Consider the following 72,089-nt stretch of genomic DNA (forward strand, 5'->3'; position numbering starts at 1 on the left):
AACGACAACGATGGTGGAACATGAAGCTCTCCACAATCAAGTCCTGCACCAAACGAGACAAACCAGAAGCGAGCGGACAACATCACTTCGACTCCATAAGGTATTTCTTATCCGGACGGTTCACTGCGCTGCGATTGGGCTTTCTGCTGCTTTACTGATACGAGAATCCCGTAGCTTTCCCCAGAGTTCAACCATCCTCGTCGTGAGACTGAGGTGTGCATTTTCAGTCGAAGTTTGCATGTCTATGCATCCTTGTACATATTAGAACTACTTCGAACGTTGCCGGCATTGCGCAATCGGATATACGTCGGCTCCATAACGCGGTAACCCAGGTTAGATTCCTTCCACTGGAAGCTCTTCAATTTTTCGTCACTTCACCCATGATCATCATCATCGACAGGGAAAGTTAGTTTTGCGGCAGTACCTTTTCAGTGGACTTACACGACATCAGCAAGCGGCTGAAAGTTTCCCTTTAACAGGAGAAGCAATATGGAGTTGATTTACAAAACTTCGAGTAAACACCAAAAAAACATTGCCCTACGGGTGAGGTGACATGGTGACAAAGGCCGATAACTACGGAGCATAGCTATGCGAAGCGGTGCACTAAATAATATAGCAGAGAAATACCGCAGCGGTTCCATGGCACAGCAGAGGCATACTTTGGACATGGACAAAGTACCGCGCGCAACGCAGATTAAGATTACAACGCATATCCAATATGCCAGCAATGACGAGCACGATACAATGACTTTGTCGACACAATGTCCATTACAGTGATTTTTAATTCCATTCGTCTGTGAAACTTTGGGGATTTTGTACAGCCTTGACTAGGCATAGAAAGTAATGTTTGTTCTAGAGACTCTAAGGTGCACAACTGCTCAAGTACAGAGAGCTCTTGACAGTCCCGTTACACCGCAGGATGCATCGGAGCGGTTTTGCCGACGCTGAGATGTCCCGTTGGGTTAGCAACACTTGTTATGTTAGAAAGACATTCGGCCATTTCACGAACATTGCTCAAATTTATTCACTGTGGTCATTCTCAGTCTCTAAACTAGGCATTACGTATTAGGTGCGAAGCCCCATAGGGGCTAGGGCTGTTGGCGTCTCCTGTCGTCCTCGTTGTAATCGTCGTCTTATGTAGTCACGGTTGTAAAACACCTAGAAACTCGTTTCAGCTTCACGCTGGAGCGCTTCGTCCCATCTACTGAAAGACACCGTGACACTTCATTTCCGCCTCGTGCTAGAAAGCTTTGTGCTTCAGACAAGAGACGTAAACTGCAAAGCTCTATACCTCTACCCCAAACGGTTTTCCTCTGGGCTGGCAAAAACACCAAGGCACCAAGAATACATATGTAGACTGCACGCGTTGCTCCTCCCCAGGCTTCACGATAGTCTTTAACACGTCTTCAGTAAGGCCATATACGCTAACATGGTTTCGCGATTAGGAATGACCGCATTGTTTCCAGATCCTCCAACCTATGCTGATCACTCCAAAAACCAGTATTATGTCAGCTTCCAAGAAACTGCATCACTTGCGTAAAATATCATCCGCTTTAATATCACGAACCGCCCAATATCGGGCACACGTGTTCCTTCTTTTCTTGGAAAAAATACCGCGCCTGCGTACGCAGCAAACAGTTCATCAAAGAGGCGGGTGAAAAGTACATGACGTCAAAATATTTTACCGACAACCCGGACTTTCCACATACACGACTTCAACAGCGCTTAATGGGATTGTAACAAACCTACTTTGCATTCTCCATAAACAATCACTCTTATGTGGGAGTGAGAATGCATGTTTATATTTGTCCAAAAATGCTTTCCAAACGATATCCGTTTAGGAGACTTAGGCTTATTAAAACACCTATTATTCTTCAGATGCCTATTCCGCACACCTAACAGCGCCATTTTTTAGGTTACAGATCCCGCTGGTGCTATCGATTCTCCAGTCCTTCGTGTGGTGGAAAGCGGACTTAAGAAAGCGGCTGGGCTCCTCAAGGTATAGAAGACATTGTGTCAGCTCTACATTTGGTTGTAAGATTGTTATGTGTTCTTTTATGGTGTTGCACGAAAAATACGCAGGAAACGACAGCCCCGATACAGTATGGTTTACGGGGGAGTTTTACTTCATTTAATTATATTAACCCCAAACCCAAAGGCTTCCAGAGGGCAGGTAGGTCAAGATATACAGAAAATTCCAAAAATGCACATTAATGTCCGCGCTAGATGCCAAGTTTATTCCGGCGAAATTGTTTTTAAATAGAGTTGTTCCGAACGTTGAGGGACCGGGAATCACGCCGGTTAGACAGGATAGGGACTGCAGTCCTGTAACGTCCTTGGTATAAATGGCTAAGGATGTCTGATTGCGGCACTGAATTATTCCGATTTTAGGTAGATGATCGGAGTAATCAGCATCAGCAAGTGGCTAACTTCCGCATAGATTTCTCAGAACGACTTCCAAACACCAAAAATGGTAATCTAGAATGAATAAGTCTGAACCCTAATGATTCTGTAGAAGAGAAACCCCAAGAGGCGTTACGTTTTAACTGAAGGACAATGTGCTGATTATAGACTTTGCCAGTAACTTGCCGTGAAGGAGAGTGCTACAGATTATTTTAGAGAGGACTTTCGAAAAACAGGTTTGGTGAAAGTTTTACCCTATTACGCATTCCCGTTGTCTCTAACATATGCGGAAATGGAAGCTTTTGTATTGAAAGAAAATTTACTTGAGCTTGAAACATAAGTTTCCATAACCCGTCACAAGTCTCAACAGAACCTCTACAAATGACATACTAAGGACGATTGAAGGCACCCGTGGATGGGAGCGAGAATTATCTAAAAAGCAGCATTGAATGAAGACATGAGAACAACTCACATTGTGAACTGCATTGCTGATGTACGGAAATGACTGGTGACCTCCGTTTATAACTGACAAGCCTATACGTGCTCAACGTGGGGATCCCTACAAAAAATACAGGTCTGAGTAAATGCTCTGAGCCAGGTTGTCACGAGACCTAGAGCTGTATTGGTCATCTACTACGCTGGGAAATTTAACTGCTAACATTGAGACAATTACCTACCATAGGACAGAATTTAACGTTCTGTTGTTTAAGGACGGTAGAAATCCGCGTAAAACTGCTCGCAGTGCAGAAACTGATAATGTTGACGGAGAAATTATTAAACGCCGCCGTCCAGAGAAATAACTGGTCGCCTCCAGATGGCCGTTTGGATGAGCGTCTCCAAGTTTTCTGATCCAAGTTTTCTGGTACTGATTAAGGTACACCGCGGTGCACACGCGCTCCTACGTCCGCTGTGTTTTGCTATAGATTTCGTCTGTGATTCCGGTAAGAAAATCGCATTGTTTTGGGGAAGGCTACAAAGCAAATTATTAGGGACGCGGTGGGTTTATGTTGGATCACGAAGCGCAAAAAAATGGCGTAGTTTATAAAAACAATATTGTGCTTATGATGGTATACTGTTTCTCGCATGTAACATTGAAAGGAGAATTATTTTCAAGTGAGGCTGACGGATTTATGGTTGTCGCTCAACCTCAGGAGGCTGCTCACAATGAGCCGAGGTCATCTCACTCCGTGTACTGCTTGACTGCCGCGGAGTATAAAGCTCTGGGTATTCAGAATTCGAGGCATAATCTTTCGATAGGGCAGGCGCTCTCTTTTGCAGCCAAGCCTCCTGCCGGCCGTCTGAATTGTGGTAGAAATCGTCGGACGTCTTTTGAGTGGTATTTGTGCAAAAGGAAGATGTCGTAAAAGCAGGCGGGGTCATTTCGCACGACATCGTCATCACCACCAGTAGTTGTTTCGTCGAAGAATAAGGACGCAAGATTACTCCGCCAGGGCGGTACTTCCTTGACACGCGGTAGTTTGTGCGACATCTTTCCTGCCTGTCCACCCGAAAAAAACATCCTCCGGACCCTCACCGATATGGCCTCGCCGATCGACCGCATTCGTCAACCCCGTGGTGTCATCAGGACGAGCAATTAGTGAACACTCTCGACCCACTAGCTGAAGCAGCCCTCACTCGAGGTGTAAACCCAGCGCGTCCCCGCCGACCTTCACTCAGTGAGAGTTCAATGATGAACACTTCGCCACCTCATTTTATTATTTTCAAACTAAAACACGAATATTATAGCGGCTATGGCAAAATATTCATTATGGAAGCCCTGCTTCACCACATTTTGGTCGAAAATCCCGTGTCCTTGGTACGCACACAAGTGCACCATGATGGATTGAAAAAAGACGGAGTTGAATAAGAAATGAATCGCCCCTTTAGAAGCGACGATAATGGTGGAACGCTAAACCTTCCAAAATCAAGTCCTACACCAAATTAGCCACCCCACAAGCGAGCGTAGCATACGACGCCACCCCACGAAGGTGTTTTAACGCTATGGTTTACTGCGTTGCAATTATGCTCTCTACTGCTTTACTGATACCGCCATTTCGTGGCTTTCCGTGGAGTTCAAGAATCGTCTTCCTGAGATCGAGGGGTGCATTATCTGTCTACTTTTTCCCGTCTATGCACCCCTCTCCAAATCCAAACAACTTCGCACCTTGACGGAAATGGGCAATCGCATATCCCTCGGCTTCATAACGCGAGGGGCCCATGTTCGATTCCTACCATGGGAAGCGTTTTATTTTCGCTTCTCTTCACCCACCGTAATCATCATCGACAGGGAAAGTTGGTTTTTCTGCCCCGACTTTTTCGTGGGCTAGACTCGATATCAGTAACAGGCTGAAAACTTTTCTGCATTATTAAAGGAGCCATGAAGATGAACTACAACTTCGTTTAATTTGAAAGAACTAGGATTCAGTATCTTACTCAGCTGCATTACAGCCACAAAAGGTGTTTTTAACGCAAAAAAGAAAGAAGTATTTAAAAACTTTCAAATTTTGTGCCACAGTGACGTGTTATAGCAAGAATGACGTCATACGGGTCAACAATAAAACATAATTTTCAGTGCGTTAACTGCACGTTAGCATTCAAGTGATGCGGTCAAACGCAGCTAGAGGCCCCATTACAGACGTCCAGTCATGTGTCGTCGCGACAGGTCAGTTAGGCGGCCGCCAATCGCACAAACAAGGTTGTGTGACGTCATAGAAAAGTTGCGGGGAAATTGGCTAGGGGGTCGCGACTGCTTCAGACGTTTTCTTTAATATCTCCGTTATTTGCTCGAAGATTGCGATGATATTGGTGTCATTGTTATCGGGAATAAGCAGTCTTTCTAATAAACCCAACTTCTATTTTGTCTTCATAGCTCCTTTAAGAGCACTGTGTAGTTTTTTTTTTTAACTTCCAAGAAACGCAAGAAACATTGCCCTATCACTGAGGTAACAAGGTGACCGAGGCAGATAACTACCAGGCGTGGCTATGCGAAGCGGGGTTATGCGAAACGAATATGGTGTAGGAAGACAGCTGCGGTTCTATCGAATTGCGGAGACATACTTTTGACACGGGCAGAGTACGGCGCGCAACGTTGAATTATTTCAGAATAAATATTCAATATAGCCGGAACAAGTAGCACAAAGCAACGACTTTGTCGACTAAATGTACATTACAGTATTTTTTATTTGACTTGTGTGTAATACTTGGGAGATTTTGAACAGCCTGGACTAGATATTGAAAGTAAAGTGAAGGCAAAATACAAGTTTACTTTATTCGTTAGATTGGTCTGCATCAGTGCAATTTGCTTCGGCGGTAGATGAAGGTTCTATTTTACAGATTGATGCACATTTGAGTGGTCATGCGCTAATCTCCTCTCTCAGAAAGCTTATCACATACACGGACACTTTATTCCGTAATGACAAAATTTTCTAAGAAATAGAAAGTCCGTACTTTTCCTAAACCAGCTGGCATGCAGCGTAGCAAAAAGGAATGGCCATGAGTTCCACGTGCGCTTCAGGGAATTAACGCGTAGCCCAACCCTATCTAAACCTAACCGTCTATTCGAGTATAACTGAATTCTCACTGGTCGATTGGAAACCAGGTGACGGAGTTCCTGATATTTCTTTAGATTTTAAGTCCTAGTGAGGGTACGGTTTGGCGTCACTGTGATTCGAGTGACGATTTCAGGATTCGGCGTGCCTGCTAGCAAAGATTGGAGAGTGCGGCATATTACACAAGGGTTTGCCACCGGCGCCACTTTCCACGTGTTATTCACTCAACTCGTATTAGTTATTCACGTTTGAGTTCAGCTACACATAATCGTCATTACGCCTAGGCTACTTCTTGAATGAAGCAAAGTTATGTGTTGTACTCATGTAGGTTCTGCCAGCCAGAATGACCACCTCGACATCTCTCGGTCACTTCCAACCTCACTTTCGGTGCATCCTTAATCGGGCATTGTTACGCCGCAGAAAAACCGCGAGATTTTGACCGAATACCAGTACGCTTCCAAACTTCGCCTCTTTTCGAGGCTTGAAGGTGCACAATTTGGTTAAGTACACGCAGCTCTAGCTACTACCGTTACTGAGCCAGGTGTGGGGGAGAGGTTTCGCGAACGGTTAAATGTCCCGTTCTGTAGAAACACTGGTTACTTATAACAAGGCATTCGGCGATTTCACGAACATTACTCCAATTCATTCACTGCGGCCATTCTCAGCATCTATACTATGCATTTGGTATTTAACACGTCTTCAGTAAGGCCATATAAGGAAACATGGTTTCGCAACAAGAAATGACCGCGCTCACCCTGCGCCCAATCATTCACTCTACGCTTGCAATTAATTGCAAGCTTGCAACTAATTGCATCACCGGGGCAAAATATCATCCCATTAAAAGGCACAATGAACCCAGTATCGGGCAGGTGTGTTACTTGTTTTCTTTAAAAACGAATACCACGCCTGCCTGAACTGCAAACAGTTCATGAAAGAGGCGTGTGAAAAAGTATTCGAAGTCACAATATTACACCGACAAAGAGGACTCTCAAACCCCGTGATTTCAACAGCGCCTAATGGGGTTCTAACAAAGTTACTCTCCACTCTCCCTCAAGAATCACTCTTAGTTGAGAGTAAAAATATATTGCTAAATATGACAAAAACAGCCTTCTCAAACGACATCACTTTAAGTAACTTAGGCTTAATGAAACACCTATTATTAGGTGCGCAGCCCCTTAGGTGCTCCGGCTGTCCGCGCCTTCAGTCGTGTGATGTAGTTATGGTAGCAACACACCGGGACACTCGTTTTCCAACGCGTCGCGCTAGAAAACAAGCTAGATACGAAGACAACTTACGGCGTGCCTGACTATCATTTAATTCCTTAAATCCGGTTCAACTCAAGAGAGGGAGCCACCGCCTCAGCAAGCGCGTGATTGTTCCTCCCACCGGCACTTCCCCGCCGCCCAATAAGTGCGCGCCGTCTGGAGAGACCGACGCTTGCAGTTGTTGAATGCACATTTACAATACAGGCTTCGCTCTTCCCGAGGTTACACGGTACTGGAGATGGTCCGGGATTTTTTAAAGCCAAAGCGTTCTACCTCTAGCAGCAAATGGTTCTTTCGAGGCGTGCGGGGCAATATACTCCCAACGTGGCGGAGTCGGCAAGGGGGGGGGGGGGGGGGGGGGTTGCGGGGGACTGTGGGTTTAAATCACGGAGCACGCTGTAAATGTCGCGGCGAATTTACCCAGCGTTCCCCACGCGGAGCTGCGTACTCGCCGGCGGGCGAGTCGGCGAGCTTTCTCGTATGGTATAGCGATGGTTGTTTTATGCCTGTTTTGGCGCTGCTTCGCGTCCATTGCGCGGTGCCTCCACACGGCCTGATTAACTTGTTCGACAGCACCTCCTGGGTAACCAGGATCCGGCGGAATGATGTGGCCATACGGCAAGGAAACGTTAAGGATTGGTTTGAAGGGCGGTAAAACAAAATGTAGAGACCACACACAAACATTTGGCTGCTAGAAAAAACGCCACCTTTCGCAAACTGCTTGCCACTAATGAGATTCCGTTTTCTGAATTGATGAATACGAATTCGGTTGTATTTTAAGAGGTATTACAAAAGGCACAAGGAGCAACTGGTCTTGATAAAAAGCGTTTATAAAAGTTCCCTCAGCGTTCTCGAAATTCTCAAGCTTCCTAAACCAACTAGTCTAAACCGGTATGAATGGGAATCACTAAGCTCACATGCCAAATTCTTTCGGCGTCTACGCTTGTGTCGCGCGGTGGTGTAGCCCCGAGTTGTCATATCAGGATTGCTAGATTCCGCTGCATCACCCTTGGAAAGACAGTCATGTCCGTTTTCTTCTTTTGCCGACGCACGGCCGCGCTACGGCGGCGGCGTCCACTGGTCTAGCCCGGCCGTGGCCGACGCTGCTGCGTTCGGGACGCCGCCCCCGCGAATTCCAAGTAATGGCTGCCAAAATCTCTTGTTGCCCTCTTTGTAGAGCCAAATGTGTGAATTCAAGTGACGTCGCATGAGCAATTGTTGTGGGTGTCGTTTAAAGCTATGCTTTCCAACCACCGTCGCAGTGTGAATTGGAGCCAATTTTTTTCTTCTGATGACTATTCCGCACACCTAACGACACCATTTCGTTTAGATTACAGATTCCGTTGGTGCTCTCCAATCTCCTGTCCTTCGTGTGGTGGAAAGCAAAATTAAGAAAGCGGCTGGACTCCTCAAGGTATAGAACACATTGTATCAGCTCCGTACCTGGTTTGAAGAATCTTATGTGTTCCTTTATTGTCTTCCGCTAAAAATATGCGGGCAAGGACACCCCGATACAGTACGGTTAATGGGAGGGTTTAACTTTATTTAATTATATTTCCCGCAAACCCAGACTCCTCCATAGGGCAGGTGGGTCAAGATATACAAAAAATGCAAAACATTCTTTTAAGGTTCAAGTAAAAATGCCCAGATTATTTTGACAAAAGAACTTCCTAAAAACCTTTCTCCAAACTGTAAATGCTTGCGAACGGCAGCGATTGGACCGGAAAGTGACTAGAGTGCGGTGACGTGCTTGGTATGAATGTCTAAACCATGTCTTCTTGCGGCACTGGATTTTTCCGATTTCATGTAGATAGGCTTAATGACAAGTTGCTAACTTCCGCACAACTTTTTTTAACCAACTTCCAAAAAACAAAGTTGGTTAGGTTGAATTATAGATAATAAACTCCAGCGTTTTTCTAAACGACAAACCTTAAGAGTCGTTACGTTTTACCTGAAGGAAAATGGGCGGATTACGGCTGTACACTTGTCGTACAGTGGAGGGTTGCAGGTTATTTTAGACAGGCGTTTTGAAAGCACGCCGGAAAGGAAATTTCTACGTAAATACGCGTGTCCGTTTTTTTAAAATTAGAAGTGGTTGCTGTGTATTGAAAGATAATTTACTTGAGGTCGAAACACACGTTTGCACGACCCGTCACATGACTAAACAGCACCTCTACAAATGACAACACTAATGTCGCTTAAGACACCGATAAGGTGGAGCTAGAGTTATCTAAAATTCCCCATTGAATGAAGATATAAAAATAACTGCACCTATGAACTAGACTGCACATGTACGAAAATCACTAGTGACTTCCATGTATAGATGAGAAACGAATATATGTTAACGTGGGTATCACTATGATAAATACGACCAGTCTCAGTAAATGCTTTGAGCCAGGTTGTGACGTGACCCGCAGATGTTTTCATCATCTAGTACGGGGGTAAATTTTACCACTAACTTTAAAACAATTACCTACCATGGGAAAAATTTAACGTGTTTTTTTAAGGGTAGAAATTCGTAGAAAAATGCTCCCACCGAAAGAAGCAACGGTGTTGATGGAGAGCTAATTAGGCGCTTCCACCCAGAGAGTTAACTGGTCGCCTCCAAAAGTGCGGCCGTTTGGGTAAAGGTCACCGACTTTTCCGTTTCCTTAAAGGGGCCATGGAGACAAAGTACAAATTTCTTTTATTCGCAAGATTTGGTGTGTTATAGCCCCCCAGCGCTTGTCCCCATGCCAACTATGCTTTAGTCACTAATAATTATTCCATTTATGTTAGAAGTTTGATTTTCCCGCCAAATCGTGTGTTTCCTGATGTCGTTTGCGATGATTTCCCAAAAACAGGTCTTCATGCGAACCCGAAAGCCCCACTAGGCTTTCAGGGTACTACAAAGCCTTGCTTACCGTCAACCCTCTTAAATGGCGCCACCATACCGTAACTGGCCTTTGCCCGTCTTTTGTTTTTCACCGTATTTGCGGCTGGCTTGTTTTAAAGCAAAGCTTTATAGCTCTACCAGCCAACAGTTCTTTCGTGGCGTGCGGGACAACAAATTCCCAACGCGCCGTAGGCGCGTCGGAGGGGAAAATGGGTGGGCGGATTCCTCACGGCGCCCACTAGACATCCCACGGCGAATGGTTAACCAGCCTTCCCGCGCGCAAGTGCCTCTTCTCATCGGCGGGCGCGTCGGCGGCACGGCGTTGTCGTCTTCTTTAGCGACAGTTGTTATGGGCATAATTTGGTGCAGCTTTGGTCCACTGCGCGGTGCCTTCGCACGGCTTGATTAACGTGTTCGACAGCACCTCAAGGGTAACGCGCTACCCGCTGGAATGAAGTGGTCGTAGGGCAAACACACGTTTAGGATTGGTTTGCAGGGCGGTAACACAAAATGTAAAAACCCCATAGAGACATCTCACCTCTAAAGAAACGCTATCTCTGGCGCACTGCTTGCCACGAATGGGACTCCGTTTTCTTGATTGTTTATTAGCAATTGGGTTGTGTTTTAAGAGGTATTACAAAAGGCGAAGGCAGGAACTGGTTAATTCTGATAAATAGCGATTATTAAAGCTTCGTCAGCTTTCTTGCAATTCTCAAACGTTCTAAACTAACTAGTTTAAATCGGTATAAATGGGAATCACAAGGCTCACATGCCGGAATGTTTCGATGTCTGCGCTTGTGACGCATGGTGGTTTAGCCCCAAGCTAGCACATCAGAATGTCTAGGTTCCGTTGTCTCACCCTTCGGAAGACGCTCCTCTCCGTTTTTTTCTCATGACTCACGGCCTGGCTACAGCGGCGGCTTCCGCCGCTCTAAGCCCGGTCGTGGCCGATGCTGCAGCTGTGTTCGGGAAGGCGCCCCCGCGAATTCCAGGTAACGGCTGGCAGAATCTCTGGTTTTACTCTTTGTAAAGCCACGTGTGTGAATTCAAGTGACGTCGCAGGGCCAATTGTTGTGAGTGTCGTTTAAAGCTTTGCTTGCCAACAACCTTCACAGAGCGGATTGGAGCCAATTTTTTGTTACGGTATAAAGTACTCGTTTTGTGAAACATGGGGTATAACTCGGCAAACAGGGTAGCGTAAGACGATGTCGCTTATGCCAACCGGCCGGTGTCGTGTCAGACAACCCGAAAGGGCAATACTGCTGCGCAGCTATAACAAGCCTATTGTGCGCAGTACCAAGAACTGCGAGCTCTGGTACTTCTATCTTTCCGTGCACTTTCGTAACTTCTATGTTTACTCCACCATTCTTGCTTCTTTAAAATAAATATATGCATTATGTGTAAGTGAAAATAACTCACGCCGCAGGATTATGAGCCCCGCCTAACTTGCGTTTGCTTTTGCGGGCGTCCGCCAATCGCAGAGCTGGCTGGTATGACACCACAGGTTCTTTTGCGGGAAATGAGCTAGTGGGTCGCATGGCCATTTCATTTTTTTCTGAATTATGCAGCTTATTTGGGCGAAGTTAGCATTAAAAGTGGTGTCAGTATGATTCTATCGAGGCAATTTTTCGAATGAACTAAACTTGTCCTTTGTCTTCTTGTGCATGGCCCCTTTAAGCTACACCTTGCTGTACACATGCTCCCACATTCGCTGTGTTTGGCTAGATGACGTCTGTGATTCACGTAAAAAATAACACTGTTTCAAGGAATACTACAAAGGAAGGCATGGGAAACTTGGTGGTTTTGTGTGGGATCACGAAGCGCAAAACACGGTGCCGTTTGTGAAATCAAAATTTTGCTTATGACCACTTAGTGTTTCTCGCGTCTAACGTTTTGAACGATGATAATGATGATGATGATGACAATTAAAGAAGAAATAATTTTCAAGTGAAGCTGACGGATTCAGTGCTGTTGCTCAACATCGGGAGGCTGATCGCAATGAGCTGAGGTCATCTCACGCTGCGTACTGATTGACTAGTGCGAATTATAAAGCTCTTAGTATTCCCCATGTGAGACATGTTCTTAGAGATAGCAGGCACTTTTTTTGCAGCAAAGCCTTCTGTCGACCGTCTGACTTGAGGTAGAAAACGTAGGACGTCTTTGGGTCATATTAGTTCAAAAGGAAGATGTCCAAATGTCAGGCTGTCTCACCCGGCACAACATCTTCATCACCACCAGAAGTTCATTCGTCTAGGAATAAAGACGTACGGTTACTCCATCTGGGCGCTAGTTCCATGACACGCAGGTGGTTTATGCAACATCTTCCGTGCCTATCCACCCAGGAAATCGCCCTTCGTACTAACACTCTTATGGCCTCGCCGAATTATTCTACTTTGCGCGGTGTGCTTGTACTCTGCCTAAATAAACAACGAAACAAACCGCATTTGTACGCCCCGTGGCGTCATCAGCACTAGCAATTACCGAACACCCTCTGCCGACTAGTTGAAGCAGCCCTCACCCGAGGTGTAAACCCAGAGCTTCCCCCCTGATTGCATCACTAAGTGAGAGCGTAAGCAGCTCTTGATGAAACAATTGCCAATGCAAAGGAAAACGACGAGTCGCAACAGCTCGAGGGAGGGGCAGAGCCACCAATTGGTATAACACGGCGTCACTCAGACGGGAATGGCCACGCGACGCAAGCTCCTTTGAGGACAAACTTGGCGACATAGTTTCTTGACGAACACGTTCCGCCGCTGCTTTCTGCACACTTCCCAGGTTGTCAACTCTTCCTAGTACGGATAGACCCACAGGCGTATCGTGCACTTAAGGTAAAAGATCAAATGTTATAGCTTGGCGGTTAATTTGAGTGTTCGCACGGTCAAATAAACTGATCGAGTGGTCAACATCGATGTCATTTGTGTGCCAGACAGGGTGCCAGAATGTCCAAAAATGACGGGAGTGTCGTTGAAACGCCCTCTTCGTTAGCAAGCGTCGTTGCACGGCTGACGGAACGCCTACTCTGAAACTCCGTGGAGGGTGGAGTGGTCTCGAGCGAGCGCTACGGAATTCGCTTAGGTGTTTTCTAGTCCACCCAACCCGCGGTCATCTGTGCTACCTATGACGGCTACATCACAGTGCACGCATACCCGATGTGTGTTAAAACACAGGAGCTAAAGTAAATGCCTGCAAACACTAACTTACACGGAGCCGAAGCAGCCCAATTTTGTTAAGAAATAACGTGCATATATAGGCTTACCGCATCTAGCCGAGCCATTTCTTTGCGGAACTTATAGAGCCCAAGACAACCTAAAGAGACTAAAACCAGCAGTATTGAAAAAATGCAAATCACAACACAAACACACCTGACCCAAAAAAAAACTTGGCGCAAAAATACCCACTGAGCAGCCGAAACCGACATAAAAGTGAAAATTTTGAAAAAACGGACAAAATAGTACCTAAACTGTACTTAAAGGCAAAACTACTAGCGGAAATTTCATTTACTAAACAAAAGGTGTGGGGAGCAGATTATAAGCATGATAAAAATTGTTATCCATCAAATACAATCAAACACTAACGGCATAAAAAATTAGCTCCAATCCACGCTGTCAAGGTGGTTGGAAAGCAAAGCTTTAAACGACACCCACAACTATTGCCCATGCGACATCACTTGAATTCACACACGGGGCTCCACAAAGAGTGAAACCAGAGATTCTGCCAGCCGTTAGATGGATTTCCCGGGGGCAGCATCGCGTAGGCAGCAGCAGCGTCCGCCACGGCCGGGCTAGAGCGGTGGACGCCCCCGGTGTAGCATGGCCGTGAGTCGGGTGAAAAAAAAAACGGAGAGGAGCATCTTTCGAAGAGTTCGACAGCGGAACCTAGCCATCCTGATGTGCTACCTGGGGGGTACACCACCGCGCGACACAAGCGCCGACACCGAAACAATTCCGCATGTGAGATTAGTGGTTCCCATTTTTACCGAATTAAACTAGTTAGTTTAGTAAGTTTGGGAATTGCGGGAAAGCTGGGGGAACATTTATAATTCCTATTTATCCGAACCTGCTGCTACTTTCGCCTTTTGTAATACCTCGTAAAACACAACCGAATTGGTAATCACCAATTTAGAAAACGGAGTCCCATTCGCTGCAAGTAGTGCGCAAAAGGTAGCGTTTCTCTAGCTCCCAGATGTCTGTATGAAATTCGTACATTTTTTTGCCGCCCTGCAAACCAAGGCTTAAAACATGTTTGCCGTACGACCACTTCATTCCGTCGGGCGTGGGTTATTCCGGAGGTGTTCTCGAACAAGTTAATCAATCCGTGCGAAGGAAGCGCGCAATGGACGTGAAGATGAGTCAAAACAGGCCCAAAACAACCTTGGCTTAGCATACGCGAAAGCCGTACTGCCGACGCGCCCGCCGGCGAGCGGGCACCTCCGCGCGCGCAACGCTGGCAAAATTCGCCGCGCCATCTACAGTGTGCTCATTGAGTGAAAACTACACCTCCGCCACTCCTCGCCGATTCCGCTGCGTTGGAAGTTTATTGTCACGCACGCTGCGAAAGAACCGTTGGCTGGTGGAGGTAGAAAGGTTTGCTTTAAAAACGTAGTCTACGGGGTTCACACTCGCTATCCTCAGAGGAAACTACTACATCAAGATGAGGCTGTCCAGGTAGCTTAAGTAGACCATTCGAGGCACGTGGATGCGTGTTAAAACGTGTTCCTAGATAACGCAAATGGTCACTTGGCAGCGCTTACTAGTAAACATGTACACGCTTATGGGATCTAGACTTGGCACCCCTACCAAGACTGTTACCAGGTAACGACTCTTACCAGGGTGGAGATGCATTTACAAACTGCGCAAAACCGGTGGAAAACTTCGCAGTAGCGTCACAAAAGGCAGCTCTCCCTGCCGAACCCAGAGCGATCTCTTCGCTATTAACAAGCGAACCGCATGGGGGCTCGAAAGTACGTCGTCCTAATCGTCTTCAAGCCCGCTCCCAAAGGGCTTGTTGAATATCATTGGTTTATGTCAGATCTATTTATTATTTTATTCAACTGTTTCTATTTGGAGTAGACTCCCTCGAATACGAACTCTGCGGCTAAAAAGGACAGCACATTTGCTCTCTTGTCACGTCCACAATGCAAAAAAACCTCCGTTTAAGACAAATTTTTTATAATGCGAATGAATTTTCCTGGTCCCTTCGAGCTCTCCTTAATGAGATTTCGTTGTGTATTCGGTTTAAAATTGGTAATAATATATTGCTGCTATAACAACGGACGTGTTGATTCTTTTAACAGTGGAGCTGTCCTAGCGCTAGCCGTGGCGACAGTCTCTGCTGGTATTGTGTCACGCTTTTCTCGAGCTGGTTTCTCCGCCCCACAAAAACTGGTTTCCATTATAGACGACGGTCATAACAAAATAAAATAGCTCTAAAGGCCTTGATATATTTTGATTAAAGGCTTATATGGCGAAAGGAAAAATATCTTGCGAGCAATGCATTTCTCCTTACAGGTGACGCCTACTTTAAGGGGACGAGTGTAAGCTTAGTCGTTATGTGATGGCTTTTATACATAGTGTGTTGCCAGTGAAGAATGGCCGGCAATGGAGGGAATATGATTACAGCAAACGGCGCTAATTTGTGTGCTATCTAAGGTATTCAGAAACACATTATACAGCAATTAGCCACTAATGCGACTCTATTATTACGCCAAGTTTCATTTACTTGTCATGATGAGTTAGTTCACAACGAACTTGGTAATGTTGCAGAATTACGGTCTGCTGTCAATACGAGGCCATGTACGGAGGTAGTATGGTTACAGAAAACAGCTGTAACTGATATTTTAGCGGTATTATCTGAAAAGAAACCATTTGCAAACTAGATGCAAAGACAACTCTAGCATTACGCACCAAAGCTTCGATGGTCATCCTTCTTGACAGAGTGTAAGAGCAGTGAATTTTTTCCAATGTATTTTGCCTTTTTGCAACGACACTCCGATGTCTAGTCGCAACCATATAGCAACTGTGTCTGTCAAGTTTTTTTCTGAGGAAATGTGCCCCACATAAAAAGGTATACAACAAATTAGGTCGAAGCATGTCTGAGTAAATCCGTCTTAAAACGTGCCTTAAAACGTGCCTTCAAACTGTGTGCATTGAAACCAGAGTAGTTTGACCTTACATAAAAGTCAGTTACTGGAGTAAATTTTGAAAGGGATTAAGCGTTTGAAGCAGGACAAAGCTAACTGTTTTTTTTTATTTAAAGGAGCTCGTGCCAGGTCTGGGCATCCAACACGGCGATGACAAAGGTTGCAAAAGCCAACCCATCGAAGCAGGCAGCGACGACGTGAAGAAAGAGGGCCACGGTCATCACCGGCGGCCTTTCTTTATCATTGGCCACATGGTGAACTCTATTGAAGAGGTGGACGAGTACTTGGCGAGGGGCTCCAACGCCCTGGAATCTGATATTGAGTTCGACAAGAATGGCACTGTTCTGGGAACCTTTCATGGTACGCCATGCGATTGCTTCAGGGGATGCTTCAAGCGAGAGAAAATGGCCAGCTTTCTCGAGCACGTTCGGAATGTCAGCAGCTTCCGTGAGTTGACTTCAGTCGTATCTGTCGTATTACTGTTATTACAGCGATCATGTCTTGCGCTAGGTTCTGCCCAAAATTGCCCGTGTTTATCGGGTCTTGACCAAAAAAAATGCACGCACTCGCTACAGACCTATGCGCTCGTTCCAGAGGTAGCATAGAATGCTCTGTAGGTCTCTAATATTGGTATGTTGACAACAATTGTACCCAAATTGGCCACTAAGACGACTCTTGTCGTAATAAGTCCGCAGTGAAGATGTAAGCGTTACAGAATGCCAGTCAGCTGTAAGTACTTGGCGTCTGCAGAGGGAGTATTGCTACAGAAAATGGCTGTAACTCTTGTTTAATTGTAACTCTCCCGAAACAAATAACACAAAACTATCTTGTGTTAACTGCAACAGCGTTTATTCAATAAAAATTGTTACTCCATACATAACTCAAGTCCACGTGCACACCTTCGCTGGTCTTCCACCTTCACAGCAGTGAAAGGGCTCTAAATACTCTTCTGGTAGTAAATGTTACTTTGCCCGAAGATTAAGATGTAATAAACTAAAAATACGTAGCACACAGAAGTCTGTTCCCGCCTTTTTGTGTTTTACATTGAGAGCTACTGAAATCTTTCGAAGCAGCATCTTGTACGCGTCGTTTAACCAGCGGTCATGGGCTTTCTGTTTCGGGATGGGGATCTGATATCCGATAAAAAAAAACGAATATTTCACATCTCAAGAAACAAATACTTGGTATGTCGCACTTCATATGAATGTAAGTCAAGTCCAGTTAGCCCGGGTGATTCGGGGCAACAGTTTTGCATAATCAAAATGAACAAGTATTTCTGAAAGATTGTTCCGGACTTGCCCTGAGATATAAGGCGAAATTTGGCAGAGAATGCAAGAAAACACTATAACCGTATTTTTCTGCATGCTGCACGCTACTGCTTCCTATGTGCGAAAATATGTTTCTCCTTTCAATTTATGTATAAATTGTTACTATGTAGACGATTTTCAAACTCCCACCCATAAAGAACGCGTTGTTTGCTGTGGTTTTATTAAGACCATAGCCGAAAATGTGGTTCCATAAAGTATCAATATCAGGGAACAAAATACTGGGTAAACGAACCCACACCCATGAATGAAAGCTGTCATAGCTTAGGCATATAGCAACGCATCACTTACGGGACAAACTCTTGGCGCCTTATTAAGCAATTTGAAAGAGAAATAAGGTCAGCCAAACGAGCATTGCAGAGAAGGATGACTGGAGTACGCTTACGGATAAGAAGCAACCGCCTTTTATCGGAGAACAAATTCGGTTTGAAGACAACACTGCTCAAATAAAGCAGAACAAGTGCACTTAGGCTGGGCATCGAAAGGGGAGAACGGACAACCGGTATAATATCAGGAAAACAGAGTGGTTTCCGAAAAGGAAGGAAGACGGTATTTCATCCTTCGAGATCAGTTACTGAGGATGGAGGAGGCCCAGAGGGCCGCCACAGCCGCCAGGGCTCGGGAGGTGGTCAAGACTTGACCCGACTCCACTGGGTCGCGCAACATCTGCTCCCAGAGCTGAGGGGGCGGCGGGGGACGGGTGTGTATGGCTCTGTAGGACATTTGCAGAGGGAACGGTAGTGAGTGTCGAGTGCTCTGCAGGTTGGGCTGGTAGGGGCAGTAAAGAGGTGTGGATGATTGCGTATCAATTGTGTGATGTGGGGGAAGGTGTGTGTTTGTATAGATATGCAGCATGTGGCCTGCCCTGAGGAGACGTGTTTGCGGGAGTGGATAACGGCGGTGGCGGAGGCGGTAGTGGAGAGCAATATCCCTGTAGTGCAGGAGGGAGGTTGGCTTGCCTGCAGGGGAATCGCTTGTAGGCGTGGCTAAAATGGCGACCAGGTCAAAACGTTGGTAAGCACGTGCGTGCACCACTTCATCAGCGCCCACGCCTGTGTGGGCTGGTGTCCCCAACAGGGTTATGAAGTCAGATGGAGGATTTTTGGAGACACTTTGCAATGCGATTGCAGAGATGTTACCAGAAATATAATGGCGGGTGGCCTGCTGAGAGCCAGGTAGAAAGAATTCAATGGTGGGCCGCTGGGTGAGCGCGAAAGTAATGGCTGCTTCCTCCGCCGCAGTTGAGTTGGTAGTAAGGATGGTAACCGCCGTGACGTCTGGGGGTGTGTGTTGGCCAAAAACAGCTACAGTGTGCAGGTTTCTGAGGGAAGGGGGTGGCATCAGTTTCTAATGTGAAGCGATGGTGGGTATAGTTCGGCGTGGGTGTTGGCTCGTGCTTGATGCAGAGCCGCGTGGAAAGTTGGTTGCATGTAGCAAGAAATGGGAGGGATTTGAATGCTGTTAGGGATGTGAAGTGGAATGGGTAGTGGGGGATTTGTATGGTGGTTGGGAGTATGTTTATAGAATTAAGAATGCAGTGCCCTACAGAAGAGGAAGCGAGGCGCGTGAGTTGGGAGATGTAATGGGCGTCTAGTTAGGGGTTCGCGTATGGTGTTTGCGTATGGTCGAGTACGCGATGCGTTGGTACGTAAGGGGGAAGCAGGAATGCATGCCTATACGTCCACCTATGGAGTAGGGCATCAAAGGACTCCAGTCGAGTGGATGTAACCTTCAAGTAGCGTAGGTGGTACAAGTTGAGTAGAACACTGTGCACGAGACAGAGGCGGTCCTTTACCGTGCTGCGGTGGTGTTTGGTGGCGATCCGAATAATAAAATGCCTGGTTTGGGTAACGTATTTCTTTACCTGCTGCAGGATTGGTGTGGGTGATTTCTTGTGTGTGAGGATGAGGCGTAAGACTCTAAGTTGCTATTTGTGGGGTATTTGGTCCGAGTTTATAAAAAGTTTGATGTGTGAGTTTGGAGGGAGTTTGTTGCGGGCGTAAAAGTCAGAAGAGGGGATTTTTGCGCAGCGCACTGGAGCGCTAAATTTTCGATGTGGCCTATAACTTAGTTGAGGCCGTGTCGGAGTGCTGTTACAATGTGATGGTCGGACACAGAGTGGACCCACAGGGTTATGTCATCTGCGGACAGTGAACTCCGTTGTGTGGGATTGTCAGGAGTGAGCGGCAAAGTGGGACTAAGACGAGGTTAAAGAGTGTGGGCGAGAGGACCGGTCCATGTGGCGTTCCGCGATTTGGCATGTGAAATCATCAGATTAGACATGGCCAAACGGATGGCTATAGAAAGTTATAGATAAGTTGTAGAAGTGCCTGAAGGATGCTATGCATGGTGTGGGGCATTGTCATAGGCTTTTTGGAGGTCTAGTGAGACTATAGAGGTGTGGTCTCGTTTTGGAGGGTCTCTGTAGAAATTATAGTGATACTTTACAAGGGCGTCCTGAGTGGATAGGTTGGGTCGAAAGCCGATCGAGAAACGCGACTACAAGTAGAAACAAAGCATTACTCGATGTGGGATAACATCAGAAAATTTGATGGCAAAGAATGTGATGGCAAAGAAAGTCCACCGCAAGAACAGGACGGCTTGCGAGAAAACTTAAACAATAAAAAAGCAAAAGTTAAATTGTGTAAGCCATGACAGTCGTTTTAGTTCTATCGAATGGTTTTATCTAACTTAGTTTGCTTTCGAGCGTTGTTTTCCCCTTAGACGGCGGACGCGTGATTCGACAGACAGATAGAGAGACCACAATTTCCGCGGTTGCGTAGCCCCCAAAAAATTAGCGCCAATCCACCCTGTGAATGAGGTTGAAAAGCAAAGCTGTAAACGGCACCTACAACGATTATCCATGCGACGTCCTTAAATTCACTCATGTCGCTCTACAAATAGTGAAACCAGAGAGAAGTGAAATGAACTTAAACACACCATCTATTACTTCAGAGAGATATTCTTGGTAAGGTTAAATTAATGCATGAACGGTGCTTGGTTAAGTTGTATTGGTGTAGCAAATGAGTGAAACTCTTTGTTTTATATAAAATTAAAGCTCAAACCCGGTATTAGACAATTTCACTTCTCCGTCTCTGCCGTCGCGGGCGAAGGCGACGAGATCAGCGGCAGAGACGAAGGAGGCACTAGGAGGAGGAGAAGGAGCAGGAGGAGGAGGAGGACGTGGAGGAGGCCGTGGAAGAAATACATCTATTCAGATTTCTGAACTGCCCAGAGTGCTGCCCATAGGTGTGGTTCCTTCACTGTAGCCCATATTCAGTCCGCGCTGCCTGCGCTCGGTCCACCAGCTGAAGCTGGGTAGGCAGAGAAGGGCTGACAGCAGCATCTCCCATTGCTCTTGTTGGGTAGTTGGCGGAAAGAGAGGAGGGTGCTCAGGGCTAAATTCGCACACCCCGATAATGTGTAAGAGTGCTCCTACTTCTGATCAAAATTTACATTCAGCGCCGAGCGATTCGGGTGCATTAAGTGAAGACGCGTCGGGTGTGGGGAGGAGCCGGATTGTAAGAGCCATAGGGTAGTTTGTTGTCCTTTGGAAAGGTCAGAGTAAGGCGAATGTAGGGTCTGTATCAGGAGGCGATTATGCTGGGTTATGTCCCTGAATAAGACAAGCGGGTGACTGCCCTCGTGCAGCTCTATACCACGGGGGGTAAAAGTGCGAGCTTGGTGGGCGTATTCGTTGCCCTTCATGGAAGCGTGAGCGGGTGCGCGCGTGCCCAGATGACCTGAATGGAACCATTTGGGGAGTGTTTTTTTAGCACACGCAGTGCAGGTCGGGACACCAAACCCGACTGGTAATTCCGGTAGGCTTATTGGGAATCGGTGACTACCTTACGAACCCCTGGTTGAGTGAGAGCCAAAGCGATGGCTGCCTCTTCTGCTGCCGTCTTGTTTTCGGTATTGAGGGAGGCACAAGCAAGGAGGTTGGTTCTGTAGGCAGCCACGATGATGGCGTACTGCTGCCCTCGATGTTGGGAGGCGTCTGAGTAGATAACTGCATGATCCCCACTCAGGGTGGTGTTGAGCCCTTGTCGGCGACCCTCGTCGTGTAACGGGTTCATATTTATAAGCCAAGGGATCATCCGTAGTTCTTGTCGCCAAACGTCCAGGAGTACGTCAAGCGGAGTGACATTCGGTACTGCCCAGCAATTCTGGTAAAGGATGCGGCGACCTGCCGCAGTTCTGCTCATTCGGAGCTTCTGGATAGAAAGATGGCCCTCTATCCGCTCTTCCACCGTGTTGTTGAGCCCCGTGCTAAGAACCTGTGCCGGCGCCCCAGCAGCTTGCGTCGTCTGCTGCCGCAAACGGGCACGCTCCGGGAACGATGACGCTGGGGCTGAGCCACGAGTGGCGAGTGCTGACCACGCGCTTGCGGTGCGCGCTGGGCACGAGCGTGGAATAAAGCGGGGACCCCAGTTTGGGTCCACGGCGCTGTAGCGTGCAGACGTGTGTCTTCTCATCTCTCTGTCGCCGTCGCGACATTGGTGACCCGGACGTTGCAGCGGAGCCACGTACTCAGAATGGACCCTCCCCGCGACGCCAGCGGTCCTTCTGTGTCCTCGCTGCCTCTTCACCTGGCATCTCCGCCGTCGCTTGCCGTTTGCCCCCCTTCAGCGCTAAGCACCCAGACGTGTGGTTCCTTCAAGCCGAGGCAAGCTTCCGAGTGAGTCACATCACGTCGCAAGAGACCCGCTTCAACCATCTACAACAGTCACTGCCTATTGAGATCGCGGTTGAGGTTCGTGACATCCTTGCCAACCCGCCTACCACGAACCCTTACGACACGTTGAAGGCTGCCATCTTGAGCCGCACGAGCCCTTCGGAACGGCAGCGTTTCCAGGGGCTGCTTTCTGCAGAGGAGTTGGGTGACCGTCGACCTTCGCAGCTCCTTCACGAACTGCAAACCCTGCTCGGCGACGCACCTTCTGCCACGGACTCCCGTTTGTTGAAGGAACTTTTCTTGCGACGGCTCCCCTCTTCTGTGCAGATGATCCTCGCGACTGCTTCTGACCTTCCCTTATCCGCGTTGGCCGCGCATGCTGACAAGATAATGGAAGTCGCCACGTTGCATCCGCCTTTGTCCACGGTGGCATCCGCTCAATCTTCCGACCATACCACCGTGGCGGCGCCTGCTACTCCTTTGCCCTCACCGCTATCCGACGACCTCGCCGCTCTCCGAGAGCGCATGCAAAACTTGGAGGAGCTTGTCGCCTCGGCTGGTTACAGCTCGCCGCCGCCTCGCAACCCTCGAGCTCGCCGGTTTTGCCCTTCTCGCCGTACCCCGTCTCCGCAAGTATTTCGCCAGGAAGGCACAACGCGCCAGCCACCTCAACACCCTGATTCATTGTGCTGGTACCATCGCCGCTTCGGTGCAGCGGCACAACGTTGCACCCGTCCTTGCGGCTGGCCGGGAAACGGGACGAGGGATCGTTAGCGGCGGCGACCGATTCCCAAGCCAGCGACAGTCGCCTCTTCTACATCACAGATGCAACCAGTGGTCAACGTTTCCTAGTTGACACTGGTGCTGAAGTGAGTGTGCTCCCCGCTAATTCTTGTGACCGCACTCAAGCACCACTGTGCCATCTCCAAGCTATTAACAAGTCCAGCATTCCCGTGTACCGAAAAACATCCCTGATGGTAAACATCGGCCTACGCCGTGCGTTCCGCTGGATTTTCCTCGTGGCCAACGTGAGTCACGCCATTCTAGGAGCCGATTTCCTTTCGCACTTCGGCCTCCTGGTTGACATGGCCCGAAAAAGAATCCTGGACGCCACAACCGGCCTTTCTGTCATCGGCAAATCGTCTCCAGTCCATCCGTTCGCATTTACGCTTCTTTGCGACCTACCTTCTCCGTACCGGGAATTGCTGAACGAGTTTCCTTCCCTGACTGCCCCTCCAGACTGGACAAAGCCAGTGAAGCATGACGTCGTTCATCAGATCATCACCACCGGTCCACCTACGCACGCCGTGGCGCGTCGACTGGCTCCAGAGAAACATAAAATCGCGGAACAGGAATTTCACCACATGCTCGAAATCGGCATTGCTCGCCCATCATCGAGCAACTGGTCCTTGTCGTTACACATGGTCCCGAAGAAATCAGGAGACTGGCGACCCTGTGGTGATTACCGCTCCTTGAACGTGGCCACTGTACCCGACAGGTACCCTCTACCTAATATCCAGGACTTCACCAATAACCTCAGTGGATGTACCATCTTTTCAAAGCTTGACCTCCAAAAAGCCTACCACCAAATCCCCGTAGCCCCGGATGACGTCAAGAAAACTGCCATCATTACACCGTTTGGCCTCTTCGAATTCACTCGGATGCCTTTCGGGTTACGCAACGCAGCTCAGACTTTTCAGCGCTTCATAGACGTCGTCCTCCGTGGTCTACCTTTTGTTTTCGCCTACATAGATGACGTTCTTGTCGCCAGTTCATCGCTATCTGAGCACCTGCACCATCTGCGGATAGTTTTCGAACGCCTAGCAGAGCATGGCCTCATCCTTAATAGCGAAAAGTGTGCGTTCGGGTTGCCGTCGTTAGAGTATCTCGGTCATTTCGTTGACTGCAATGGAATTCGCCCTCTGCCAGACAAAGTGAAGGCCATAATCGACTTTCCCCGACCTGAGTCCTTGCGCCAACTGCGCCGTTTCCTAGGGCTGGTGAATTATTACCGACGGTTCATCCCGGACTGTGCGGCCATTGTTCAACCTCTCGAAACTTTCCTTCAAACTTCCAAGTCTCCCGAGTGCAGTCTTGAATGGTCTGAAGCTGCTGATCGCGCATTCACTACCATGGAGCGCCTGGCCTCTTCTACCCTCCTCGTGCACCCGCGCCACAACGCTCCCACAAGCCTGATGGTAGATGCATCTACCATCAGGCTTGTGGGAGCGTTGTGGCGCGGGTACACCTCCAATCGCACAGTGGGAAGCATGCTTCCCACTGTGCGATTGGAGGTGTACTTCAGCAGCACATCCGCGGCAGCTGGCACCCGCTCGGTTTCTTTTCGAAGAAGCTTTCTCCCACTGAGCAACGGTACAGCACTTTCGGACGGGAACTCCTGGCGGCATACCTCGCTGTGAAGCATTTCCGCTTTTTCCTCGAAGGCCGCAGCTTCGTGATCTTCACCGATCACAAGCCTCTTACGAACGCCTTCAAGTCATCGAAGACTACATATTCTCCCCGAGAGACGCGACATTTGGCTTATCTTGCAGAGTTTACGACGGACATTCGGCATGTCAAGGGAGTTAACAACATTCCAGCCGACGCCCTTAGCCGTATTTCCGCCATACAGCGCTCCGGTGTCAGTTCTCAGGAGTTGGCCCAAGCCCAAAGCGATGACGAGGATCTCCGAACTCTACGTTCTTCAAACAGCTCCTCTCTGCACCTCGAGGACATTCTATGCCCTGATTCTGGAATCAGCATCGTTTGCGACATTGACCCGGTCTCAGGCCGCAGACGGCCGTACCTTCCTGCGTCTCTCAGGCGCATTGCCTTCAACTCTATTCACCGTCTCTCTCATCCTGGAGTCCGTGCCTCACGGCGTTTGATTGCCGAGAGATACGTCTGGCCGGGCATGAATACTGACGTACGGGCCTGGGCCCGTTCCTGCCTCGCCTGCCAACAATGCAAGGTCTCGCGGCATACCACATCGCCTCTGGCTACTTTCCCCACTACCGGACTCAAGGTTCTCGACAATTCACGTGGACCTTGTTGGCCCACTACCACCATCTAAGGGCTGCCGCTACATCTTGACAGTGATCGACCGTTTTACCAGCTGGCCGCAGGCTTCTCCAATCGACGATATTACGGCTGAGACTGTTGCTTCCACGCTTATGTCGACGTGGATCGCCCGTTTTGACGTGCCGTCGGAGATTATCACAGACCGTGGCCGCCAATTTGAGTCCACACTCTTTCGCCGCTTGACATGCCTACTCGGTGTTACTCACCTAAAAACAACGGCCTATCATCCTCAAGCCAACGGCATGGTCGAGAGGTTTCATCGTCAGCTCAAGGCCTCGCTGATGGCTCACGAATCACCTGAACAGTGGGCTGTTCACCTTCCTCTTGTGCTGCTAGGATTACGCACTGTCATCAAAGATGATCTTGGTTGTGCCGCATCCCAAATGGTCTACGGCACGTCTTTGCGATTACCGGCAGACTTCCTGGTCCCTCCACAGCCTCAAGATAACCCTTCCTCTCCTGGCCCATCCTACGTAAAGCCGGTTTTTCAGCTTTATCCGTCCCCAACCGCCACGGCCGTGTTCCACAAAACCCACTTTTATTCACCCAAGTCTTTCTGTCAGCGAATACGTTTTCATCCGTGTCGTCAGTGCCCGCCGGCCACTTCAACCGCCCTACACCGGCCCTCATCTCGTCATTTCACGCGGCGAAAAGACGTTTACAGTTCGCGTTAACGGCCGCGACACTGTCGTTTCCATCGATCGCCTCAAGCCCGCTTTCACCGAGGCCGAACCGCCTGCCTTCGACACCACCATCCACCACTCCACCCTGAACACCACCACTCTCCCCTCCGTTCGCAGCCCCACCCGTGAACACCCCAGCGCAAAGACTGTCCGTTTTGCCGACACTCCGTCTGAAGAGGGGGGGGGGCTATGTGGCGGCGCCCCAGCAGCTTGCGTCGTCTGCTGCCGCAAACGGGCACGCTCCAGGAACGATGACGCTGGGGCTGAGCCACGAGTGGCGAGTGCTGACCACGCGCTTGCGGTGCGCGCTGGGCACGAGCGTGGAATAAAGCGGGGACCCCAGTTTGGGTCCACGGCGCTGTAGCGTGCAGACGTGTGTCTTCTCATCTCTCTGTCGCCGTCGCGACAAACCTATATGTGGACGCACTCATGGGAAAACCTGCTCAACCCCCCTTCTAATCATTATATAAAGCATCTTTATATCCTCCTTGCCGAGAAGAAGAGAGGGGGTTGGGGTAAGCGATTCTCAAGAGGACAAAAGGTTAAAATAATCGATAGGTATCGAATTCTTTGAGGCCTCGCTTCTTGGTGCCAACTCGCCTGATAATGCGTATGATTTTATTGATTCTGTGTTTGGCGCTGCAAGGATACCTCATTCTTGGTGTTGGCCTGAAGATGTTAGCCCAGGATATTGATGCTGCTGCTTCTAGTGATGGCCTGGCCATCAAGGAGTATTTTAATGGGTTCCTTGAGGTGTCGTTTGGCCTGAGGGAGGACGGCAAGGCCGACGACGCCATCATCATCATTTTCACCTGCGTCACAGTCATCATCAGCACTATCAGCCAGCTCGCGCCTAGAACAGATTCGGAACACCTCGACGGCACCCTCGTTTTACGCGCCTCGTCCTGTCCATGGCACAGCCAACGCAACCGCAATAAACGCGGGCTCGGCCTCACCACCTCGTCGGCAGCCTACAATTTTATTGATGCTGTGTTTGAGGCGCTGCAAGGATACATCATTCTTGGTGTTTACCTGAATATATAAGCCCAGGATCTTGATGCTGGGGCTTGGAGTGATAGCCTGGATCAAGGAGTATATGAATGTGTGCCTTGAGGTTTCGTTTGGCGTGAGGGCGGCCGACAAGGAGCTGAGATTTTTACGTGAACACTGGAACCAATTTAGCACATTGGCGTACTAGAAGTGAGATGCCATGGGTTGGTGTGAGCTTCTTTAAATCGCTATCGCATGGTATTCCGCGAGAATGCAGGGATTCAACCCGTAGATGTGCTTGGTGAGTGCTCCCCTTGTCTTACCCGCCTCCGCGTGGGCTCGTAACTAAATCGGTAAAACAACGGGCTCTGGCTTTGTTACTCTATTAGTTCCAGGTTCGATTCCTGGCGGTGCCAGGAAATTCTTTTACTTGTTCGCGGGAGTTTTTTGTTGACACCAATGGTCACGAAAGAACCCTTCGTGGGTATAGGTAAAAAGCTATGCTTTAAAATAGCTGCCCTCTTTAATACTGCGCTTAATCTCTGATGCTCGAAGATCGACTGGAGTGAGGAGGCCAGGCCGACGGCACTGCGCTCCCCCACTGAGCAGACGCGGAGCACGTCCTGTCTTGCTGCTTTTTTCTTCTTCTTTATTGCATAACTAAAAAAGCAGAGGTTGGCGCCATTGATGAGCGCCAGCTACTCCTTCTCACATAAAGTGAATGTTTCTTTATAAGTCACTGCAACGCTCCCGTAGTCATTGAACGGTTCTATAAAGAGGAACGATTCTGATAAAGCCATTGCAAAACTCACCGAGTTGGAACGTCTTAGAGAAGACAATGAGCTGCAGGGCAAGACGCACATCGCACTGAACGCAACAATTTGTCCCTTGAAGTACGTAAATGGATACAAGAGCCGAAGGCAAGGGGAAGAAACAGGTCACAGTGAGTCCCTTTCGAAACAACAGCAAAGCACAGATAGATGCCAAGTACAAAATACACACAGAATAAGACACGATATACAATGACGAGGAAAAGAGATTTCACAATGACAAACACAATAAAATGTAATAAAAACTATTAATGTTTGCAGGCTCCAAGAAAGGCATAAACGCAAAAGAGACAGCTCCATTTCAAAACTAATAGGATCCCACAATGGGACTAGACTGTAGAAAAAGTTTAAGGGCACGAAATTAACGCCGTCGCTGGCTCGGTTTTCGCCATGGGCCGAGGACTTTAGCACGGTTAAACATACTATTGTCTAAAACATGAGGACACTGTTAAAACGCCGTCGCGCAGCATCATGACGGGGACATTCTAGAATAACGTGAGCAATACTTTCATTTGGAGGACCACATAATATAAAAAGCATGCGCTGGTTTTATTTGTGTTTTTTTTTTCATGTCTGGGGATTCCTATTCTTTCATATTTTAAGTACCTTCAACACAGTGTTTGCCATTACATTACGGCAGAGTATTGACGAAGTCCCTTTGTTTGTCGCCACGCGTAGACGGGTTTTAGGTACTATCCTTGCCGGCGCTTTGGTGTCGGCGTTAGTTTTGTAAGAGAGGCGCTTTACTGTAATAGGGTTAGTTTTCTTACAGTGCAGGAGCCGGAAACGGCTCAGGAGGTTCTGTATGAGGGGCTAAGCACATAAAATTCTCATTTCTACTCAACTATGCACGACAGTACATGGAAAGTGGCGGTCAGCTCGCGAAGGACCTGCTACATAAGTGTTTTTTTCTTCTTCACACTGAACACAAGGCCTCCATTTTGTAGTGTGCGCGCAAGCGCGGACCAAACAGCTACACAAGCGTCTGTTTTGTTATCACTGAACCTATAGAAATGATTTGTATCGGGTCTACAAGTATGGACGATACATGCCCTTTATTTCATAGCAGACATCCGTGCATTGTTACAGCTCATTCCAAATACAAGGGGAAGATGATACTTCTGTTTTTGGACTTAAAGACAACCCGACTTCCAGACGGTGTGAAGGTTACAGCTGGAGTTAACCTTGCGCAGAAGTTGATGGACCACCTCTGGAAAGACGGTAAGCGGGAGTGTTGTGTTTATCTACAGGACGTATGCCACTGCGTCCAAGCGCTGTCTAGCGCCTCTTTTTGTTCATTGAGATTTCGTCGCGCCATTTTAGGCCGGTAATTCTTGATTTTATAAGCATACTCTTCTTACTGAGGCATGTGAGCTCCGAAAGAAGTTCTAGTAACCACAGTAATCATTAGCTAATACGAAAGCGGATATCTCAAAATATCATTGTCAAACCTTTTCTCGCCGTGCATTTGCCTTACATAAGCGCAATTTATTTGCCCCCGTTATCTCGAAACGTTTTGTTTCTGGAGGGGGGGGGGGTAGCACAGATATCTCGAAATGCTGACCGGGGACGAAACAAAAAACCGCTGATAAGGTATCCGTTCGAACGCTTGGCTAACAATACGCACCGAACGCGGTCGTGAGCGGCAATTTTACGCGCAGTAGTAGTAGTAAAAAACTTTACTATAAAGTCACACTATTTAGCCCTCAGAGGGTGGTGCCCTTAGTCCAGGGCCCCATTTGCTGCTGCTATCCGTCTTGCCCGGTCGATGAGTCCGCGCTGGTCGTCCAAGGCTGAGCTGGAAAGAGCGGCTTCCCATCCGGAGGGGGAGGGGCTGGGTATAGGCAATTAGGTCGGGGGTTTGGGGCATTCCCATGTGGAGTGGTACAGGTTCGGGTGTCCTCCGCAGGATGGGCATCTGTCCGGGTACATGGTAGGATAGAATGTGTGCCGGAGCGAGAGGCTAGGAAACGTGTTAGTTTGTAGTTGGCGCCATCCAGCGGCTTCCTCACGGGTGAGTTGCGCGTGTGGCGGAGGAAGTGTCCTACGGGAGAGTTTGTAGTGTTGTAGTATATGTGGGTATGTGAGTGGGATACTTTCTGTCTTGTCTGGTTTGTGCTCGCTGTACGAGGACGATGTCAGCGTTACCGGAATGTCTTCCGACGCCTACATCGTTGAGATTGTTGTGGATGGTGCAGCTGATCATGCTGACGAGGGGAAGCCCCCACAAGTCGATACAACAGCAGAAACAACAAACAGGCTCCGCCTGCTTCGCAACTAGTTAGAATGTTGCGGTATCTATTGATGCGATGCCTCGAGCAGATCCAGTCGCGCTTCTATGAAAAGATGCATACGCAAAACCGGCAAGCCTAACGCAGTTCTTTCTTAAGCAACAAAAGTTTGTTTTTCCGCGAATTATTTTGCATTTATTACGCAAGCTACCCTGTAGAGTCGAGCTTCTGTTAGCAGCATTAGCTCTTATTTCAGTGACTTGGCCACACATTTTCGCCATTTCGCCTAACTGGGAACACCACTTATCTTGAAATTTTAAACTTGGAGTTGGCGAGGGATTACTGGATTTTTGCATTATTAAAAAATCGGGTTATAAAAACGGTGAACAAAAATGTAATGTTGCGTGGTGGAGTATAGGTAGCAGGGAGCTACCATTTCTCGCCATTTCTCGCCATTTCTCGCCATTTCTCGCCATTTCTCGCCCTTTAATTTTGCTTGAATTATCGTCCAACTAAAACCAAGGATCTCGTTTCATTTTATTTTGGCATTTTTAGATGACCTTATGTGATTGTCATGCGCTCAATTTTATTTTCTCTTTGTCACGCAGTGCCTCACGAGGACAGGATCAACGTGCTCATGTCCATTGGCTACGCCAGAGACAGGGACGTCATCAGGGGTGCCGTCGCGTACTTTCGACAGAAGGGAGACCCACGCGTCTTAGAAAAACTAGGTGAGTAGTACTATCAGCGCCGCTGGGCTACGGAAAACTTGTAGTACGACATCAGTTCTGCCCAGTCCTGTGGCATTGGGATGACACTTTCCTTCGAAGCAGTCACAAATTTTTTTTTCAATTGAATCTATTCAATTGGTTCAACAACAACAAAGTACAGCGCAATGGAGCAGCCATGGGCGAAAGGCGATACATGTGATCGCCTGACTAGGCTTGTAAGGCTGCTGAACACGACACTCAGCAACATCACTGCGGGTCAATTTACACAAATACTACAAGTAAAAAAAGAGTTCAGATAACAAAAAAGGTTATCATCCAATGCGAAGAAGGAGAGTTTTGGTAAAAACAAACGCGCTTTCTCTGAGGTTTGGCTTGTTTTTGCGAAACAATGCCTCACTAGATAGATGCACAGGGCACCGCATAGATGACAATAAAAGATGCGGAACATAGAACTGCGTCTTGTGCTCCGTTATCGTCGATTCCACGCCTTCGTCATCACCAATGAAAGTCATCCCGCCAAATCATTTATCGTAAATTAGGGTTCAGCTTTTTTAGCATCTTGAAAATTGCGTTTTCGACATTCCGAAACTAATCAAGAACATTGCCGATATCCTCTTCACCGGTGCACAAATCACTGAAATTTCCAAATGCGCCAAGTGTATGAGAAAGTAGGCGGCATTGGCACTCGAGATGCGCTAACAGTCATTTCGTATCAATGCATGTTTTGGCCGCAACTCACAAGGCGGCAATGGTATTGTTCGCAAACAGTACACACTGCGGGTACACACGCTCACATAAGGGCGACATTTAAATTGATGTTCCCCCGTTTTGGCCAAATGGATACCAATCTTGCATAGCCTTCCGAAATAGTGACGAATCGAATGATGTCCCCCCCCCCCCCCCCCCTCACCTTCGACTGTTGTGCCATAGCCCCCGACGCAAAGTTCGTTTGGCTTGACGGCACAGCCAATCGTCTGGGCGGAATCTCCACTCGCATTCTCGCGACCAGCGGCAAACTTGCCTCCAAGCGGTGCCGAGGAGTCGCCTTCCTTCTCCACTTGGCGGATCATCTGCTCCAACGCCATCGCGCCAGTGCGTCGAATTCAAACTGACGTCAGCGGAGAGCCCTGATTGGGAGAATTTGAATTGCTCGCCTCTGGAACGTATCCCCGGGGAAAAAATTAGCAGTGGCTTAGCTCGGCGAGCTAAGCCATTTTTGGCGAGTATTATTATTAAAAGTTTGATTGCTATGACTAGCCACCTCGCAAAAAACGTCTACGGGAACGTCACGCCATCCACATACGACGTCTTCATAACAAAAAAAAAACAGCATTCACCAAAAGAAAAAAAAATCAGCAGGATATTGAGGCATGACGGAAATGCAAAGATATCACGAAGGCCGAAGACAAGAAAGAGAAATTTAGTTACGAGAATATAAGCAAGATCACGACATTCTAAAAGTGCACATGTTTTCGGTGCCAGTCGATTTGCTATGTGTGCGTATATGCCTCTTTTTAGTAGCTTTGCATAAGGGGCGGGGTGCACGACGGTGCCCCGGTTGATGGGGCGATTTTCCCCCCGCGTGACGGGCGGCGGAGCGGGCCACGTCTGCTTGAAGCAGCACCTGTGCAGCGGATTTATTCCGCATTTAGAGCTTTTGTGGCACTGGAAGCTTGTATATATAAAGGAAGAGGGAGGACTTTAGGCTAAGAAAACAAATAAAGAGGCATAGCTACTTTGTAGAATCATGTTCTGTTTACAAGAAAACGTCTAAACTGGACACTGCAAATGATGGCGCTATTGCACACATGACAAGGTTCTCTTTGACTGAATCTACTCTAGTTTGAAGAAAAGTGCAGCTCCTGAATATTTATGTATGAAGAATGAAGACATTAGGCGGGTCGTTTTTAGAAGGTGATTGCAGGGAGACAAACACGTTCAATTTCACGCCACTTCCCGCTTGTCACAGTCCGCCACGGTTGCATCTTTAAATCAAAATTGAAATTCCAGGCTTTGACAAGCATCACAGCGTTAGCTGATTATATAACGTATGTGCCTACGTACGAAGTACAGCGCAAAAAGCCTCCCTGCCGTTTTCGACATGCGCCTTGCTGTGTTGGAAGATCGGTGACTTGCATAGCGCAACACTTTTTTATCAGTCGACGAGTTCTAAACTCGTTGTTGATGCGATCAGCCCTTGAAGTATCCTGTTCGCGCTCCCGCACGCACACACCACCACATTCCACAACCGCGAAGCGAACGCTTGCGCCACAAAATGCGTCGGGAACAGCCTTGGTTGATCTTGCTGATACATTTCTCTCTTGTGTGCCTTTTAAACGTCAAGGCCGTAGCTTTTTTTTGAAAAATTCACTGCACAGGTCACGTTTCATATGCAGAGAGCTCGCTGTATCCCTGCAGCGGCCCTCTCGTTTGCGCCGGAGTGCCGCGAGAGGCTCATTCGTTAACTCCGCTCATAGAAGGAGCTTTTTCAGGCACAAATCCCCTCTGCCGGGTTTTGTTGAATTTTGTGCGCTTAACTCCGTCCTCAGTCGGAGCAATGGTATGTTACAGCTTCGCATTTACACCGTTTCTTGGTTGACGGGGTGTTTAAGCGTACACTGCTTCATACACTCCGCAGTACGGAGTAAACGCTGCACTGCTGAAGGATTTAGCGGAGCATAAACGCAATGGAACTCCCCATCCAGCTTGTTTTCAGTTACTTTGATAGTACTAGTTCTCGGAATGACTGCGCGGGAGAATGCGCGTGGATAACGTAAGTTGCTGAGGAGCAGAGTGTTTGCTTGCCAATCGCACGAAGCTCTGACCGAAAGCGCTACAGTGCTTTCCTACTGTGTACGTTTCGTTTGCTACCCGTGAGATTTAGAAGACTAGCGCAGTCACTTTGTGGGAATGCATCGTGTCAAATCACGCACTTATCCCCCGTGTCTCAGCTTACAGCTAACACTGCTAGGGTGCTTCGATTCACGCGCGCCCGCAGACGCTGGCATCGAGGCACCCTAGGCACTGCAGAACAGAAGCACCTCTTGCGGGTTGGGGCGCCTGCAAGTTTGAGTGGCTCGTGCCAAACGAAGACAGGCCTGTTCGAAATCCACGCACGCGCAATCGAAGCGCAAGGAAGCTATCTCCAACCCGGAAATTCTGAGCAGATGCCGCCAGCGTTCTCCGAGCCGCGCACTCGCTTGCCCTAGATACGCGTGACGCGCACTGTACGGTCAGGTTGAGACTGCTGCAGCAACTGTCGTAATACCTCTGAAGAATGACATGACTTTACGTCTCAGCTAACCGAACTGCATGGAATGCCGTTATTTCACGTCCATAGATCCCGATGTTGCTTTTGCGTAGGTAGTCTGAACATAGCCTACTTCATACTTTACTCACATGATGTTGGAGGAATGTTAAGGTTTGAAATAAATTGAATTTTGGGAATTATTGGCGCCTATGGCAATGGTGCTAGCCACTATGAAGGCGATTTCGCTCTGGTGTTCGATTATAACGCGCACATTAATTTTAATGCAACTTTCAGCGGAACAAAGGGGCGCGCTAGGATCATGTAAATACGGTATGTGCCGTGTCGCCAATATTCGCCAAAATTGACCAAGAAAAAAAACCTTCAGCGTTCGGCGTACGCCCCTCATTCGTTCGTCTTCGCATCGCCGTGCGCATTCCCTCTGTACCGTAGAAGAGCCGCTACTTGAATGCTGGAGCTTGATAGATTGATTGATTGTAGGGTTTAACGCACCGACGCAACGCAGGCGATGAGGCGCGCCGTAGGGGAGGGCTACGGATTAATTTTCACCCCCTGGGGATCTTTAACGTGCGCCTAAATCTGGCACACACGGGCGTTTTTGCTTTTGGCCTCCATTAGAAAAGCGGTCATCGTAGCCGGAAATCGAACCCGCTACCTTGTGCTCAGCACCGCAACGCCTTAGCCCCTGAGCACCGCGGCTGGTGAATGCTGAAGCTGCTGTAGGTGATCACTCACTGCACATTGCCCGGCCGCAGATAGTTCACACGGCCCAGGGAGATGCCGGGCTTCGCTAAGCTCGGCGTGCATAGCATCTGCTAGAAGAGCGGATAAGTCGCACTTGCAGACTGGCGTACGAAAACGTCGACAAAACCGACTAGCTTGCTCTGCCCTGGCTCAACAGAAGCTCACTGAAATGACATGCCGCCGATGTCAACCGCGACACCACAATGATACTAAAAGGCAACTTTGTGTCCATAAATGACCTCCCAACACAGCATCGCCATTGAAGTTTTTTGCGTGAGTGCAGGCTTTTGGGATTTTTTTTAATCTTCGGTGGTTTTGCCCGCCCTGGACAATGAGGTGCGCACTAGTGGAGGGCTCAGAAATTCTTATTACCACCGGGGGATCTTTAAAATGAAGCAAAATCTTAACACATGGGTGTTCTTGCTTTTCGCGTCTATCAGAAAAGCGGCCGCCATGGCCGGAAGTAGAATCCACGTCTTTAAGCTTAACAGCACAGTGTCCCAGCCACTGAGTCAGTCTGTAAGTTGGTAGTAGTGCTAACACGCATTTTTTTACACAGAGTACGAATCCGTCCGGCTCGCAACACTGGCGAATTTTGGTGTGTATGGGAAAGGTGGCAGGTTTTGGAAATTTGGGGAAATAAAAAATGGCTCTAAAGGAGTAGGAAGGCGAAGGGTTTGGTGGAAACCGGATGTTTCAAGGAAATGCCGCGGATGTAAACGGAAAATAGTTATAGAGGCAGTGACGGCAAAAATAAGTTTAACTCTATGCGCGGAAATTGCTGGTTACTCTCGAGGAGCGGTGTTCTTGTCTTTACTTTTTGTGGGGTGCTATTATAACTCGACTGTGTCATCGGCTGTACACGGGATTTCTTTCAAATCATAGCTGTGGTTGGCGCATTGGTCCGAATTTTAGCGTCATTTGTCAGCAATGCACTTGTACAGAAAAATGTACGCGAGCGCCATTACAACATAGACAGTTTTTCAGACACACGAAAATGCGCACACTGCTGCCAATGCTCAAGAGCGAAGACGCCCTCTAGACGCGACAAACATGCAATCCAATATGTGATCCTCCCTCCAAACAACTCCTTCCACAACAGCGCCCTTCTAGCTTGGTGGCATGGGTAATAGCCCCTTAGGAGTCTGAGACTCTCTATTGGATCACAATAGTACATCAAGTAAAAACACGCCAGGACAAGACAAGTCCCTGTAATCCTACATGAAGCCGAGTATTTCTTTGGACATGGACTCCAAATGAAGTTTCTCTCTCTATCTTTCTCTCTATCTCTCTTCATGTGAAGTAAGGTTACGTGAACATTGCTTCTGGTTGAAATATGAGAGCAGGTTCGTATGAGTATCTGACCATCGCTTCCAGCGGGAATATCTGAATCAGTCATGAGCACCTAAAGGCTGCTTAAATGGCCACTGGCCCATTGCCCCAGTTGGCATGTTCAAGGGTTAGTGTGCTGATATCGCAGTAAACGGGAAGTGTTGACGTTTCCTCCGGCACCCATTACCATCATTGTCCAATCACCTCAGGTGTGCAATTGTGGGTGGGAATGTGGGTCTGGCAGCCACTTAGTTGATGATCATGATCATTCAAAACGTTTTGTTCACCTCTACAAAAAAAACGCCGCCTCGCGTCAGTCCTATATATGATAAGATGCGCAAGGCAGCGCGCGCAAACAACAACCAGCGCTTTGGCTACCTCACGGTAACCCTCACAACGGCTGTTCGGAGCGAGGAGCAGACGGCCTCGTACTGATGCCGATGCCAAAAGGGTGCCCGTTCTGAATTTTTTGAGGCGTTAAAAATATTGAAATCGACTTGAACTGTGTTATACCGAACAGTTGCGGTTGAAACATCGTGCGCGTTATCTCGAGATACATAGTTACCTCAGCTTTAAAGGGACAGACAACAGATTTTTGTCGCGTAATGTTCTCTAGCTCATATGAGTCCAGTAACCACAACCAATTTCTAAACAAATTGGTGGAAATAATTTTAATTTGGCAGCAAACTTCCTGAAATCGGAAGGGTTGCGGATCGGAGTGTCGAAACTTGAGAGAGAGAGAGAGAAAAGACTTTATTGAAACACATCCTGCGTGTTAGGAGCCGGCTCGACCGCGCAGGGCTCGTAGCTGCTCCCTAGTCTAACTTATAGATTTCTATAAGTCCGGGTGTAGACCTCGAAACTTCGTGCCCGCCTTGCTCGGGCTACTTGAGCTCCCCGTCCACTTCCTCCCCTGTCTAGGGTCGGTCGTGTTTGGGCCGCTCTTTCGCCTTTGCTTGGCTAAAGCCGCTTCGAGCCGCTGGATGACCCTTCTTTGGTGGTTGATGTCCGTCGAACACACACACTCGCGCACATCCGGTGGGTACGTGTCTCTCGAGCACTGCACATTGTCCCCCCCGGCGCGCACTTCACTTTCACACCCCCACATGAGATGGGATAGCGTCGCTGTCTCGCGTTTGCACACACTACACGTAGCGTCCTCGAACAGGTCCGGGCACATGTGGCGCGCCAGCGCCGGTGTCAGCACGGTTTCCGTCTGTAGTTGTCGAAACCTGACTGCCTCCGCCCTGGATAGTTCCCTGTGCGGGGGCGAAAAGGCTTGCCTCTGGTCGCGGTACCATCGCAGGACCTCGCCGTAGTCGGTGATGGGTTCTGCGTCTTCTTCCTCGTTGTGGTCTTGTTCGCTGGGGTCCGACGGGGCTTCCGCCACGGCTCGGCACTTTGAGAGTTCGCGAGCCGCGGCATCCGCCTCTTCGTTGCGATTGCCGATGTTGGTTGCCAGCTCCCTGTCTGCGTGGGCCGGGAACCATTTCAGGGCTACGGTGGACCGGATGGGTGCCGTCCCTGTTTCTGCGATCTTGGCCGCTGTCTTCCAGACTACGCCGCGGGCGAAGTTGCGGATGGCGGTCTTCGAGTCGCTGAGGATTGTGGTCGTTCCCGGGATGCGGAGGGCTGCTGAAATTGCAGCCTCCTCCGCTCGGCTTGCCGCCCGGGTGCGGACCGTGCTGGCGGTTAGCAGTTCCCCGGTGGATGCTCGAATGGCCACCGTCGTGAAGGCGTCTCGCTTTCCGCGACACTTGGCCGCGTCCACGAAGATCGCGTTGGCGTCTTCTTTGTACTGCCGGGCAAGCGCTAGAGCGCGCGCCGCCCTTCTGCCCAGGTCCCTTTCCGGGTCGGTGTTCTTGGGCAGGGGGTAGACGACGAGTCGCCTGACCACTTCGTCCCGTAGCGGCACGAGGTCGGCGTCTCCGGGTCCGTTGTGGATCGTGTTCGTAGGCTCCTGGGTTTCGCCAGGGGGTTTCAGGCCCGCTCTCGCGAGCAGCCTTCTGCCCACTACCGTGCTGCCCAATCGCGTCAGTTGAGACGTTCGTTGCGCCTCGCTGATCTCTGAGAGCGTGTTGTGTGCTCCCAGAGCCAGCAAGGCCGTTGTTTTGGTGCCGTGCAGCAGCCCGAGGGCTCCCGCATATGCCTTGCGGATGGCGGCGTCTATCTTCTGCCTCTCCGCATTTGTCCATCGGTGGAAAGCCCCCGCGTATGCTGCGTGGCTAATCACGAACGCCTGCATCAGACGCAGGAGACTTCCTTCTTTCATTCCTCGTGTTCGGGAGGATATCCGCTTCACGAGTCTCGTGGCGATGCCCATCTTTGTGACGATGTGCTTCGTTGCTGTACCGTTGGTTTGCACCCCGTCCACGAACATGCCGAGGACTCTCAGCCCCGGTACGTGCGGAATGGGTTTCCCGTCGCTTGTGTGGACGACGATGTTCTTGGCTGCTTCTTCCGCGGCCTTCTTTCGATGCCTCCCGGTTGGCGGCAGGATCAGGAGCTGGGATTTCTGCGGCGAACACCGGAGTCCCGTGCCCGAGAGCGCGGTCTCCACGGTGTCCACCGCTGCTTGGAGGCTGGCTTCGATGTTGCTGTCGCTTCCGCCCGTCACCCAAATGGTGATGTCGTCGGCGTAGATGCAATGTTTGGTGTTGGAGTCGAGCTTCTCCAATCCTCTCGCAACCTCGATCATTACCACACTACAATATGTGTCCCTGTCTCGTGACCTGCAAACGTAGCCGCTACTGTAACTGCTGAAACGTTTATTTACGTATTGAAAGCATTTTAACACAAGTATTTGTACAAAGTTATATAGTATATGTATTTCTAAACATTCTTTCGAAAATTTTAAAGGCACGCCTAACCACCTTACCGCCGTCGCTGGGTTGCTCTCAGTGCGGCTAACTGAGCCTCCATGCCCAGAATCAACTGCAGCGTTCAGTAAACAGACCTAGTGAAGGAGCTTTGACGATTCTGCCTGGGTCAGGGGCGTTTGTTCTGCCAAAGTATTTGATTTCAGTTTCCAAAAACGCCAACGGCAGCTTAAACAAAAAAAAAACGTCGCGCCCGGGGAGAATCGAACTTCCCACCTCCACAACGTGATGCCAGATTCTACCTGTCGTCTATCCCAACGGATGGCGCATTCGTGCAAAATATACCGTTGCATTAAAAAACACATAAAGTAACAGGGAAGCCTGCGATTCAAACTTTTTAAGCTGGGGACAAGTTTTTAAATATCGTTTTTCATTTCGCATACCGACAAAAGCATGTTGCGGAGCTACTCTATGTAATGGTTGCCAGCAAAATTTTGGGAGAGACGCATAGAGTCAGATGATCGAAAAATTGCTATTTAAAAAGTTGTAGGACGTTATCAGCAAAACTGTTTATCGTCAAGGTGCTTTAAGTGATGACCTTTCATTTGGGATAGAGGATATATACTCGACAAAAATCGGTTGTCTGTCGCGTTAATATGTCGCGTATGTACTAAGAATAATGTTTCGTGGCTTTTGGAACATTTTTTCATGCGTTCACTTGAATATCCGTGCAACCATTTTTTGATTGATTGATTGATTGATTGTTGATTGATTGATTGATTGATTGATTGATTGATTGATTGATTGATTGATTGATTGATTGATTGATTGATTGATTGATTGATTGATGTGCTTAATATAATCGCTGGCCTGCTGTATCTTCCCTAGGCTTTGATGTTGGCATGAACGACCCCCTGAACCTGATCAGCCGGATGTACAGGCGGCTCGGAATTCGGGAGAACCGCTGGCAGGGTGATGGCCTGACCAACTGTATGCGCTTCATCATGCCTGTCGACAGGCTTCTCAAGGCGATCAAGTGGCGCGACACCAAGAAGGGCTACATGGACAAGGTGTATCACTGGACCATAGACCTGCCGTACTTTATAAGAAAAAGCATCAGGTAAGAACTGCTAACTCCACTCTGTGCCGCCATGCCATCATCACTTGATGTTGCTGTATATAAAGCAATACCTTATTACAATGACATCGCTGTATCCAAAATCTCGATTCGTTTCTACCGCAGTTTATGGGGAGAAATTTGAACTGCTTTTAAACAATTGTTGCAATATCACGAAGCCATTTATGTCTCTGGCGTACCTTGCTTGTTTAACCTAGTGCATAATAACCTAGTGCATAATTTTTACAGTCAGCGGAGTAGTGGACAGTATTTTTTTGTGAATGAGATTTAATAATTAGTTGTAATTACTGATCTAAGTAGAGAAGTACTTTCCCAACCGTTAAAGTGTCAATCAGACACTTGTAGGTACCCACGAGAGGCATCTAACTGCGGTATTTTCAGCGACGGGCTAACTGCGTACTGAAAAAGAACGTGGACTGACTAAAAAAGAGACCCCGGGAAATATAAAAAAAAATGTGGCTGATCCTTCTTTCGTAGGAATCTTTAAAACACCTAAAGTGAAATGCGCCTTCCAGGGGCATTTGAATGTTTATTTTGCATTCATATGAACTTGCACATCGCTAGTTATACTTCATCGCTATGGCACCGTTAGACGAACCAACATTAGACACAGGATAACACGCGCCGGAGCATTCTGTAAATCCGATTGAAACACCAAGCACTCGCAAACCGTGGGAACGGAGCCGAACGGGGTGTCACCGAATCGTCTGGTGAAGTCACGGTCCGCTACAGCGAAAGGAGGGCGATTTGCGGGTCGGAAGCAGTGTTGCCGGTGTTCTTGGCGAGCGACATCCGGCTGGCGGGTCGCTTCGGCAAAGGTGCGACCACATTGGTCCCACTCCGCGGTGCGTACGCCAGACGCTAGCGTTGCGAAGAGCTCAGCTTGTGGAACGCGGCGGCGGCGTTCCATAAGCTCAGCGGCGGTCTACATACGCGGAGGGCGGATAAATACAGTAGCTTCCGCTAATATACGCTGCCTTATCCAGGCTCCAACCATCGGAGCTCACTAGAGTCATGACGCATTACTTCACTTTACCTCTCCTAGACGGCAGCAGCATCTGAAGAAAGAAGTTAGAGGGAAGGACATGAGGCGCGTTCGCGCAGCTATCCGGGCATGACTACATGGCTCACTTGACAGAGCGTTTCACACCTCCCGTTGCGGCCAGAATGATCGTGGGCTCGAATCCTCGTGCAGCCGCGCCAATGGAACTTTTTCAGGTGATGTAAATTCCCTGACGGATATCACGTCGGTGAGGTTTGTATACCCCGGCATAAAACACTTTCAACATGTGACGGCACTCCCGCCCGCATTAGATTTCCTATACATCACGCAGCGCAAGGTTTGCACGCCTGATTGCGACATGCCGCGGGTTCCACCATACTACAGCGAAGCCCGCTTTCAGTGCTTCACACAAGATACCGTTTTCAGTCAGCTCTGTTCAAGTGGCCGGTGACGGTTGCGGTGGCGGCCGCTCAGCTGACAAGCAGCCGGCAATCTATAATCCGCGCAGTCGCACTCTCCCGCAGCTGTTGGCATAAGGCTAGAATACATGGAGCGATCTTTCACGACGAAGTTCGCGCGGCGGAAGACCAGCCGCATCACGACGCCGAATGTTCGTCGGGCTGCGCTACATGTAGCAAAGTACGGCGGCCGCCGCCGCCTCGCCGCTGCGCTGCTGTCAGTGTGGCTAGACGAGGCAAATACATTGAAGTGAAACACAGGAGAAGCAAAAAAAGCCGTCAAGAATATTATTATTGCTTTTTAGTTGCAAAACCCTCTAGGAAGGCGTAAAATGTTGTGTAGAAGAAGTTTTTAATGTTTTTGTCTCGCCACATCTCGCGAGACCGTTGTATGACGACGACAAACACTACTGCGTCAGGCTTAACAGCTAGAAAAACGCCATTCTATATGAAAAAAGAAGGCTATTTGTCGCTTGAAAATTGATGTGAGGGCAAGAGTGGACAAATTTAATTCGAAGTAAACGGTTTAGAACACAATATCGCATTGAGGGAATAGCGACGAAGCTGTTATCGCTGTGAAGCGGGCGGAGAGGGCACCGCCATGTTTGGCAACGCTTTGCCACTGCCGTAGACGGCGACGAACTTTTAAATGCAGAGCATTTCTTTAACTCACGATGACACCCGTTCTTGGCGTCCGTAGTTGGCCGCATCGCTCGCCTCGATATGCCCGGCTCAGACGTTTCGCTATCGGCGCGATCAACATTCGATAGCGCGCCCAGGCACGTTTCAAGGACACTCTCTCCCCTCTCGCGGACTCAACGTGCGCCGAGGCTGCCAATTTTACTGCTGACGAGCGCTCTCTCGTCAGCAGTTGCCACAAGTGCAACAACATTAACGTAACGCAAACTACTTAACGTCGTGCGCCCCCGGAAATGCTCTGCATTTGATCGTGCCCCTCGCGAGGGGGATGTTTCACTGCGTCGCCATGAACAGTTTGCCACGCTTTAGTTTCAGTTCCGTATCTCCCCGCCGCGGCCGTGGAGAGAAGGCGGCCGGCCGCGACTCTCGCCACCGCGGCGCTGCGGTTGCGAGTTGCGCTAGGAAAGCGGGCGTCGTCTGCTAGCGGGAGCGGAACGCGTTCCGCTCGGCATCTCCGGTCTTCGCCAGTTCTGGCTGTGCACTGCAAAAGAAATTTTTTTTCTCTCCCGGCTAGATCGGCGGCGGACAATGTTTTTCCGCCGCCGGGGGTCCAGCGGACGCCGCCGGGCGAAGTTCGTCGACTATTCGTCGCATAAACGCTCCATGTATTCCGGGCTATACGCATGCGCCGACTCCTCCCCGCGGCTGGCACTGGGGCACTGGCACGGCGGCGGCTCCTACCACGGCCGGACTGGAGGAGCGGCGAGCGCGCACTTTCATACGGCCTGCGCTTCGTGCATAGTTCCCACCTCTCACCGCCGCTAGTTCGCGGCGCTGCGGACCAACCCTCGCTGGGTGCCTTGATGCTCGCGCGCTGTGCGCGCATCGAGGTACTGAGGAACGGCGGTGCGGCGGCGCGCGCATTTGCTGCTCCTGTATCCTGCCGTGGCTACAGACGATACCTGTCCGTGCTAGTTTGCATGGGCGCCTTGAAATAGGTGATTCCATCCTCCTTCTGAATTTTCTGGCGAATAGGTTTAAACAACGTAGCAGTACCTTCGGGAAGCGTCGAAGCATAAACATTTGAAAGAAAAATTTTAATGCGGGGCACATGAAGAAAAATATGTGAACCGATTGTTTCGAATACTTCCTATTTAATAACACCTGCTGCACTACAAACATTCATCTTAGGAAACTTCAGCACGAAGTTAAAATAAAAACACAGAAACGGCATTACTACGCAAGCAGCAGCTCGCAGAAAGTCTTTTTTTTTTTTTCTCGTCGAGAATCGAGAGTTCATTCTCTCACAGCCTGATGAACTTTCTGGACGGCTTGTGGGCATAATTGGAGGGCTTGTCTTGTGAGTCGGTGACTTTTTTTGTGTGGTTAATGAGAAGTATTCTCATGAATGTTTCGGCAATCAGCGCTGCGGATCGTTTCGCATGGCTGTCGTCAACACACTCTGGACAGCTTAGTATTGGCGCGCGTTCAAGCCGACGCTCGACGAGTAGCTGAAGTACTTCAAGCGTATTCGTCCTTGGCAGATGCGTTGACACTCGCTCAAACAAATTAATTAAATTGTTCAAAAGAGTAAGAAACTCTGGCCTTGGGTAGCACAGCCCGCTCCTGTCTTGGCCTTGAAACAGTGCGTACAAAGGATTGTCCTTGTTGCATGTTGTAACTAGCATTTCACAGGATCCGCAACCGAAATCTGCTATTAACTTGGCAATGTAGCCGCCAACATATGACAAGCCGGAGTAAGTCACCGACCTTGGTGTAGGGGCTTGACATTGCGCCAGGTCTTCCAGCTCGTCGTGAAACTTTTCAGACAGTGTGGCTGCCACTTCTTCAGCACCAATATCGGGCGTTTCGGCTTCTTTTGTGCATAATGCCTTAGCCTTCACAATCCGATCAAGGGCAGTCGTAACGGCTCTGGCGTCCAGTTGGTCGTTGCCACCACACATTTGTCGAATTCGTCCAAAGAGTGCCTCAACCGGATCGCTATTGAGGTTCTTAGTCAGCACATAGCTGACGCCTTCTTGAAGCAAGAAGCGTGTTGTTTCCACAGTGGATTGCGTTGTGAATAGCAACGCCTCAAAAGTCTCTTCTGTGAGAGCGCCTTTGCCTGAGGCGACTGAACACGACTGCACATTTTTTATGTACACAGTGAACGTGTTTTCGAGCCACAGCAAACGGTTATCGTGTGGACTGCAAATCGGCGTCTTGTAACCACTTCCAGCAAAGGAAGTATCATGGATATCAAACCATTCCTTAACGGTTTTCATAAAATGAATGGTGGCACCAGCATCCTTGAAATCATTCAGGGCCCTATCTCCACGGTGATTCTCCTGCAGATGTTGTAGCGCCGCACATACCTGTGGCGAGAACACTTGGACAGCACGCAGCACATTTTGCTTTTCAAGATTCGTCGGATACACATGTTTCCGTGTTAGGTTTCGAGCAAGTTTCACAGTGAGCGGCTTCTGATACTCGTACAATTTCTGTACGTATGTACCGCTTATAACGTCGCAGCCATCCGTGAGCTGCCTTTCAAGGAACTGGCTTCGGATATTTTTTATCACATGGTACGGGTCAAAGCTAAGGAATATTACCCGGTTAGGGTCATGCGGGTGCGTGGTAACCGTGCGCAAGGAGCCATTGCCTATGTGCTTGAACAGCGTGGTGTTTGCCGAGTAGTTGTCGGTTACAATACGAATGATATTGAAGCCACACGACTCGACTGCGGCAATGACTTCCTTCGTCCATTGGGAAAGGTCTTTTCCACTTAGCTGCTTCGTAAAATAATACGAGCAAGGTATCTTATAGTGACTGTTAGTGCCACAAAGAACAAAGCACAAAACCCTGTTCGCCAAAATCCCCTGAGTGTTCGACGAGCTGCTGTCGGGTCTGTCCTTAAAACCAAACACGGCATCTCCTTTCCTGTCATAGATGCATTATGGCTTAATGCTGGCTTCATCAATAATTAATGAAGCCATATGCTGCCTGCTGCTCAGAAGTGACGCTTCGTAAACCAGTCTTGTTCGCATTGCAGCACTCATTCCAGATGTGGTTGGAGTGGGGCCCATGTATTTTTGGAGGGTGCATTTTGCTGGCAAGTTCAGGAGCCCTGACGATCGAGCATGGTCGTAACCCTTCGGTGCGAGGAACCTCCATCTGACGCATTCTCTAATCACCTCTTCCGGGTACGTCAGATGTTGCTTCTCGTATCGTGCAATTCGGTGAAGCAGGAACACGGCCTTTTTGTGTCCATTCCGCGAGTCCGCCTCGATTTTTCTCAACGAAGCGTGATGTTTGCTTGCCCTATAAAACGCACTGCACTGCTCTTCCTTGGCGAGTTTGTCTTGTAACTTTCGACTCTTGGAACGGTGGTATGCTACTTGAGACCGGAGCCTCGAGATTGTGGAGAGGTACCGACTTGCACGTTGGTGATCTTTCTTTTTGGTTTGCGTGCGCATGCTTTTGGTGTCTTCGAGGTATTCGACGTACGCATTTGCTTCCGCTGGCAGTGGCTGGGCTTCATGCTTGATTTGTTTTGGAGGAAGTACCGGAGGAACCGGTTCCTTGCGAGGCCTTTTCGCGGGAGGCTCCGTGTCCGCCGGATAGCCTTCGAAAACGGTGGGCGCAGCGCCAGGCAAAAGTTTCTTTCTGCGGCACCCGGAAGCGTAGTCAGTTGGAAGGAAGTGCTGGCTACACACGACCGTAGAAGGTGACTTATCGTTGATAATTAAATCCTTCCTCGCAATGTTCCTTTGCCATTTCGCGCACAGCTCTCCGTCACTTGGAAATTGGTGAAACGAAACTCCTCGGCTTTTCCCAGGGCGCGAGCGGCAAAATGGCACACAGCAGTACACCATTTCGATGCCGACCAGTCCACGGTTTAACCCGATGCACCCCGAAAATATTAGAATGGCGCAATAAGAAATCGAGTGAAAAAACATAGTTTTAGCTGACAGTTTTTCACGGTCCGGTTATCTCCAATAGCGAGCGGGAGCGCTCGACTCGCTGGCGTTACGCTCCAGCCCGGTATATCAAGCTGGCTGCACCCTGCGTGGCGAGTGCGCCACTGGGAACTCGTGTTTCTTTGCTTGAAACATGAGCGACGAAACAAGGAAAGCGATTCTGAATAGGTAAAGAGCTCACACACCTCAACGATGTTTAGAAAGGAAGCCAAAAACGTCGACCGAAGCCCGAGCCTACTTCTATGCTGCTCCCCCCCCCCCCCCCCCAAAAAAAAAAAAACAGCCTTGTAATGGCTGTACGAAAGTTGAACGGCTTCCTTGAAGTTATTTAGGATGATATCTTATCCGCGACTGCATGATATGGAAATGGCGAAACAGGCAATAATAAACGCGGCCTTCTGCGTGACCTAAATATCACGTCTTATTTTTTCTTTAGGATGAAGTCTTGGTTTGGCCAAGCACAGGCTACGTACGACCAGTGACGCGAATGATTCCCCGTCGAGAGTGATACGGCTATCGCTTATCTTAAAGTGTTTCTGCTGGTCACGCTCCGGTCGGGTTGCGCGGGCCGTCAGCACCGGAGCGGGCTGTCAAAAATGGTTAGCTAAAACTCTCTAATCACGCAATTGAACCGCACAACAAATAAACTTACTTGGTGGGATACAGCAGCGAACGTATACATTAGTACAGGTGATATTCCGTGGCAGATCCAAAACACGCGCGGCAAGCGTCGTCGGCTCACTTGACCAGAGGCGATGCGTCGACTAAAAAAAGGTGGGTTGGGAGGGTAGAGGGTTGGTTCGGAGCGCCCTCACTCTGTCAAGAATCTTCTGTATCGCTTTCATCTTGGGTGCGCAGGCCGTATGAAAGTGCGCGCTCGCCGCTCCTCCAGTCCGGCCGTGCTCCTACATGCGTGACAGGTGGCTTTCCCTCACGACTTATGAACTCAACATGGCGGATGGTCGCGCAACTCTGCTCCCCAAGGGAAGCCAGATACAGGAACTCTAGCCCGCATCATAAAGCAGCTCCCTCGAACAGGCTGCCTCTGAATAAGCCAGAATGAAAGAACAAAAACAAAGAAGAAATCACGACCGAGTTAGTGCCTTATCTGCCACATGTGGGCCCCGCGAAACTTTCTGTTGCTGCTCTTTCCATTCATGCCACTGCGATTCGCTGTCTGTTCGGGCTTGGGGCAAGCGCAGCAGTTGCTTTCAATCAGCTTCTTTGAGGGCGCTGGTTTATGAAGCGGGCGGGAGCGCCATCACGTGTTATTTTTCATATTAATTTCAATTTCTGCCTAATGCAAGGCAGAAAGCATCGGGGTTCGTAGGAGGTGTGCCTTTGCTTAAATTCAAATCTGCAGGTCATAACTGCCTGCATGCGCCACGCTGTCTTCTCGCCGCGTACGATGCAGAGGCACTCAACCCTGGCAAAGTGTCAGCAAGTTTTTAAATGCAAGGTTCATTTATTCTGCAGGCATGGTGTCGACGGAATCGTCACCAACCGGCCAGAGAACGTGCGAAAAGTGGTGGAAAGCGGTACGTTTCGAAACAAGCTCAAGGTTGCTGACGCCCACGACAGTCCCTGGACCAGGTTTTATGAGAGCCCGCAAGATGACGAAGAGGACACGGACACTGACCCGATAATGTTGGGAGCAGAGTGAGCCTTGCTCGCTTACTTTAAAAAGTTCGCCCAAGTGTCGAGTATATGCGTCTTGATGAGCGTACTGCCCCGAACTATGTCGGGAGTCGTCCGCGCACGCGGCAAACGCGTTGGAGCGGCCGCCATCCGCGAAGTGACAACGCAGCCCCTACAGCAGTGCCGCGGAAGAAACAAGTCCTGGCGTAATTAGAGTTTGTGGCTGATCTGTTTCATGTGCTGCGCCACACGTGCGAGCCAAGCCTCCCTCGCGACGGTGCAGTTTTCATCCCCTGTAGGATTCATGCCGCCTTTATGTGAACGCCCGTTTCCTGTTGAATACTAAACGTTATATGAGTGTTAATCCATGTCTTGTGTAAATAAATTATTTCGACACATACAAACTTCCCCGTCCGAAATGAACTTCATTAGAATCATTACCCCTTTATTACAGGTCGCAGGGAAAGAAGACTCCCGTGTATCCCCATTTCGGTGGACACAGGAGTGTATTTTGAGGTGATCCCTGGCTTGCAAAGTGAATTTGGTCTGATGTATAGTCCGCAACATTGATGATTCATTTTCAATTGGTGAAAAACTCTTTCCAATAATTTTGTGGGCGCTCACCCCAGTCGATCTACTTGAGGGTAGCGAGTACCGCTGGGTTAGTGACATTGCCGAATGTCTCCTTTAAACTCAGGGCCAGGGTAGCCTTTGGTATGCAAAATTTCGCCGGCATCAAGATATCTTCTTTGAGTTGGAGTAACATATCTTGTGGGACACGTTTTCACGGAAGCTAAACGTTGTATCGGGTATTTTTTTGTTTTGTTTTCTGGAGGTAAGAACAAAGCTGTACCTACATGACCGGCTCTGGGAGTTTGCCCATACCGGATGTTAAGGAGGTCGGTCCGATATTGTTGATGTCCAGCTTTTTACCCAGCTTTGTAATGAAGCGGACATCCGCTTTGTTCCTTTCTTAGAGAAGACATCGCGTTCTCTAAACGTTGTTGAGAAAACAGCTAAATCAGTTATGGAAGGGGGTCTTGGTTGGTTTGAGCATTGTTCATGTTTTGATTTCTGCGAGAGGTCGTCTTTCTTCTCACTCCAGCCAGAGCTATCATGACTTTCCTCGGCATGTACCAACAAATCACGAAATGAAACAATGTCTCAAGCACGATATAGGTGGCTTCCTTAAACCATGGTTTTGTACTAGTCGGCACAAATAAAACGTATAAGGCCACTGTCAACGTAAACGAGGCCAGAGCTGCCGAGAGGGTGCTTCTACAGCTGAATAAAACGGACCGTGCAGATGTTTTTGACGATGACGGCGGCGTAAAAGCCGCCTCTTCGTCTGTCTTTATGTCGGCTTGCAGTGCTCTGAACGTCACTTTGGCCCTCACCAGGTCTATGCCATTCATCCTGGCCGTTCTCAGAATATTCTGTTCAGCTTGTTGAGTCATCCCCGAGGCAAGCAGCCAAATAGGAGACTCCTGAATCAGCGAACTCAACACGGCCAGTAAAACAGTGGGCGCGACAAGGAATGTGTGGGCCAGGTACCAAGAAGGTTGCAGCCATGATACGACGTCGACGGCAGGCGGCGATAGGGTAAGTACGATGGTTGAGCTGACGAAGACGAGGGTGGCACGGCACTCATTGTCAGTCACCTCAGAGAGCAAGATGAAGAGCAGGGCAAAGGCCGCATAGCAAATGTCTGAGATCAAGACTCGCGCCGTAAGAAACACGAGGAAAGAGTTCGCGACAGCTGAGACCATGCTCGCGAACTAGAAGGTCCATAGTAGCGTTACGATGTCGGCCCTCCGGCCAAAGCGGTCAGCCAGCGCTCCGGTGAATGGCGCGGAGAAAACTAGGCCGACCATGTAGAACATTGAGGAAAACTGGTACAGCTATTGACGGACCGTCGTACACCTGGTTCCACATGCTGACTATACTGTCGGGGTACCCTTCGTCGCCATAGTCTCATTCGTGGCAAGGCACTTCACGACGTTGTGAGCCTTCGGCCTGCGTTAGACATAGAAAAAGCCATCAGTTCAGAATTCTCGAATTTCCCGCTACACAAACAAGAACGAAGGCAAGACGAGACACGCAGGCGCTGAAGTCTGAACTAGTTTTTGCTGTTGTGCCTGCCTTACAAGTACAGCAGGTTTCATGGCAACAAAACCATTAAGCGGAAACACCATGTGCCTCAAAAAAATTCCGCCAATCCACCCTGTGAATGTGGTTAGAAAGCAAAGCTGTAAACGGCACCCACAACGATTACCCATGCGGCGGCACTCAAGTTCACTGACGCCGCTCTACAAATAGTGAAACCAGAGAGAATCGAAATGCACTTAATCACACCCTTTATTACTTCAAAGAGAAATTCTTGGTAAAGTTAAATCAATGATGATGCATGATCCGTGGTTGGTTAAGTTGTATTGCTGTAGTACAGAAGTGGAAACTTTTTTTTAAAAATAAAGGAAGCTCAATCCCGGCGTTAGACGATCTCACTTCTCTATCTCTGTCGCCGCGGATGCAGGCGACGTCATCGGCGGCCGAGGTGGCGGAGGAGGACGACAAAAAGGAGGAGGTGGAGAAGAGTGGGGGAGGAGTAGGAGATGGAGGAGGAGGAAGTTGAGGATGAGGAGGAGGAGGAGGAAGTACTTATATTCAGATTTCTGAACGGCCCAGAGTGCGGCCCAGGGGAGTGGTTCTTTCTTCACTGGAGCCCATATGCAGTAGGCGCCGCCTGTGCTCTGTCCACCAGCTGAAGCTGGGTAGGCAGACAGGGGATCGACAGCAGCCTCTCCCATTTCTCTTATTAGGTAGTTTACGGAAAGAGAGGAGGGTGCTCAGTCGCACACCCCGATTATGTAGCGGAGTGTTCCTTCTTCTGAGCAATATTTACATCCTGCGTCGTAGCGGTTCGGTTGCATTAAGTAACGACGGCCGGCGTGTGGGAAGGAGCCGGATTGAATGTGCCGTAGGGTAGTTTGTCTTTCTCTGGAAAGCTCAGGGTAAGGCAAAGGTAGGGTGTGCCTCTGAAGGCGATAATGCTGGTTTATGTCCCTGAACCAGGCAAGCCGGTGGCTGTCCTCGTCAAGCTCCATAGCACGGGGGGTAAAAGCGCAGGCTTGTTGGTGGGCGCATGTTCGCCCTCCATGGAAGCGTGAGCGGGTGTCCAGATGAGCTGAATGGAAGCGTTTGGGGAGTGGGTTTCTCGTACGCGCAGTGCACGTCGGGACACCCAACCCGACTGGTAATTCCGGTAGGCTTGTTGGGAATCGTTGACTACCTCCCGAACCCCGGGTTGAGTGATTGCCAAGGCGACGGTTGCCTCTTCTACTGCCATCATGTCTTGGATCTTGAGTGAGGCACACGCAAGGAGGTTGGTTCTGGGAACAGGTTAAGCGCCAGGCACAACTGGAGGAAGTAAAACAGACAGGAAAGGGGCGCACTAACAACTGAGCTTTATTCGTTTTGAAAGCGATTATAAAGGCACGAAAAAACACCATGTGACACTAGTTGCACCACGTGTGGAAACGATTGCAGCTGCCGCACTCGCCTAACTAATCATCCAGATAATCCACCTCACTCGAAAGAAGGTCAACTGAAGGTTTGCTGACACATCGGTCCCCCATCTTTTTTATGACGTAGGCCTCGAACACTTCCCATTCTTCTTTTTTGCGATATGAATGCAGCATCGACACATTAATTCAGTTGGTTCTGGAGCGTGATGGCCCTCGATGTTAGAAGGCGTCAGTGTACATAACTGCATGATTCCCACAGAGGGTGGTGGTGAGCGCTTGAGTCTGTGCTTGACGGGGACCCTCGTCGTGTGAGGGGTCCCCGTCTATTTCTAAGCAAAGGGAGCATCTTTAGTTCTTGTCTTGTAGTACATCAAGCGGAGTGACATTCTGTGCTACCCAGCCAATCTATTGAAGGATGCCGCTACCCACATTTCTGCTCATTCGGAGCTTGTGGTTAGAAAGATGTCCCTCTATCAGCTCTTCCACCGTGATTCAGAATCCCGTGCTAAGCAGCCTCCATGTGGACGCACTCAGGGGTAGACCAATGGCTTGCTCAAAAGCCTTTCTAATAACTATATAAAGCATCTTTATGTACTCGTAGCCGAGAAGAAGAGGACAGGGGGTTGACGTAAGTGATTCTCGAGTAGAGAAAAGCTTGAATTAATCGAAAAGTATCCGATTCCTTGAGGCCTCGCTTCTTGGTGGCAAGTCGCCTGATCATGTGTATAAACTGATTGATGCTGTGTTTGAGGCGGTGCAACGATACGTCACTCGGTGTTGGCCTGGGGATGTAGGCCTACGATCATGATGCTGCGGCTTGGAGTGATGGCCTCGCCATCAAGGAATATTTGAATGTGTTCCTTGATGTGTCGTTTGACGTGAGGGCGGAAGACAAGGAGCTGTGATTTTTTACGTGAACACTGGAGGCCACAGTGTTTAGCACATTGGCGTACTAGAAGTTAGATGCCATGCGTTGGTGCAACGCCGCCTGTATTAACATTGCCTGACGGGTCGCGCGCTTTTCAATGGGAAGGGTAGGGACGCTTAGTTCAGGCACTGATCCGCTATGTGGCGCGTGCCGGCGGACATATCGCCTTACGTCACTGCTCGCGAGTCGCGAACGCTGCACTCACTTCTACGACGTGTGTCTGTCAGCTTGCCTGTTGGGCTTCAAGGGCCGTTTCGCTTACATCTTAGCCGCGACGGGGCGCTAGTTCCGTGGCGCACTGGGGATCTCGTTCTACGTGTCGCTCGCTTCATACTTGCCGCATTTCTCCAAAGATAAAGACGGAGGCGGACTGAAATAGTGTAAGAACATACTGATTGTCGGGTAGACATATAGCTAAAAGAAAAACGATATTTTCGGATGGGGCGGCCATTATTTTACTGATATTTTTCTTTCTGGAGTATTTAGAGAAGAAAAAATTGCGTGCACGTTTTTTGTTCAGGCGCTCACTTCTAGGATTACTTTCCAATAATATCACGTGCTTGTAAACTTCAGAAAATTATAGGAAACAAAAGGATAAGCAGCTGGGATCTTGCCACGCTGTCCGGGTGCTTCTACAGTACAGTCCTCAATTTTAGAAGTGCGTACAGATGCGGAGTGCGAACAGCGGGGTCAAAACAATACCTAAATGCGGAGGGGATAGAGGTGGGATGCCCCACTCAGAAAAGTTCAGGGCCTGTGATCCGAGTAGATAAGCGCGCAAAGCCGGCATCAGCCTGCGGCAGCGCAAGGGCTTTTGCATCGTGACAAAGGAAGTTTTATCAGTGACAGACCAAGACAGACAGGCATGGTGAAAAACAAGAAGGCGTAGGAGCACCGCCTCGGGAACGCGAAACAAACTTTCCACTATTTTGCATAGTTTCCGAGAAGCGGCGCTGGCTGGCGGACACGAAAGCACGCTGGAAGGCTACGAAGCGGGGAAGGGTAGGAGAGAGCAACAGGAGAGTGGCTGTTTGGCCATTTTTCGCTCACGCGTTAGGCAATGTTTATACAGGCGGCGTTGGTGTGAGCTTCCTTTCATTTTTGTAACTCCTAGCACCCGCGCAAGGCGCGCACAGGGCCATTAAACGGGCCGTGGACGGAGCGCACAGTGGCCCGTGAGGTCGCGTGGCGCTATCACGTGGCATTAAGCGAGAATGCAGGGGGTAAACCCGTAGATGTGCTTGGTGAGTCCACCACCTGTCTTACCCGTCTCCGCTTGGGCTCGCAGCTAAATCGGTAAGACAACGGTCTCTCGGTTTCTTACGCTATTAATTCCAGGTTCGATTCCTGGGGGTGTCAATAAATTATTTTATTTGTTCGCGGGTGTTTTCTGTTGACACCAACGGCCGCGAAAGAACCCTTGGGAGGTAGAGGTATAAAGCTTTGCTTTAAAACTAGTGATACTATCATGACAGCACTGCCATCATTCGCTTAGAAATTTCCATATAGGCGAATGTTTTGGCATATGAGGCTGCAGATGGAACGCTTACACATTTGTCTTTTTTCTTTGAAATAATAGTGGATAAAATAGAGTACGACGCACGAGAAACATTATTCCTTTCTTCAAGAATTGTTAAGATTATTGAACGACCCCCGGCCCTCACCGTAGCACGCAGATCGCAATGCCGTAAAAATGATCTCCGATGACAACGTTAATGTTTGGGCACCCTTGTTTCGTTCTCGTCTTGCACCGTGAAACGGCGGCTCACGTGAACCGAATTTCCCTTACGAAGTTCTCCCAGCGGCAGCAGCAGACAAGACGTGACGAAGACCCTCCTTTTGCCTAATCATAATTTGCCCAGCTATGGAATTGGCGTGACCCTGCTTCAAGTCTCGTATATTTATTTGCCTTCCACGAACGTAAATGCGCAACAGTGGGGCGGGCAACACGGGCCTGCGACAGCCGAGCCCGGCGTTGGGCCTGACGTCACAGTTCAAGGTTTAACGTCGTGAACTGATACCCGCAGCTCGACCTACACGAAGTATGACGTTGTTTGTCTTGTGGTGCGGCTGATTTTGAAGGTTCCCTAACGTTACGCCTCAACAGAGGACACTGGGCCTATCGCCAACATTTTCGCTATGACGTCGTAAACTGGTACCCCCCCCCCCCCCTCCCAAAATCGTTCTCATTGTACACAACCTTCCTGTAGCTGCGGTTACCTGCTGACGTTCTAAAACCACCAAGCCAACGGTAGACCTTTGCTCGAGCTTGCCTTAACATATGCGCGTATTTGCACCCACCGACCTTGGGTTGTCGAACAGTGATTCAGAGCAGGAATGCGTGCCTCTCCAGCACGTATTGGTGTAGACCCTGCAGTATGCAACCGCGAGTCAATAAGGCAATCTAACCTTTATTTTGGTTATTAGCATAGCAATGCCAAGATGCATCCATGTGCTCCACATGGTGTATTTTACCTCCTGCCAGCAAAAGCGACAAACATGGCAGCCTCTCTGCGCGGCAGTGTGTGTCGAACAAATACGTCGCTTAAACCTTCTGTGTCGGCACCAGCAACCTTGGAAGTAGCGAAACGCAGACGAACCGCAAATGCGCAGAAGTTGAGGTGCGGACGCAGTAGCACACGCCAAAATATTTGTTGGCCAACCACAACCAGTCGCATACGTGATACCCGCGGATGTCCGGGTTCTTTGCGACCAATTCTCTAAATCGCATTCTCCAAACAAAAGACCCGTACGCAGCTCACGCGTCGTCGCCCCGTACATACTTCAGCAGCCACGAAGCTAGATTCGCTGCGATGACCCCTTCTGCGGGGTAGTTCTCCGGGGTAGTTGCAAGGCGAAGACTACACACCCACTCTCAAGACTTTGTTTGATGTAGATACCAAGGACAGAAAAAAACATTGGCACGTTTGATCTCCCCGTAGACGTTACCGAACGCTCTACGTCAAAACAAATGCTTTTGATTTGTAACCAGTACAGTCGAAATGATTCAGATCGTCAGTCAGCAAACCAACGCAGCAAATCTGACAACAAAATTTCACAAAAGTATTCCTGAAACTGCCTAGAGCATCACCAAGAAAACCCGAAAGTGTTTCCAGACCTTCACCACTCCACGGAGCCTTCCTTCAGTGGCATACAGATGAACGTAATTCTGTTAAATTCACAAATAAATCGAAGTGCTTGCGGTATTTTTAATTTTACGGTTTTTTAAGCTAAGCACCTTGAACTTTTCAACGTCAAGCGAGCTTATTTTATATGCCTTTAAACTCCCTTCTTACACCCTTCAATTTCACTTGACAAAGCATTTTCCGGTACTACCTGGAGAACTTTCAGCAAGACACAGGAGTGATTTACCTCGAATTTTTGTTGTCAATCACTCGCCGATAGAGTAGTTGGCTGCCTATGATCGGCAGATTAGGTGTTATCCTCATCGACAATTAAGATAAATAAGATATCTACAAACTTTTAGCTTGACGGAGAACTAAATTGTACGTGATGTAGAGGTGAGGTCTCGTTTGAGTTGAAGCAACGCTGTAGTAAGGCTAAGATAAAAAAAGGCTCTGCTAAAATTATTTAAAAGTAATTTCTAACGACATTTTAATTCAATATTAGGATTGAGGTTGATGGGACATCGAAAAAACTGATCTGAGCAGGACTTGAGGTCAGACATTGTGACCTCATTAACCAACATATTGGCATATTGGCTAGCGCCCTCACCTCCACAGGCGGGTCGTAGAAGGCGCATCCGCTGAATGTCCCGTCCGGAAGCAGAGGGATGGCTACGTTCATCCAGGCTTCGTGAGACAAATGCCGGAGGTAGTCGGGACGCTTGCACCAGTGTCCCACGCGCCGACCAATGAGCTGGTAGGCGAGGACGTGCGCGAGCAACATGCAGCCGGACAGCACGAAGGAACAGGCGACGAAAAGCTGGTAGCGCCCGTGGCCGAGGATGACGTACACGTTGTCCGTCAGGGCCGTCGGAGAGTCCGCCTTGAGAACTCCGGGCAGCCCGTTCGGCTCGGCTGAGTCTTCGCACTGTTATGCCGGGACGGTATCGTGGGTTCGGGTTGTGCGGGTTGGCGAGGGTGTCCCGGAGGCGGGTGACTCCAGGCGCGAAACTAACGCCAGGGTGGCACGCGAAGCTGCTCTGGAAGATGTACATGCCATGTCCTCACAGGATAAGAGGGCCGGGGGAGACAAGCAAGGGTTGGCCTTGAATGCCGGATTCCAGTGCTTCTTCTGCGTCATCTTTTGTCTTTTCTGGCGTGTGCAAGAACCCTCACTGTGGATGTTGCATGTTAAAAAGCGCAATCATTTTGCCGCCAGTGCACCGTTGGCAGCGAAAAGTGAAAATGTTACAATAAGAGAGGTGAAATACTGTAAAGAACCGGAAATAAAACCAAACAAGCTGACAAACTTTAAATTTGTGTGGAATTATTTCACCAATAACGTGTTGCGCACAGAGCCAATGCGACACCGTGTAGAAAAAAAATGGCATCATGTTTACATTTGGAACTTTTGTGTGTGCGTACTAAGCGAGGATGATGTGTCATGAAACAATACACCAGCTGTTGTTGCTGCGCCTTTTACACAACCCCGTTCGGTTGAGGAAACATCTGCATGATCAGCGACGTCATATACTTGACAATGAAACAGTCATGACTAACTATTCTTGCCAATATATACGTCGGCAGGGGGTTCAAAAAGGGAACTTGCCCCCCCCCCCCTCCCCCAAGCCGCATCAGTACAGCCAAACCCGATTATAATGAACCCGGATTAAGCGAATTGCTATATCTGCTCTTCCGCCCCTACAGGTGGCGCTGCAGAAAATGGCAATGGCGGACGAGACGATGATCGGGCCCTCGTAGCAACATGCGTGCTAGCATCAGTAGCGGCCTGAAAGCCCGTAGTTCCGCTTGAAACAACTACTTTCTTAAAAATTTCTCCCACCTCCCCTCGCGGGAACCCCTGTGTAGATGCGACGCATAGGGGGTTCCGTTGTTGTTTCCGTTAGGTTGATTCTCCCATCGCGCGAAACGTGCCGTGAACGCCCTGCCGCGGCTATGACGCAACGTGGCGCGGCTATGACGCAACACAATCCAACACAATACACTTTAATCCAATCCAATCCAAATCCAATCCAATCTAATCCAAGCCAAGCCAAGCCAAGCCAAGCCAATCGAATCCAATCCAATGCCCCTCGCGAGAGAGTGTTCGCTATCGGAGAGGAGAGGGGGTGAGCGGCTGAGAGCGCAGCTTGCGAGGCGAGGAGAATGGGGGAGGGGTGTGGACGGACAACAACAACGCCGTATGGAGGGACAAGGCGAGTGAATGAGATGCAGTCGCATCTAAAAATAAACGCTGGTATACGTTCCTGATTGCGAGACAATATTCGATTCGTTTGAGGGGGTCTGCTGCGGTGTAAAACGCGCTACGTGCGAGGCAATCCGCTGTGCATGACTCGGGCCGCACGAAAGTGGTTCGAGAACAATACCGCCTCATTGGGAAAACAACCTGCTACAGAATGTGCAACGCTACGCGTTGGGACAGTGGAGAGTTTTAGCTGACCGTTTTTGACGCTCAGTTATGCTCCCGACAGCCCGCAAAGCAAAACCGGAGCGTCAGCAGCAGAACGGCTTTTAGCTAAGCTAGAGTGAACTAGAATATTGGAATAGTGGCAAAAGCAAGGGCATTTTCAATGGGAGGCAGTGAGGCCGAAAAACTGGAAATCCGCAAGGGACGCTGCCATCGATTACTAGAGGGTAAATAGTGTAGTGGATACAGTCACCGCCTGCCACTCGTTGTCCCTAGGTTCGAATCCTGGCGTGTGGCCATTTTTTTTCTTTTTTCGAAACCCAGGAACACGAATAAAACCAAATGCTCTGTGCTAAACACCGACTGATTTAATGCTTGTGTTTATTATTGGCAGCGAAAAAATCTGCAGAAATTCACAAAATTGTTTATTGGGGGCGGAAATTCATAGGGCCGCCGCGACATACAGTGCCCGCGACGAAGGCCACCGAAAAATGTATGAAAGCGTAACGTAATACAGCTACGCGATGAAAAAGGACATATTATCCTGACCTTAAGTGTGGTTTAGGCATCTTGTTCGTGCACCCCATGCATATGCAAAAAAAAACAAAAAAACAAGCTGTCCCACACCGAGATTCGAACCCATGAATGCTGATTGGAAGGCGGACACTCTATCCACTACGCTACGTCCCGTCCAGTATTCCGCAGCAGCGCCCCTAGCGGATTTCCGTATTTCTGGCTTCAATTTCCCTGTGCCGCTTTTGCCACTATTACAATATTCTAGTTCACTGTAGCTAAGCGATAACCGTATCTCCCTCGACGGGAAATGATTCGCGTCACTGGTCGTTTCCTGCGCGTGTGTAAACCAGAACTTCAACGAAAAGGAAAAATAAGAATTTGTATTTGGTCGCGCAAATAAAGTGAAATACGGTGTTTGTTTGTTTCATTTAACATTTTTTGTGTAGTGTAGCCGCTGACACGGTATAAAGGTTCTAAAGAATTTAGATGAAGCCGATAAGCTTTGGAATAGCCAAGACAAGGCTGTCTTTCTTGGCGCTGAACAGAAGCAGCTCCGCGCTTCAGTCAGCGTGTTTCACTTCCGTTCTAAACCTTGTTGAAATGAGTGGCCCCTTTGCCTTTTCAGAAGCGCTTTAGCGATTTCGTCGCTCGTGTTCCAACTGACGAAACGGAGTTCGGCGCAGCGCGCTTGCCTCGCGGGTGGCAGCCATGATGGAATTCCGCGCGGAAGCGGAAGCTGCCGTGTCGGTCCGCTAAGAGGCCCCGGTTAAGCGGGATTCACACGACGGAGAAACCCTCTCTTTTTGGCCCGCGGGACCCGCTCACGTGACCGGTTTTAGGCTCCGCCCCTCGGTGGGGATAGCACGCGGTGGCTCCGCGAAAGAAAATGCCTCCGCGTGTTTTCGCTCGACGGCGGTGGCCCTCGGCGGGGAATAAAACCTGTTCCTCGGCGCTGTCGTCTGCTACTCACTCCGCGTAGCTCCGCACGTGTGGATGCGCCGCCAGGCCGGATAATCCGGTCTCGTGCTGTTGACGTCACATATCCGTCCGCCTCCGTGAGAGGGTTCCTCCGTCGTGTGAATCCCGCTTTAGCGGAGCGGGGCCCCGCTCCGGTATCGCTGCTAGCGCCCTAGCGCTCCACGCATGCGCACTGGCGCTCCCGCTTGCTATAGGAGCGGAGCGGAGCGTCGAAAACGGTCAGCTAAAGCTCTCTATTATTTCAGAGCACGTCATCGCAGTGTACGTCTTACCAGAGTCCTTCAATACTTTACTGGTCACGAAACTGCTCCGTAACTCAATGGGAGAGCTTCATATGCTGCGTTTGGCCGCCGCGCGGTGGCGCCACCCTCTCACTGAGGTCACTCCTCGGGCGGCGTTGCGCTGGCTCGAACGGCGGAGCCGCGACGAGTTGTGTTTGTTTTGTGCGGGAAAAAAATGTAACGTGCATATCGCGCTCTTGTGATGCGACTTAAGTAGTGCAACGACGATGTCGAACATGAGTTGCGTCCCGGGATGTCGTTCCTTGTACAACGATACCACAGAAAATGTTTGCTTGTTCTTTTGACCGAGCGACGGGCAGCTGTGTGACAAATGGAGGGGCGCCATTCCAAGACAAGCAACGGGAGATTTCAGCTTCGGTTATAAGTGTGCGACAGTGTGTGGAAATGCACTGTGTGTGAGAATGGAAAAAGCAATGTACCCTTTTGAGAGCATCGTGGACCTAGAATTGTACAAGGATAACTTAAAGCCGGATTTGTGTCATATCAGTCAGGTTGTAGCGGTGCTCCATTGCCTGTTTGCAAACTTGTATTACCTTGCGCTCAGGCTCGCGTGTAAAAAAGCTTTGGGACGTCCTTGTGGTTTTACTTTTCATATTTCCGCGAATTATTCCTTAGGGTTCGTTTTGTTTGTTTTGTAACCGCGCGTGGCCGATTCCGGTTTCTTATTTGCCGTTTCAACCAGAGCGCCCGTTTGCTCTTTTTGTCGTACGTCCCGTCGGGAAATATTGTTTGATATGGAAAGGGTGCCACCTTGTCGCTAACTTGATTTTTTTGTTTCTCCGACAATGTACTCGATCCCATTTCCATGGATCTGAAATTAATAACGTTCCAAGAGTAATGCATGCATAGCAAACTCCGCGCAACTCACTTTATCGACGTTGATCTGTTCACGTCACACTGCGGACTGCTTATTCGACGTTTGTGTTTCATATTCTAGTCTTTTGTAGTGCAGGAGATCGCTAGTTCGCTGCGTTCAGAAAAGCTTTGCGTCGTTCTTGGCTACGTGGCAATATTCTGTTTCCTCCGTGTGCTGCACATCGCAGCGCGAAAAAAAATAAATTTTTGTACGCTGGACCACGCTCTTTCGTTTCCCTTCGTAACACTGAAATTTTTTGTTGCGTGTGATAAAATCATTTTCATTGTTCTTTTTTCGCTTTCTGTTTTTGCAAGGATTGCAAAAAGCGGAAGGACACACGGTGCAACATATACAGGGTGTTTCAGTGAACACTTTCAAAAATTCCTGAAGGTAGGCTTTTCAAGAAAAATAGGAATTCTCTTAAGGAACAAGCTATCAGGTTCGGCGGACGTCAGCAGTTATGAGAAACATGCGAATTATATAGTTAATTAACTAAAACTCTGTAATTAACTTTTTAATTAGCGAATTTTGGTGGTTATTGCCAATGGCGAGTTTGCCACGGAGACGACGATAACGGACCAGTTTTTAAAGCAAAGAAAAATGCACTCTGTAGAGCCCTGCAGCCTTCAAAAATCAAGTTTTTTTCCCCCATGAAACCGAAACGCAGCGCACTTGGTGCGCCAGAAGTCTAGTGCAAACGCAACATCCGCTGATGACGTGTTGCAGTGACTGTGTCGCCCAATTCAAAAAGGCTCTGGTGATTCCCCACGCTAGGGAATCAGATGATATCAACTCCATCGCCTCTTGTATTTTTTCAATGATCAATGCTCACCTTATACCACGGCTAGCGTTATCTTTTGTTTCGTTGGTAGGCGCAAGAAAGAGGCTAGCCATTGCCCACAACACGGTCGCCCGTTTCGGGAGTCCTAGTGGGCGTTGGCGACAGTTTTGCTTTTCTTTTTTTATTGTCTCAACCACATCTGACGCGGCTACCAGACGTGCAAGATGTGTAACGTCACCATCCTTTTTTTTTTCGTTAGGTTTATTTGCTGTTCGTTTATAATCGCTGTGTGTTAGAAAGCGCATCAGACAAAGGAAAGGTTTGTTTGCTGGGCGAGGAGGGCTTTCGCGACTGTGGCTGCTTGCTGAGGCTTCCTAGCTAGGGAAAATTGCACTTACATTTCGAATTGGCCGCCACATTCATTGAAACACGTCACCAGCCGACGTTGCGTTCGCTCAAGACTTTTAGCGCTCCTTCAGCGCCGAGTTTCGTTTTTGAGCGGAAAACAACGGCAGGTTTCCTCACGCTACAGGGCTTTAAACACCGACTTTTTCATTGTTTTAAAAACTGATATGAAATCGCCTTCTCTGGGGCCACAAAATCACCACTGACAACAACCACCAAACTCCGCTAATTAAGAAGCTCATTAGTAGAGTTTAATTACCCACCTAACTAATGTGCACACCCTTGATACTATCTGGCGTCCGCCGCAGCTAACAATCTCCTTCTGAAGAGGGTTTCTTTTTTTTCTCGAAGAGCCTATTTTTAAGAATTTTTGAAAGTGTTCGCTGAAACACCCTGTATCTCTTCGTGTTTTGATCCTTCGCGTTTCTGCAGCGTTTTTAGATGTTTTCAAGTATGTACACACTCATCGAAACGACAATACTATTGGGCTATCTCTTTTAGCGTTCTGTGCATTCCAGAGCAATCAACGGATTCATTAAGCGTAGTCTGAACGACGCGTACTTGGTTTATTTCAGTTTTTTTATTGTATTATCGATAGGCCCGCAGCAATCCGTGACTACACAGCTACCGTATGTGTGGTATTTACAACTTTGCTTTAAGAAAAGAAGCAATATAGATTTAAAATCCGTAAACACGACGGCGCAGCGCTTGTGCCAGAGCACACAGAAGCCGTTGCCGTTCGCGGCCGAAGTTTACGGTAACTTACTTCGAAAAATAAAACCCCATTGAAGGCAGGCGATTAATAAAATAACCGGACTATTCATCACTAACTACTACGAAAAAAAAACGCAGTTAATCATCGCGCAGACACCAAAAGCAGCGAGCGTTTGCCCGCCAAGAGCTGGCCAATACGCCGCACGCGCGGCGGCTGGATGACCTTCGTGCGGAGGTGGCGCCTGTAGCGGCGCGCGCGGTCCCTATATGAACCGAGAGCCGAAGTTTCGTGACCAGTAAAGCATTGAAGGACTCTGGTCTTACACAGGCGTGTTCATTTCTGTGTGTGCATACTAAGCAGAAGGCCATGCCCACCATGCGCGGGTATGTTCGTATTGCGATGTTTTGCTTGGGTGTAGTAAAACCTCGTCATGACTTTAGGAAGTAAAACTGCGAAGATGAGGCTCCCATTGCGTAGTATCATGGGGTATACAAACGAATGTGTTAGCACTATACGAAAAAAAATTATAAGCCTACGCGTGCATTTTGTCACGAAGCCAAAGACGACGCCGTTGTCTTGAAGAAAAAAAAAACAAGTTTATTGGAGCGAACTTGTGCTCCCCTAACAACTCAAAAATACACAGGCGGCGAAACAGCAGTCAACAAAGTGACGCGCGCAGATGAGTAACGGTGAGAATCGAATGCCGCGCCGCCTGCTCTGCAGGCTTTTATCTTCCGGCGCGAGTATTTCTCGAACCGTCGATTAACATCCAGAACATTGCAGATCAAAGAAGATTGTTCTAGGCTAGTGACGTTAGTGCGAAACGCTCTCGCTATCAGAATAACATAAACCGTGCGGCATAAAAATAAAGAATGGAACACGCGCTTCGCTTGGGACAGAGTTAACACAGCCGGGCGCGGCCGTGCAGCAAAACAAAACAAAACAAACAAACCTAATGCATGGTTCGCGGCATACACTGGCGTGTATTATTGAAGCGCACACGAAAGTACAGGCAGTACGTTATAGGTGCGCTTTTGGCTTGAGATAAAAAGAAAAATCTCCTGGCTGAAATTAAGTTATGTTGATTTGACTGTCGGTAAGATTGTTAAGTGCGTCGATGCTTATTACCAAAACAAAAACTGCGGCTACCAAATGCATTCAAGAACTCGCATTTGAACTACCAGACCGATACAATATTGTCATTGCTAAAACATCTTGCTTCGACATAATTATTTATATATTCAGTCATTAATCAATAAGCGCATCCCCACAATTGCTTCTCGCCTTCGCGGGCATAAAGTTTTCATTTGTTTCTTTATTCAAAATAAAAGTGAGCGGATTGGACAGCCTCTGCTGCTTATATGTTTGAAAGCAGTGGAACTGAGGCAATTTAACAATAGATAAGCAAAGATCGGTTTAAACGTTATGCGGCACTGAATGTAAATAGTATACGAAAAAGACAATCCCAAGGTTCTACAAAACGCCTACAAAATCGGCGCCCTCACAGCAAAGAACCAATAAATGTGGCAGCCGTAATTCAGTAAAGAATAATTTAGGCACCGCGTACGCACGGGTGGGTCCGAAAAACTTCCGGTTTTCTCCGCAGGAGACACCGATGAGTCCCAAATCTCTTTCATTTACCTGCAGTGTCTATAGCTTCAAGACAGTTAAGAGAATTTGAACGCTCGTTCAGCCTATATTTTCCCATTATTATACGGTAATTTATACGGCATTTGGATTACTGAACTTGCGATTACTATTTTTCTTTCGTTTCTGCGAGGCCGCACAGATGCCGCCGGCCGCCTCCGAAGGAGCGACCGGGCCGCCGATCACCATCTCCCGGCTTCGGACAAATTCCGCGCGGAGTCACTAGCGTGGCTGGAAAGCGCGAATATCGAACAAAAGAAAATCTGTTACAAAAATGCCCACGACGCATATTCCTTCTAACGAAGTTCACATCGGATATATCGAACTCGGCGCACCTACAATTGCCACCGAAATCCGTGTTTTCGGAGCGGCGATTGAGATGCTGATTGGCCACAATTGACATGCTGAGCCTCGCATGGACCGACATGACGCCCGACACCTTCCGTAACCGTTTCCGACGCACGGGATTCACGACGGAGCCCATTCAGCCAACGAGTCCGGACCAAGACGGCATCATCGGCGAACAGCGCGAAATCTCGCCAACGTTCCAGATTCTGTGCCGAAAGGAGTGTCCGCAGAGTATTTCCTGTGTTGACGACGATGTTGCCGTCACTGTGGGCCCTCGAGCGCACACACCATCGCCGATATCATGGCAGCTGGTGGTGCTGAAAGCACTGAAGCGACTGAGGATGTTACAACGTAAAGAGGTCCCACGCTTTATGAAGCGCTTTTGCCAGTCGATGTTCTCTGCCAATATTGCTTCGATATTGAAGGACACGGAATTGAACTGGTGCAAACGATGTCTTGTGTAGAGAATGCGGTGCTATTGGGTGCCGCCAAAACGAAAGGGAAAACAAAAATCACCTCTTTCTTGCGACGTAGGCAGTTCAGGCTAAAGTAGCTTTATTGCATGAAATAAATGGGTGTTTTGTGTAAAGTAAGGGCATACTTTATATGTTCATTTGGTTATGTGGGAATGGCAGGGGGTGGGGTCAGGCGTATAGCGAACTCGTAACAAAAAATTCGTTATAGGCGGGTTCGGCTATATCGAATTATTGAATATATAGAACTAATCGCGGCGCGAGTTACAGTTTGCTATAACCGGGTTTGACTGCACTTGCCACGTACCCCTTCTCCGCTCTTTCTCAGCCCGCTGCTCCATTCATGCTTGCTTCTTTAAGGGGCGAAGCGCCTTTGGGGCTGAGGCTGTTAGCGTCTCCTGCCGTCGTCGTCGTCGTAAGTCTCGTTGGTCTCATGCAGTAACGGTACTAAAACACCGAAAAATTCGTTTACGCCAGACACTAGAACGTAACGCGTACTGGAAAAAACACCGGGACACACGTTTACGCCTCGCGCTGGAGTGCTTTGTGCTTCAAAGACAAGAGACTTTCACAGCAAAGCTGTATACCTCTACTCCTCAACGGTTTCACCATCATTGGCACAAACGCCCGGGATTTTTTTCGCTGAAAATCATGATCAGAAACTGCCCAAAATGTTGATATGAACCACAGTGCCAAAAAAGGAGGAGGGAGGAGGCACTTCTACTGGGGTTTCTTCAGCGAAAACCCCAGCAGGCCCCATAAAAAATATCTAAGCCAGCGACCCTTGGACGCCACTGCCTTGCAAATTCTGCCCGCAATATGTTTCCTGAAAAGTCGAAGTTTTTTCTTCGGACGACTTCTGGAATTACCTTGTCCACCCCGGATTAGTTATTTCTCGGTTATTTGTTAACGACAACCCTCACCTAACGGCAGGTGCTGAGCCCCTCAAGGGCTAAATCAATTGTATTCAAAAGAATGGCGTCTGTACATTTGCTCCTGCCAAACATACTGGTCGAAAGCTGCTTCTTGGAATTAGAGCGTACATTTACTTTTTCTTCATAGCTTTGCTAAGGTTACAAGGCCATGACTTTAAGAACCTAAGTTCCGGTGGATATGATAACCTAACCCAACTCCGCGGACACCCGCCGTGTTTAACACAAAATGCCAGTGAGACCGCTCAGCAAAAGTACAATAAATGCATCCGTCCATCGAAGGGCTCTAAGATGCGTGCTCTTGGTTTTGCAACTTGGGCAAGAACATTTGGTGGTGAGCTTAAAATTATTTGTTGAAGGTCATAGTCGAAATTCTTTTGGCTCCGATTGCCATCTCTCCGTCCAACTTTTCCATCGGGACTGAATTGACGAGTTCGCTGGGCCGCCTGAAGTCGTACTTGCGACTCCGGTTCGAAAGCCAAATAATTCATGCCCCCCTCCCCCATTTATCTTTTTTTCTGTTGCTAGGTGATAGCGACAGGTGAAAGAAAATGGGTGCCTGGATGCGCCTTCATCGCTGGGGCGGGAGCGCATCCAGGCACCCTACAATCGGAAGCACCAGCGTTCAGCCATTCAACCGGCGTGGAGTCAATCCTTCTCAATCCTTCTAATCTAACCCAGTCGTGCGCATAACGTGTACCTCGTAGGGTAGACAGAATGGTTAGAGAACAGTCATGCTAGGGCACATCGTGGCCTCCGCGCGTTAGAGGCTCTGTGAGCATATCGGAGATGTGGCAAGATTTAATGAACACACTTTTATTGAAAGAAAACAAGAGAGGGAGAGAAGACCCCTTGACATGACTCGGAAAATCGATAGGAAGTAATGAGTGGGGATAACAGGGAAAGAGGCGTGTAGAGGCAGTGCTCAATGCCGGCTTCTCAAATGAAAATCAGCAGTGTCCAGCAGGTGCTTCCTGTGAGGTGGGCTCCAAGAGGATTAACCTAAAGTTAGTAGTCTGCCGGTCGTAGTGGGCCAAATGTATTTATAGGCACCGCTCTCTGGGAACACTGAGTGCTGAACATTCCCACAGCAGGTGTCGCGCACTGCACAGGGCACCGCGGTACCACATTTCTGGCAGTTAGGAGAGCTGTACGGGTTTCAACGCCCGAAAAAGTAGTTTTTCGGTCGTGGAATTTTTTTGTTTCGTTTTTTCGTGCTTGCTTTGGTGCATTCATGTTTAGGTGGTGTTATGAGCAGACATGTACACTGAAACAAATTCTGAGCAGATGTGTGGAGTTCTTAGATGCACTAACGGCTACGTAAACTCGCCGAAAGGTTTTAAGGTTAGATATGGGCTTAATTGATATAGGCGTTGCTTGCGGTGCTGTAGGCCTGCTGCACCCGATTTGTGTACGAATAAAATTTTTAGTACTACTATTCATCGCGACTAGTTTAAAATATTTCTACTAGTTTCACTCACTCTGGTTTCCACAGCAAGCTTAACGATGGGATACCCGGACACGTGCGCTCTCAGGAGAAAGGCACTTACGCAAGAGTTCGATTACCATGTGGCTGTGGAAACGACGCGGCAAGTAAAATGTTTGTGTAACTGTAAGCTTTGTTCCTGCCATTTCCGTAAGTGACACCATGGGAGCCTGAGAGCTGAAGCGGATCTCCCACGTTTGTATTGGTCATTTTATTCAGAGTCAAAATAATTCAGAAGAACTGCAGACCAGCCCCCTTGATTGATTGTGGGGGTTTAACGCGCCGACGCAACGCAGGCGATGAGGCGCGCCGTAGTGGAGGGCTCCGGATTAATTTTGAGCACCTGGGGATCTTTAACGTGTGCCGAAATCTCGTACACACGGGCGTTTTTGCTTTTCGCCTCCATCAGAAAAGCGGCCGCCGCGGCCGGGAATCGAACCCGCGACCTCGTGCTCAGCAGCACAACGCCTTAGCCACTGAGCCACCACGGCGGGTCAAACCCGCCCCCTCTCATCCCCATTCTACAACATCTGCGAAGTTTTACATTCACATTTTACAATCTGCGTGTTTCCCGCCTGCAGCCAAGGCACTGAAAAATATGGTAAAGTGTTGACATCAGCAGTTGTTTTTATGCAAGAGTTTTTTTTCTCCTTAGTAACTCACGCAAAGCACGTAAAGCCTTGCCAATAAACGTATCGCTATAAGAGTAATATAAAGTTTTGCAAGAAAAAAAATATAACAAAACCGACCAAAAGTCACCCAATTTTGATAGTGACAACGAAATTTGCTAAATCTGCAAGCTTCGTCCGCTGCATGAAACACACAAAAACATTGGCTCCAATCCACGCTGTGAAGGTGAACTAAGGCTGAACTGAGGATCGTTTACAATACCTGTCATCTATGGTTTTGGTGGGAGGCTGTTCTCGCCACGTGAGGACTGTGCTAGCTATGGACATACGCAAAGCGTATGATAATGTTAGTCATGCTGCCATCTTAGAGGTACTAATTTGTCACCCGCCTCCCGGACGAAGGCTGTGTCTTTGTCCGGCACTTCCTACAACACCGCTCTTTTTTAGTACGCATCAATGGTGGAAGTTTCGGCTCCTTTACACCAGTGCGTGGCGTGCCACAAGGGTCTGTTCGGTCTCCGCTACTTTTTAACATCGTCTTGCTGCGGCTAGCATGGCACCTGGTCACTATTCAAGACCTTGTATTTGCTTATGTACGCGGATGACATTACTCGATGGACAGCATATCAAGACGTGCCAAGACAAACCGAGTGCCTCCAGCAGTAGGCCTCACCCTCTCTCAAGAGAAGACTGCTGCACTTACAGTCGGCAACGCTTGGGGCCGTCGCTCACTTGCAGTACCACCCATCGCCCTACAAATGAACGCTACCGCCGTTTCCACTGTCGGACACCTCCGGGTTCTGGTCTTAGACGTGCCGGCTTTAGGGTAGGCAGCTCAGCGGCTACGATCTGCACGACAGAAAGCCGGAAAACTGCTCCACCTTGTTCGGCGCGTCTCTCAGAAGTCTTGCTGGGCCGGCTGGACCAATGCCCGTTTCCTGGTGCGCTCTGTACTACAGCCAAGGCTCGCGTACCAGGCACAGTTTCATCATATGACGCAAGTGGACTGGGATCGGCTTGAGGCTAATAATACAGCCGCCGTGCACACCATCACTGCCCTCCCCCCCCCCCCCCCCCCCCCGCTTAACGCCAATTACGAATCTGCAAGCAGAAGCCCAGCGTCTTTCGAACCTCCTGCTGAAACGTGGACTAGCTCCAGAGGCGGCAACTCTCGCCGCGTACATGGGCCAGCCGCTCGAGACGATGCGAGCCTTTTCTGCCGCTAGGCCACCCTGATTCTATCATTAAGTGACGGACAACAAGCCTTCGATAAAACTCTATGTCCGTACCTCTGGCCTGCATCAGCCCCCGGACACCGTCCTTTGTGTTCCTGACAGGGCGCCTTCGACGCAACCGGTTGTCTAGGCTTTCTTGGACGCCGGGGCACACGACTGCACCGTCAACACTACATTGACGTGTCCGCCTTACGCGTCCTTGACCCAAAGCTGCGTGTCTGAGACCCTGAAGGTGATTAGAAAGCAAAGTTTTAAACGGGGGCCACAACAATTGCCCATTCGACGTAACTTGAATTCACACACGTGGTTCTACAAAGAGTGAAACCAGAGATCCGTTACCTAGAATTCGCGGGGGCGGAGTCCCGAACGCAGCGGCAGCGTCGCCCACGGCCGGGCTAGAGCAGCGGATGCCGCCGCTGTATCCCGGCCGTGCGTCAGCGGTACGAAAACGAAGAGGAGTATCTTTCGAAGGTTGAGACAGCGGAACCACCCATCCTGATGTGTGCGACACAAGCGCAGATACCGAAAAAATTCGACATGTGAGCTTAGTGATTCCCATTTATGCCGATTAAATCTACTTAGTTTAGTAAGTTTGAGAATTTCGGGAAAGCTGAGGAAACTTTTATAATCGCTATTTATCAGACCCAGTTTCTCCTTTCGCCTTTTGTAATACCTGTTAAAACATAACCGAATTGGTATTCACCAATTTAGAAAACGGAATACCATTCGTGGCAGGCACTGCGCAAAAGGTAGCGTTTGTCTAGGGGCCGGTTGTCTGTATGTGGTCTCTACATTTTGTTTTCGCGCCCTTCAAACCAATCCTCAACGTACCTTTGCCGTAAGACCACTTAATTCCGTCGCGTCCGGGTTACCCCGGAGGTGCTCTCGAACAAGTTAATGAAGCCGTGAGAAGGAAGCACTCAATGCACGCGAAGCTGCGCCAAAACAGGCCCAAAACAATCATCGCTAAAGCAGAAGACAAAGCCGTAGCACCGACACGCCCGCCGGCGAGCAGGCACCTCCGCACGGGGAACGCTGGTTAAAGTCGCGGCACCATCTACAGCGTGCTCTGTGAGCAAAACCCCCTACAACCCCCCCCCCCCCCCCCCCCCCCCCCCCCCGCGGCCGCCGCCTCCTCCGCCGCGTTGGGAGTTTGTTGTCCCGCCCTCCGTGAAAGAACCGTTGGGTGGTAGAGGTAGAAAGCATTGCTTTGATAGAAATATATTGAAAAGGGATACTAACTCGCTCTTCTTCTTAACTGCACGCTGCGCGCTTTCATGCTTGTCTGAACAAAGTGAAACTGGGAATAACTGAAGAAATCGACGTGTATTGCGATACCGCGCTGTCAACTGATTAGCTGTCTGGATTGAGGCATACGTTGCATAGAGAAAACGCAAGGTTGATGAAACAGAAAAGCCACATGAAATTTTTACGATGATGATTGATGATTTCTATTGGTTTCCCCTTTGTATCGGGGTGATGACATGTCATCTTACCAAAAAGGACTAATATACCTATGTTATACACTTTTGGTTCAATACTAGCGCTGCTTAGGGCAGGCACAAAAAGCTTATTAGGCACAAAATACTTTTTTTTTTCTGTTACAGGTGGTAACTGTCCTAGGCAATATTCCCCTCTCTGCTTTTCGTCCACCAGCATTCTAATCTTATTTTCGTCCCCTCGACTGCCTTGAAGTGAACTTCCTCTGTGATACCCTTAAATCCTAGGGCTTCTGAAAGCCCAATATTCCCTTCATGTAGATTTGGATGGATACCCTCACATTCTAACACGATATGCCGCATAGTTTCTGTTTCTTTTCCGCAGACCACGCATACCCCATCATTTTGTGAATACCTCCCCACAAAACTCTTAGTTCGCAGGCAACCTGCTCTAGCCTCAAAAAGCAAAGCACTGCCCTGGGAATTATCGTAGGAATTTTCCTTTCTGATGTTCATCTTCTCAGCCCTGTACATCTCTAACGACGTTTTAGCTTCCATTTTTTTCCCTCCATTTATTCGTTTCAATCTGCCTTGCCTCTTTTTTGGTTACGTTTGGCTGTTTTGGATTCCCCACTGTTCTTTCCGTATTTCATCGTTAGCCTTCTAGTCTTTCTTAACCACTGCGTGTCCACGCTTTTCAAGTATAGGTACCTAAAAACCTTAGCTGCCCACCTTCGTTGATCCATTGCCCTCAACCTCATCTCAAAGCATATTTTACTCTGAGCTTCTCTAACTTCAAACGACGCCCAGCCCATATCTCCCTGAACTGCTTCGTTAGTTGTTTTTCCATGCGCGCCTAAGGCCAAACGTCCTACCGTTCTCTGGTTTACTTCAAGGCCTGATAGAAAGTCTGATTTTAAGCAGAGTACAGCATTCGCAAACGTGAGACCCGGAACCATTACTCCTTTCCACATTCCTCTTACTACTTCATATTTGTTATACCCCCACAGAGCTCTATGCTTCATTATAGCTGCGTTTCGCTTTCCCTTAACCTTAAGTTGCTCCTCGTGAGTACTTAAGTAGTTATCCCCTTCGTTTATACACACTCCCAAATATTTATATTCCTTCACTCTAGGTAATTCGCCTTGCTGGATAGACACTACCTCAGTGGTAGCGTCGTTGAAAACCATTATTCCTGATTTTTCTGCACTGAAATTTAAACCGAGGTCAGTGGCTTCCTGGCCGCTAATATTTATTAGCCGCTGCATATCGGTTTGGTTATCAGCTAAAAGAACAATGTCGTCTGCGTATAACATTCCCGGAATATGCTGTTGTACCACTTCGCATTGCAGCATATGGGTTAGGCTAAACCCGACTTGACTTTCTTCCAGTTTCTTTTCTAACCCTGCCATATAAAGCATGAACAGTATTGGGCTCAAAGGGCATCCCTGTTTCAGTCCCCGATGGATGTTGACCTGCTGGGCGCATTTCTGTCCTTCCCAAGTAAGGTGCACTCTATTGTCTTTATAGATTGCTATAAGGAA

The 72,089-nt window shown here is 48.9% G+C and overlaps 1 protein-coding gene across 1 annotated transcript; it reads left to right on the forward strand.

Moving 5' to 3' along the window:
- Nucleotides 1-13,900: 13,900 nt before the first annotated feature.
- Nucleotides 13,901-47,823, forward strand: LOC144146703 (dermonecrotic toxin SPH-like). The gene is made up of 6 exons (XM_077678633.1): nucleotides 13,901-13,906; nucleotides 16,347-16,677; nucleotides 28,907-29,038; nucleotides 30,657-30,779; nucleotides 39,831-40,062; nucleotides 47,637-47,823. Exons 1-6 carry the CDS (start codon nucleotides 13,901-13,903, stop codon nucleotides 47,821-47,823), a joined length of 1,011 nt encoding a protein of 336 aa, XP_077534759.1.
- The last annotated feature ends 24,266 nt before the right edge of the window (nucleotides 47,824-72,089 follow it).

The sequence above is a fragment of the Haemaphysalis longicornis genome, unplaced genomic scaffold (assembly GCF_048455015.1).
Source record: "Haemaphysalis longicornis isolate Haplotype H1 unplaced genomic scaffold, Haemaphysalis longicornis Haplotype H1 scaffold_7, whole genome shotgun sequence".
Lineage (NCBI taxonomy): Eukaryota > Metazoa > Arthropoda > Arachnida > Ixodida > Ixodidae > Haemaphysalis > Haemaphysalis longicornis.

Excerpts from the sequence above, each read along its gene's own strand:
- LOC144146703 (XM_077678633.1), top strand. Across the intron at positions 30,780-39,830 it reads ACGCGTCTTAGAAAAACTAG|GCTTTGATGTTGGCATGAAC; the intron begins GTGAGTAGTACT and ends TATCTTCCCTAG. Across the intron at positions 40,063-47,636 it reads TTTATAAGAAAAAGCATCAG|GCATGGTGTCGACGGAATCG; the intron begins GTAAGAACTGCT and ends TTTATTCTGCAG.